Below are 56935 nucleotides of genomic sequence, written 5' to 3'. Positions count from 1 at the left end.
TGCTCAACTATTCTACAGCTGTCGTTTACTTAGTGCTGGTTACTCCTCAAGTTACTTAACCTGCGTTTTGGTTTTCAGGTCTGGGAAATGGGAATAATAATTGTACTACCACAATACGTTACTTTCATTGGACTGTTGTGAAGATTGTATGAGATAATACGTAAATATTTATTCAAAAATTGGAAATAAAGCCAAAAGGCGATTGTGTGTCTTTCTAACATTGATTTCTTTCTACAGGATTTTGTAATAAACTCACTTGATGTTCATCTGACACCCTCAGGAAAGGTAGCTTCATTTGGATAACGGTTTATGAGGACTCAAAGGTTTTATAACCCAGGAGAATCAGAGATTAACTGGTAAAAAAACTGATGAGGTGTAATGAGGAGAAGCAGGCGTCCACTGCAAAAAAAAAAAAAACCCAAAGCTTAAAATTGCATTGTCCTGGGAAACATGAGCCAGTTTTGTATCAATTTATTTTTCTTATCCTTTCCCCAATGATTTTATAAATCCCAATTTACCATATCCTTGTGGAATCAGTTCTACCAGTCTGTTAGCTTCCTTATTAATGAATGAGAGACTTTATATACAAATGGACAATGGCTAGACCATATATGATAATAAAACTCTGGCCCACTTAAAAAACCAAGCCACAGGGGCTTCCCTGGTGGCGCAGTGGTTGGGAGTCCACCTGCCGATGCAGGGGACATGGGTTCGTGCCCCGGTCCGGGAGGATCCCGCATGCCGCGGAGCGACTGGGCTCGTGAGCCAAGGCCACTGAGCCTGAGCATCCGGAGCCTGTGCTCCGCAGCGGGAGAGGCCACAGCAGTGAGAGGCCCGCGTACCGCAAAAAAAAAAAAAAAAAAAAAAACCAAGCCACAACCTTTGCAGCAATTAGCTCAGAATGGTCAGGATTTACTCAATGGCTGCCAACTTCCCTATTTCAGACACCCCTCCCCCAGCTTCCCCTTCCAACAAACTTTAATCAGAACATACCAGAAGCATCCCCCCACCTTTTTTTTGCACTATAACACTTCCCCTCTCTGTGATTGCCTTTGAGTCTCTGCCAAATGCAAGAGATGGTGGCTGAATCTCTTGCTACATAGCAAGGGATGCAGTCTCTGTTCTCATTTGAGTGGTCTTCATTTATTTCCACTGTGTTTAATAAAACTTCCACACATGCTCGTTACCTAGTCACTTGAGACTTAGGAGTTTAACAATTAGAGACTCATGCTTTTACAGAAGTAGATCCACCACACAGAGAGCACACAATGAACTGTTAAAAGATAAACTAAGGTACATTAAAATTTTGAAGTGTTTAAGCAAATAGCAATTCAAATCAGCCGCAAACAAACCAAAAATGGTTAGGAGCACTCCACTGACAGGAGCTAGGGGAAAGGTTTTTACAGAGAAGAGGAAAAAGCAAATCAAAGAAAGTATTGGTTGGCTACAGCTCTTAAGCGGCCTTAGTTGGAAATCCTGGTTGGCTGTTTGTGATTAGTTGTTCTTAAATTTCGTTTTCTCGGATTCCAGTGACTCCAACTTAGGTTGTGGTTTCACGTGTAGACTTACCAAGGCTTTGGAGCCACCTTAGTCTATGGCCTCCTTGTTTAATTACTTGGACAAAATGCTCACAAGTATTCCTTTATTTCAATGTCCTGTCTCATTTCAGCCAGTTGGAACAGCTATAGGACACAGTTAAGCCTTCTAATGCCAGTATTAGAATATGTTATTTATAATCCAAACCCTCAAATGTCAACTGCCCCTGACTTTACCCCAATATTAGCTATTATTATCATTGCCCAACTTGGCACCCTCTCCTACACACCCCGGAAAACCATTAAAATATATAAATGATCAATGTCATCAAGCAGTGGCATCACTCCTCTTTATACGTCCTGTTGCCTGTGACTAGGTCATTGCACTGAAAGCGACGACCGCGCTCATTCAAAACACTTTGGTGTGACTTCCTGCACTCTGAAGGTACTCCTCAAGTGAAGAGAAAAATGTGCTCCCTATATGGCCCGTAATTAGGCCATTTTTGTGTCAAATGTACTTACACATGGACACCACACTACACATGAACTAAAAAAGGGTTCTGTTTTGTCTGCTGGTAATGTTGACTACATGATGATTTGCATGATAACCACGTGGCCAAACATCAGCCCAAGTTAGCTAGATTTCACAGAATTCATGATTTGCAGTTAAACATATAGACTTTTATTCTGCCTTCTCATCCTTGTTACACAATATAGACACCATGTGAATTGCTTCTGAAGCAGCCTCTAGCCAGGGCTTAGGGAAGGCATATGAAAAACATTTCACTCTGAGGTGAGGGCCATGACTATTTATAAGGACATGGCTGTTTGTGTAATATACACAAAGACTCCACCACTGATGCTTAAATAAAATAAACCTTTATAATAATTAAAACCATCTACGTATTGGCAGCCTCGGTATTTCCAGATCAGAAGGGTGTGGTGAACGTCAAATTATATGAAGAAGGATCCAAGCTATTCATGCAATAACAATTTACGTCATCTCATGAATGCTTACAATACACTGCATACTCTTTGGTAGAAAGTGTGGTGACTTCTTCAGGGAAATATACTTTGCATATTTTAAAAAACATCCTTTCCTCCTGGCCTGTCCAAACCCCCCCATCCCCCAAAACAACTCAATATAACCACATGATTAATTCAACATGGTGCATAAATTTTTTTTACTATTTTATTTAATTGTGGTATACGTATATAATTTTGCCATTTCAACCATTTTAAAATGTACAATTTGGTGGCATTGATTAAATTCACAATACTGTGCAACTATCATCACTATTTCCAGACTTTTTCATCATCCCAGACAGAAACTCAGTACCCATTAAGGGATAACTCCCCATTTCCTCCTCTCCTCAGCACCTGGTAACTTCTAATCTACTTTCTATCTCTGTGAATTTACCCTAATTCTAGATATTTTATATAAGTGGAATAATACAGTATATGTCTTCTTGTGGCTGGCTTGTTTCACTTGATGTAATGGTGACAAGGTTCACTCATGTTGTGGCATGTATCAGAACTTCATTTTTTTAATGCAGTGGCTTAATTTTACATTTTAATTTTTCACATTAAACAGTTGCTTGGTAGAGGAAAACTGAGGTAAGGCAAATAAATTCACTTCATTATGCCATCAAATAACAACTGCTTTTCAACTCCCCTCACTAGTTAATCCATCTCAACTAATTAAACAGATAACTGCATTCTCAAAATAGCCGACAAAGCAAATTAGCCCACATCTACCCAGATCAAGAGCTATAGTCAATACTCTGCTCATCACCTGTCCTAGATTTCTCTAGCATTGACAGTCTCTGCTCCCTTGGAGCCTTTTGCCCGGCTTTCTGATGCAGCCTGCCCAATCCTGAAAATATCTTTCTAGGTCTCTGCTTCTGTCTCAAGCATTCATCCCCATAAGGGAAGAAAACAGTCTTTTTCCCCTCAATCCATCTTAAATTCTCAGGCTGGGGCCCTGTAATTAGACTAACAAAAGGCAGACTAACAAGAGAAAAGCAAACAGAAGTTTATAAGCATGTGCAACACACACACACACACACACACACACACACAGACATCACACACACGGGAGTACCAAGAGATGAGTAACGCAAAGGGGTGGTTAGAACTAGAGCTTACTCAGCATCTTTTTTTTTTTTTGGCCGCACTCCGCGGTTTGAGGGATTCTACGTCCCCGACCAGGGATTCAGGGATTGAACCCACACCCTCAGCAGTAAAAGCGCAAAGTCCTAACCACTGGACTGCTAAGGAATTCTCTTACTTAGCATCTTAACAAAAGAACAATAATTTTTTAGAGAAGTGGTGAGATTTTGAGCAAAAATGACATTGAGTTTCTAGGGTGGTACATTGTGTAAAGGTAAACATTTGGGGAAACTAATGGGAGATAAGGGCTAGTTAGTAAAGTTTGTTACATAGCTTCCTCTGGTGCCATCTCTGGGGCGAGAAGGGTCTAAAGTTGTCTCCAGTGATTAACTTTTGTCCTTCCTGGTAGAGAGAGGAGGGGGCACACCTTCACAAATTTATGTCCTACTTTTAGGCAAATAGGGGGAGGACAGAGAGCTTTTCTTATATCTGCTTCTCCTCAGTTGTCTTCAGCTCAAAACAATCCTTAAGCCCAGGTGGCATATTTTGCGCTGGCACATCCTGCGACCCTACGACCCTCTCTCTCACAAGCTTTCTCAAAAAAAAAATGGCTATTGCCTCTGCTTGATACATTTCAATCTGCAGGGATTAAAACACTGGCCTTGGAGCCAGAACTGGCCTGAATCTCTGCTCTACACTTACCAGTAGTCATATGACCTTAAACCAATATTTAATCTCTGTAAACCTGCATTTCTTCACCTGTAATGGAAAGGATTATCTCAGATTTGGCTGCTATAACAAATTACCATAGACTGGGTGGCTTAAACAACAAACATTTCTTTCTCACAGTTCTGGAGGCCGGAAAATCCAAGATCAAGGGATTCCCTGGTGGCGCAGTGGTTGAGAGTCCACCTGCCGATGCAGGAGATGCGGGTTTGTGCCCCGGTCCAGGAGGATCCCACATGCCGCAGAGCGGCTGGGCCCGTGAGCCATGGCCGCTGAGCCTGTGCCTCCGGAGCCTTTGCTCCGCAGCGGGAGGGGCCACAGCAGTGAGAGGCCCGCGTACCAGAAAAAAAAAAAAAAAATCCAAGATCAAGGTGCCAAAAGAACCAGTGTCTGGTGGGAAACAAGCTCTCTCCTGTCTCTTCTTTTTTTTTTTTTTTTTTTTCATTTTTTGGCCATGCCATGTGGCATGTGGGATCTTAGTTCCTTGACCAGGGATCGAACCCATGCCCCCTGCAGTGGAAGCACGGAGTCTTAACCACTGGACTGCCAGGGAAGTCCCTGTCCTGTCTCTTCTTATAAGCACTAACCCCACCATGAAGCTTCCACCCACCTAATTACCTCCCAAAGACCCTACCCCCGATACCATCCCACTGGGGGTTAGGTTTCAATGTATGAATTTGAGGGGGACACCAAGATGCAGCCCATAACAAGGATTAAATGACATAATAAATGTAAAGAGCTCACCACAGTATGTGGACTATAGCAAGTCATCACTAAAGTATAGTTATTCTTATTATTAGAACCCAAGTCTCCAGTTAAATTCTTTCCAAAGGTCACCGATGATTTCCCAATTGCCAAATCCAATGGCCTCTGTGGTAGGTTGTATAATTGTTCATAATTATTCACCTCTTCTTCCTGAAGGAAGATTATACTGTCCGCCCTGTTAAACATAGGAGTGGCATGTGACTTGCTTTGGCTAATGGACTGTGACATGTGTAACACCTAAGGAGAAGCTTTAATTTAAGAGCTAGCTTGTGATTCACTGTCTTGCTTTTCCCTTGCCATATTCCATATTGGGGCACTTTGTCAACCCAATCCTGGAGTGAAGATGACATGGAACAGAGCTATGGCCCATCCACAATAGACATGTAGCATGAATGAGAAATAAACTTTATGGCTGAAAGCCACTGAGTTCATCCCTAGCCTGATAGAGCGTGAATGCACTGAAACTGTTTAGCTCTTCCTCCCATAAAGCTAAGTACCAACCTATGTCCTACTGACTTCATCAAAACTCTTCCTAAGTAGTCATCTGATCTCCCCACACAACATCTATAGCTAGTCTCTCTCTACTTTAACACCATCCTTTTCTCAACTAGGGTCCCATGGTATGAAAGTGAGTTGTCCCAATAACCCCTTGCCTGGCAGCGCCTTCATTATAAGCCATCAAAAAAACTTTCACTTAAAGAATGAAGTCAAGGATGACTACAAATCTTTATTTTGAGTAACTGAGTGAGTGGTGATCCACGTACTGAGATGGGGAGCACCGGGAAAGAAGCAAGTTTGGAGGAGGAAGTGAGTTCATTTGACCACATTAAGTTGACAATGCCTATTAGATACCTAGATGGAGCTGTTGGGTAGGCAGTTGGCTATAGGAGTTACTCTAGAGACGGTACTTAAAGCCATGGAACTGGATCAGCTCATCTAGGGAGTGAATGAAGACAGAGAAGAAAAGAAGGCCAAGGATTGAGCGCTAGGACCCACGAAGGAAGACCACCAAGGATGATGAGAAGGGGGCAGTGAAGAGAAAGAGAACCAAGAAAGAGAGGGTGTCCCAGAAGACAAGTGAAGAAATATTTCAAGAAGGAAATGTTGACCAAATGTCAAATACTAGTGGGAGGTCGTGCTAGATGAAACTCGAGAATGAACCATTAGGTTTCGTATCACATAGTCATTGGTGACATTCACAAGGGCAGTTTCCATAATGTGGTGGGGATGAATGCCTGAGAACTGACAGAATGCCTAGACAACTCTTTTAAGGATTTTGCTAGAGATAGACGCAAAGTGATGAAGCAGTAGCGAGAGATACAAGGTCAAGGAAGGATTTGGATTCAGTGGTAGCTGATTACAAAACTGTGTATGTTGACGGTTCTGATCCAATAAGGAAAGAGAAATTCATAATGAAGAGAGAGAAGGGAGCAACGTCCTCAAATATTTCTATCTGGATGCCTCCTGGGACCTCTGGGTCTGGGTCATGCATGCCCTTGGTTTGCTCCACAGCTCCTGCTGTTTCCCTATCACAACTCTCACCATATGTGTTCCTTCACCAGCTTTCCCTCCTGATAATTAGCAATTTGGGGAATGGATAGGTCTATACTTAGGAAAAACCCAGGTCTGCCTGACAACAAAGAAGATGTACGCTTTTAAAACGACAATTGAGGGACTTTCCTGGTGGCTCAGTAGCTAAGAATCCTCCTGCCAATGCAGGGGACACGAGTTCGAGCCCTGGTCCAGGAAGACCCCACATGCCACGAAGCAACTAAGCCTGTGTACCACAACTACTGAAGCCCGTGTGCCTAGAGCCCGTGCTCCGCAACAAGAGAAGCCACCGCAATGAGAAGCCCGCACACCGCAACAAAGAGTAGCCCCCGCTCGCCGCAACTAGAGAAAGCCCGTGCACAGCAACGAAGACCCAACACAGCCAAAAATAAATAAATAAATTTATTAAACAAACTAAAAAGCAATTTAAAGATTGGGTCTATTTAAAGCTCATCCTCTTCCCTTTCCCTATCACAGTAGGGCTCTTGCCCCACCTCTGATGGGCGTCCTTGCCAGCAAGTGGCCTAAGACAGAGCCAGAGACCAAAGGCCAAGGGCACAGAGCACGTTGGCTTCAAAACACCTTTGTGCCTCCTCCCCTTTCCTCCCACCCTTCTACTCGAGCTTTTGGTTTGACTGCAAAATTCTCTGCTTCTTTCCTGACCCAAAGCTTCTGTCTTCTCTGGGGCCTGGCACACAGAAGAAGCACAGCAATATCTTTAAAATGTTGAATCTGTCCTATTGTTGCCTTAACTCAGACATCCCCTTTCCCTTGTCTCTATTATAACCCCACTCACCCTTGAAAGACATGTTCAAACGAGGCATTATGTATGAAGTTTTCAGTGGTCTGACACATAAAAAAGAACAGCCATGGGTAACTGAGTTTATGCACTAGTTATTCTACTAACTCCTTTCTGTTCATTAATTCATTTAATCCTCACAAGAACCCAGTGAAGTAAATACTTGAACTATCCCTATTTTATATATGAAGAAATGAAGGCAGCAAGAGATTAGCCCAAAGTCACCCAGCAAATAAACAGTATCATACAGGTTCAAACCCAGGCACCCAGGCTCCAGACCCTGTTAACGACCTACTATACAGCTTCAACCTCAGTCTTCTCCCTGTTCTCCAGTCAGTAATTAAGCCTCCAGTATATGCCAGAAAGTGCTCTAGGCACTTAGATTCCATTCTACTTCTCAGGCTGTGCAACTTTTACAACAACTGTTTGAATTAGAGGAGACTACTACCCTCCGTCTCCAGGCTGAGTACAATTTCTTGAAAGTTCCTTTGTCTAGCGTAGTACTGGCCTAGCAAATTTCATGTTTCTATATTCACCTTGTTCTTACTTTCCATTCTGATCCTGTCTGACATCTGAAGATCAGGAACCCATCACAACAAAGATATGAAAAGATATCCACTCTCACGAGGAGTCCTAGCAATGCAAAGCAAAATCATAATGAGATGCCATTTTCATTAGTCAAATTGGAAAAAAAAATCAGCAACATTTTATGCTGATGAGTTTGTATCTGAGTTTTCAAAGGAAAGGAAGAGATATTATTCAGAAAAAAATGTATATCAAGAAAGGAGATAAAGGGTGTCTTCAATTCCCCAAGGAGTTAAGCTTTTGAAAATCAAAGTTCTTTCTGCTCTCTGCCCTGACATATTCCTCCATGAAGACAATGAGTAAAGAGACAATTAAAACGAAGAGGGAAAGAGGGGGGAAATTTTAGAAGAGGGAAAACAAAAACAAAAAACCCCAGCTACTATTTAAAAAATATCTAGGCATAGCAATAAGCTTTAAAGCAGATTGAGCTTTCAAAATACTAATTATTACAAATTCTAAAACCAGATATTCCTGTTTTTCAAATTATTAATCCAAAACCCTGGGATATTGATATTGGGTTCATCTGAATAAATTCAAACAGAAAGTCTTTTTTTTTTTTTTTTTTGCGGTACGCAGGCCTCTCACTGTTGTGGCCTCTCCCGTTGCGGAGCACAGGCTCAGCAGCCATGGCTCACAGGCCCAGCTGCTCCGCAGCATGTGGGATCTTCCCAGACGGGGGCACGAACCTGTGTCCCCTGCATTGGCAGGCGGACTCTCAACCACTGCGCCACGAGGGAAGCCCCCCGTATCACTTTTAATGGATAAAGAAAACCTCTACCAGAGCTCTGATCCCCTACCTCGACACACAAACAGACTTCCTCCTGGGTAGCTCTTGGCCGGGATGAAGTTATTGATTCATGCCTTTGCCTAAACCAATCACTATTAAAGGGAAAGAAACCACTGACAACCTCAGGCAAACATGATTCATTTTTCTGTGGGTGGGAAGGGAGTAGCCTTTTTTGAGTGCATGAATAAGCAAAGTGAAATTTAGGACAAAATTGAGGTTTTGCCAACAGAAATGAGAAGAGGAGTAATTACTGAGCAGATAATCACCACAGTCTGTCCCCATGTATGTAGAAGAATATATCATCAGACATATATTTTCTAAAACTAATGGGCATCTCTTTATACCCATTTTTATTTGCCTGATTGCTAGTGAAGTTGAACATTTTCTCATATACCAGCCATTCAGTTTTCATTTATGTGAATGGTCTGATCATTTCTTTTGCCTACTTTAAATGAACAGCTTCTCATTAATTTATAGGATATATATACAGAAAGAGAGAGAGCTCTATATAGATACATCTCTATTTCTATGTATAGTATATACTATATACTGGATACCAATATACTGGAGAAATCTCTAGATAGCTAGATAGATAGACCTGTCAAAAAGTGTTAACTTTATCTACAGGGAGAAGTTTAATGTTTTGGGATAATTTGATTCACTTGTCCCCGGTGTACTTTGATTCCACAAATAAACGTTTATCATCTGTGATGTTTGAGTGTGAGGAGGAATAAACAAATACTAGAGTGAAAGAAAACATGCTTTCTGTCTTCGAAGAGTTTAACAAAGATCTTGAGTGCAAGTCAGGCTGTGAAAAGTCCTCTAGAAGGTATAATCAAAATGCTTTGTGGGGGCTTCCCTGGTGGCGCAGTGGTTGAGAGCCCGCCTACCGATGCAGGGGACACGGGTTCGTGCCCCAGTCCGGGAAGATCCCACATGCCGCGGAGCGGCTGGACCCGTGAGCCATGGCCGCTGAGCCTGCACGTCCGGAGCCTGTGCTCCGCAACGGGAGAGGCCGCAGCGGTGAGAGGCCCGCGTACCACAAAAAAAAAAAAAAAAAAAAAAGCTTTGTGGAATTCCCTGGTGGTCCAGTGGTTAGGACCAGCGCTTTCACTACTGGGGCCCGGGTTCAATTCCTGGTCGGGGAACTAAGATCCCACAAGCCGAGGCCAGGCCAAAAAAAAAAAAGTGCTTTGGCAAGAGGTCAGAGAATGTGCTTTGGCCGGGGGAGAGGAGTGAGCGCTACGGAAGGGAAGTGCAGGATAGCACAGGCAGAGACCCAGAAGAGGCCATGAGAGGAGATGGTGCTGGAAATGGCGAAGACACTATCTTTACCAGACAGAAGGTGTTGGCTAGGATGGAAGAGCTGTCCTGCCAGTCTGGCTGGAATGTGGAGTCTGAGATGGGGCATAAGGCTGGAAACGTAGATTGGGGCCAGTGTTCAAGTAACCCTCTACGTCACTGCTCACCACCACCAAGTAATAACCCACCTTGTTCAAAGATAGAGATTCCTGTGGTCCTTGGCTGAAGAACACTGACACTGCTGTGAACTTTCTTCTGCCTTTAGGCTCAGTGGCCTAAGACCCTTTTCTCTCTCTTCCTGGAGCTCCTTCCCCATGACCTTACTTCTATTCAGTCCCTTTCCTCCGAGGCCTTCGCCCTTTATCCATCCCTTAAATGTGGGCATTACTGATGCTCTGGCCTCTTCTCTCTCTTCACACTCCTTGTCTTAAGGGTCATGGACATACTCGTGGCTTTAACTATGACCTCCAGGCGTGTAATTCACAAATCTGTCTCCCTAGTCCTGACTTTTCTCCTAAATTCCAGCTTTTTTATTTCCAGATCCTTACTGAGACCACAAACTCAACACGTCTTAGCACTTGCTCCCTTTCAACCAGTTTCTGTCTGTCTTGGTATTTTATTAATGGTCTTTCTGTTAATGGTATCATCTTTCTCCCAGTTCTCATGCTGGAAAGGTCAGGGCTAGTTTTGACTCCTCCCTTTCCCTCAAGCCCCAAACAAATCAGTTCACAAATGCTGCAGATTCTTCTACTGCAAATTTTCTTGCTCGTGTTCCTTTCCATTCCCACTGCCGCCACCCTAGTCCAGGCCCTTTATGAACTCACACAAAGACAGTCTCAGCCTCACGGCTCATCCCCACCCACATCTCTACTTTTTTGCTATTTCCGCCTTCATCTTCCAATCCCACTTTGATGGCATTTCCTTCTTTCACAGTCTTCAATGATTCCTTATTGCTAATCTTTTCATCCATTTATCAAGGTCCTCTCCAAACACCACAACCTAATTTTCTAGTGTCATCTTCCACTACTCCCAGTCATTCAACTCAACCGTACTGGGCACTGCAGTGAACAGGAGGAACACACAGTGCAAAGGTGTGTAGGGCGTGCTCCCTGGCTTTGAAAGGAGCAAAGGACAGGTACGTGGACAAATACTTAAGGGCAATACACAAGTGCTGTGATAGATGGATAAGCTTTCTTGTAATTTAAGAAAATAAAACTGTATCAGTCACAGTTCTTAGAGAACCACTGGAAATTGACATGGGCTAATTTAAGTCGAAGGAATGGTATACTATGTACAGTACCTCACAGAATTTTGGGAGGGCTGGTGACCCTGGTTCAGACGTTAGGCAGCCAGAGCCACAGTGGCCAAAACCATGACTCTGAAATGGGCCAGTGAGGTCAGCATTGCTGTCATGGTGTTCTAATCACTGTAGCTAGAAACCAACATGGCAGGCACTGGGACTGCTGCCAGGCTGCCCCTCGATATTACTGCCACAACTGCCATCACTTGCCACTAGAATGGATTCTCCTATACCTGTTTCTTTGCATCACTGGTTTCTGAATAGTCAGGAGTGGGTGCATCTGATTGGCCAAGCCTATGTCATATGCCACCTCCCTAGCTGCAAGGGAGCCTGAGAAGTCACGCACCTAGCATTTTTGGGTTCTATGTGGGGAGTTGGGCTTTGTCTCCAAGGCTCACAAGGTTGGCATTCCCCAAACTTATGGAGTCTTGAGGTTGAACAGGCAAAAAGGACAAATGTCCACTTACACAACTTACGGAGAAAGAACTTTGAAGGGGAATTGTTTGCATAAAAATTTTATGTAAAATCTGGATTTAACCCCAGCTCTACCATCCACCACTTTTTATTTTTTGAAACCGCTCCTAACACATTAAATAGCACTTAAAATATACTATATAAAACCTAGAAATGACTGTATACAATTATTCTTACCTTTAAATTGTTGGCTGTGGTCTTTATTGATGAATCAACATGCTAAATTATTATATCAATGGTAATGGCAATAAAAGAGCATTTCTTAGAGTAGGGCACAATGGAAATCTTCTATATCCACCTCTTACAGCTCTTCGTTTATATCCAGGAGGTCAGATTCACGGAAAGATTCATGCAAAGTTTGTTGAAGACCTGAAAATCCTGCCTACCCATTTTTCAAAAAGGTTAAGGATTAAAATGTTGGCTCTTTATTTTTTACTATAGATCCTAGTGTCAAAAATCACACAATAACACACCTTTGTCCTCTTGCAGCCAAAGTTACTGTATGGTATACCAGGAATATTATGAAACTGAAGTAGAGAATATAGAAATGATTGACACTAAGTAGAAAGTGACATACATAAGGTGAACACAGAGTATAGACCTCCTATGTGACAAGGCGTTATGGGAACACATAATACATGCATAAGACCACAAAAGAAAAGTCTTCACAAAGGTGGTTTTAGTCAAACCCTGTAAATTGAGTAGATTGCTGTTGGTGTGTGTGATTAAAGATGACCACAAATTGACCACTCTTCCCACAGAGAGCTGAAGTCTGATTCACTCCCTCTTAAATCCTTTGTGACTTGCTTAATTGATAACACTTAGCATTAGTGACATTCTAGAACTTCCAAGGTTAGGTCATAAAGCTTGCAGTGGCTGCCTAGGAAGCATGGAACAATCTCTGGGAGCCCTGACTTCCATGTAAGTCCATTAACTCGGAGACGACCATGCTGGAGAGGCCACACGTGGGCAACTCTGGTTGACAGTGCCAGCTGAGGCCAGCCTTCCAGTCAGTCATCCTTGCCCAAGTGCCTGACACGTGGGTGACTGTTTTAGACTCTCTAGACCAGCCCATCTTCCAGGTGGCTACCACCAAGTGATTTTTATCAACATCAACAGAAGAGTCATCCTTGCAAGCTCAATCCTGCTCTAATTCCTGATCCACAAAACCATGAGATATGATGATTGCTATTTTAAGCCACTAAGTTTCCAGGTAGTTTGTTATGTGGCAATATATAACCAGACCATGAGGTTCACAAGTGGGGAAGAACATTCCATTCAAGGCTATCACATACTCTTGTGCTCCAACCAAGTTGAGCTCTATCATTCCCCACAGATACATGGCCCATGTCTGCCCCACTGTGCCTCCCCACGCTCTGACCTCCTGCACAACCCCCACATTCCAGATCCTACCTGACCTCTTTCCTTCTCATAGCCTTCTTCAGTTCTTCCAGCAAAATGGTACTTTCTGCCTTCTCTGAACTTGTATACTTCCAGCTCTTCAACACCTCCCTAGGGTGGCACTGTCCCATTTTCCTGCAACAGTACAAATCTGTGTCTACTGTCCCAATTAATTAACGGTGCCCCCCTCAGTCCCCAAAGTGTCCCATCCTAGTCAATAAATCATACGGTCACCCTGTGCTTAACGCACTGCTTTGAACAGCAGTTAGTTGTGTAGAATTTTTTCTCCCATTCTAGATTATATGGTTATTCAAAGAAAGTACCACGCCTTTCCTTCGATAAACATCTACTGAGCACCTACAATGTGCTGCCTTGTGTACCTGTACCTTCCCCAGTGCCTTGTGGAATGGAGGCGGCAAAGGGTCAGATCAGCTCGCAGGCTGGACTGAGCCGAAAACTGATGAGAACGAAGACCAACCCTTGGAAAAGGTTACTTCCAGGTTGGTTTACTCCAGAACCAGAAAAAAAGCAGTGCAGAGGGTTCCTGAGATAAAAAACACATGGTGTGGACTTCCCTGGTGGCGTAGTGGTTAAGAGTCTGCCTGCTAATGCAGGGGACACAGGTTCGGGCCCTGGTCCGGGCAGATCCCACATGCCACGGAGCAACTAAGCTCATGCACCACAACTACTGAGCCTGCACTCTAGAGCCCGCGAGCCACAACTACTGAAGCCCACGTGCCTGGAGTCCGTGCTCCACAACAAGAGAAGTCACCGCAGTGAGAAGCCCGTGCACTGCAATGAAGAGCAGCCCCCGCTCACCGCAACTAGAGACAGCCCGTGCGCTGCAACGAAGACCCAATGCACCCAAAAATAAGTAAATAAATAAAATAAAATAAAATAACTTAAAAAAAAAAAAACCACATGGTGTGAGGGTACACGTGACCGCTGGGGCCTCTCCTTTTTCCTTCTGGAATCACACCCAAAGCTTGGGCCCTATGCAGAGTAAGAAACCCACCAGGTCAGCGGAGCTCAGGACCATGGTCCACTACCTTTTAGGCTGGTGGAGGAGAGGGGGCAGTGTCATGTCAGTCTACGTCCAGGTTTTTAGACCCTGTTTGCTTGCTGCAACATTTACATTAGCTGGTTACCAGTGGTATTTTTCTTTGAGAGTGGACTTACTTAATTTGTCAGTGCAGCAGCCTAGCCATGGCTAACCAGAAAGACATTCAGTAAAAGCTTAATGACAGAGGTCAGTAGCATTGTCACTACTGAAAGCCATGGAAAAATTTAACCAGCTTACGTAGCTGGTAAAGGCTAATGGAAATAAAATGCTAAAAACTTGGGCTTCCCTGGTGGCACAGTGGTTGAGAGTCCGCCTGCCGATGCAGGGGACACGGGATCGTGCCCCAGTCCAGGAGGATCCCACATGCCGCGGAGCGGCTGGGCCCGTGAGCCATGGCCGCTGAGCCTGTGCGTCCAGAGCCTGTGCTCTGCAATGGGAGAGGCCACAACAGTGAGAGGCCCGCGTACCACAGTAAATAAATAAATAAATAAATAAAAATAAAAATAAAAACCTATATGATTTCTAGACTGTGCTTCCAACTCAACCATTAAATTTGCTGAATGTTTCTTTTATACCTCTGGTCTTTATTTATCAAAGCGAAATCTCTTTTCTCCCACTTAAGGTCTTAAGCCGACTTAGGGTAGCTCACTATTGGCATCTGACCCTTCAATGTGAAATATTCTTAGAAAATGAACTGTTACCCATAAACTCATAACAAATTTTATAAGAAGACTGTGATTTTATTTTCAGATTTTTGGAAATAGTTTTCAAAAAATAAAATGACAAGAATACATACAAAAACTGAAATCATTCACCGAACTATGAACTCTTAGCAGAGGAAAGGACTTTTGAAGTACATCTGAAAACACGGATCACTTCTAAAATGTCCCTCTCACTTGTGCAACCAGCCTCCTCAAATCTTTCCCAAATTTGATGAACTTCATCTCATAAAAGTAACACAAACCATTTTTAATCATTTAGAACAAAAGAAAGAATAAAATACAGGAGGCAGGCCTCTCAAGTTACATGCTTTTAGAGAAAACTCACATCCTTGAAGCAGCTTTGTAATATGCAGAGCGCAGTACTGGCTTCAAAAAAAAAAAAAAAAAAAGACTCTGTACTTGCATTATTTAAATGTGAAGAGCAGCTGTCCTCTTCCTCTATAAAAATTAGCAAGTGATATTCATTCAAGTACATTAATTTCACCTTACTTCATATGGTTTTATACTTAGGATGAAGCTAAAACAAAAACAAAACAAAAAACAGCTAGCACAGAGCTATTAATAAAACAAATAGTAATTATTGAGAGATGTAATCAAATGAAAATCAATCCTGGATAACAAAACAGATTTCTAATTACATAAATAAGTTTACTGAAAATTCCCACTACTGGAAGATCCTGATTACAATAAAGAAATACATACAATGGGAATGGTAAATAAACGTGATGATTTGATTCCTTTCTGAAGGTCTACTGGTCCAGCTGCCAGCCACACGAGTCTCTGGGTTCTCAGCGAAGTGTGACCAGTTCTTCTGAAGAGGTAGGATGAATGGCAACAGTGTTATCAAAGTCAGATTTTGTTGCTCCCATTTTGACTGCGACCGCAAAACCCTGCAGCATTTCATCACATCCAATTCCCTGCATGTGGATCCCAACCACCTGCGACAGAAAAGACAAAAATCCTTCAAGTAAAAATTTTTATTTCTGTAAATGTATGAGCCAGTTCCTTGTAATAAATCTCCTTCTAGGTACGCACACACACACACACACACTCACACAAATTTTTTTATCAGGTACACTAATAAATTTTTTATTAGTCATGAGAGATACCTGATATTTAAAAACCTCTAAAAAACTTAACATCTCTAATCCCAATAGAGCATAACACAGCCTACATGGCCCACGCAGCCCTGACGTCCCTCCCCTGCCTACCTCCCTCAGCACTCCCCACTCTGGCCTCACCAGCTTTCCTCCTGTCCTGAGTATTCGCCATGCTCTCCCCTTGGCACAGGCTGTTCCCTCTGTCTGGACACTCTTTCCTCCCCTCTTTTAAGGGTTAAAGCCCATTCATTCTTCAGAGAGCTACACCTGCCTTCCTGACCAAGTTAACTTGTCTATCATGTGAGCTCTCAGTCCCAATATTTCTCCATCATGGTTCTATCATAACTGCAAAGTTGTATTCATCTGGGGACTGGACAATTACAATCCATCTCTCCCAGGAGATGTTAATCTCTAGATGGAGGGGACCCTGCCCGCTTCTGCTCCTCACCCTACCCGTCTGGCCGAGCACAAAGACAGCCCTTAGAGGCACTCAGCCCATACGTGCTGGCTGCCTGGACAAATGACCAACAAGAGGCATTTGTTTCAAATCACATTTTTCAGTCAGGTTTCTAAATATATTTTAAAATGACTAGTTAATATTCACCTCCAGCAAATACTTTTAGGGTCAGTAGACTATTGAAAAGCAAAGTTAGAGAATATAAAACTTAGCCACAAAAATACGTTGCTTAAAAACAAATCAAGGATATACTTAATATTAATGAACAGTACACGTAAAAAATGACTGATGCAGGGGCTTCCCTGGTGGCGCAGTGGTTGAGAATCTGCCTGCCAATGCAGAGGACACGGGTTCGAGCCCTGGTCTGGGAAGAGCCCACATGCCGCGGAGCAATTAGCCCCGTGAGCCACAATTACTGAGCCTGCGCGTCTGGAGCCTGTGCTCCGCAACAAGAGAGGCCACGATAGTGAAAGGCCTGCGCACCGCGATGAAGAGTGGCCCCCACTTGCCACAACTAGAGAAAGCCCTCGCACAGAAACGAAGACCCAACACAGCCATAAATAAATAAATAAATAATTTAAAAAAAAAAAAATGACTGATGCAAACTTAATGTTATACGTTTCTTTACAATTAAAAAAAAGTATATCTCAAAATAAGACAAAGAAATCCCAAATCATGTACTGTATATACATTCAGCCAAATTTTTAGATACTGTGATGTAAATTGAATTTACAAAGAGCTTCTGGTGATAGCAGGAGCCTTATGTTATTTCTCTCCATACAGTATCCCAGTTCTTACCCTTTAGTTGACTGTCAGGTAATGTTTACCAAATGAATGAATCATAAATGGCATAAAGAAATAACTGATATGAAGAGATAAGTAAGGACCTTGCTGATTCAATAACTGGAAATCTCAGGCTACTGGGGAACATTCAGGGCAAGAAACAGCAACCTTTATCTTCCTGCCAAATCACTTACTTTCTTCTCTTTGCACTGATTCTCTGCTTCTGTCAACTGTCAGTGATGTTGATTTTTATAAGCCGGAAGCCAGGAACCATCTTGTGGCTTTTGGTGTAAGGGCCACTGATTCAGAAACAGACTATGTTCTTTTTAATAAGAAAAGTTGGAAACCATACCTGAATCTTTAGTTAAATTACTGTTCCTCACAAAGCCATGTTCCCAAGGCATATTGCTAAGTTCCACTTTAATATTTAATTCAATTTATAGAAAAGCCCAATAGGCTGACCTAGTATCAAAACAACACCTATTTCAAAAATTATTTAAAAAAAAAAACAAAAAAAAAACCTGTTCAAATTCAAACTCAAATCACAATGAGATACCACTTCACATCCGGTAGGATGGCTACAATAAAAAAAGACAGTAACAAGTGTTGACGAAGGTGAGGAAGAACTGGAACCCTAGCACGTTGCTGAAGGGAACATAAAATGACACAGCCACTTTGGAAAACAGTTTGGCAGTTCCTCAAAAAGTTAAACCAAAAATAGATAACTGATTATCTCAGAACATTTTACTAAATAAACTTCTTCCTCACTGATTGGTTATGTTAACTCTAAATTTTTTACATTAAATTCTTACACTTACCAATATTTCTGAGTTGCCTATCTATTCTGGCCTACTGGTCAATGACAACCTCAACCTCTCCCCTTTATATCTTACGTGCTTTTTTTGGCCGCACCGTGTGGCTTGCAGTATCTTAGTTCCTTGATCAGGGATTGAACCTGGGCCACAGCAGTGAAAGTGCCAAGTCCTAACCATTGAACTGTCAGGGAATTCCCCCCACCAACTTATGTTTTTAAAGTAGTGGAACCTTCTTTCTACGTGAAATATTATGAAGAACCGCAATACAGAGAGAGACAGATAAAAGGTGGGACTGTGCCAGATGAATCAGAGAAAGCTTTACCTGGTCTTCCCTTCCCACCTCACCAAAATACCCCATCCCTGCCAACCTTGAAGACAGTCTTGAGCTTACTGGATTTTTCCCATACCTTTTCCTCTTTGTTGGCACAAACCATTTTCATCACACATTTTGTTTTCCTTTTGGTAACTGCATGATACATTGGGGTAAAGGTGGTGGAATAAATCTTCACGTTTTCTTTTCCATATTTATAAATGGCCTCATCTATAATGCACAGGGGGGGAAAAGAAAAGCATCTATCAGAAACTTAAACAATTCCACTGAGCTATCAGAGAGATGGCCGGAAATACATAACCTGAATCAAATTACAAGGAAATATTAAACAAAAACACAATGAGCTGGGGCTTCCCTGGTGGCACAGTGGTTAAGAATCTGCCTGCCAATGCAGGGGACACGGGTCCGAGCCCTGGTCCAGGAAGATCCCACATGCCGCAGAGCAACAAAGCCCGTGCACCACAACTACTGAGCCTGCGCTCTAGAGCCCACAAGCCACAACTACTGAGCCTGTGCACTTAGAGACCGTGCTCTGTAATGAGAAGCCTGTGCACCGCAACGAAGAGCAGCCCCTGCTCGCCGCAACTAGAGAAAGCCTGTGCGCAGCAACAAAGACCCAGCGCAGCCAAAAATGAATTAATAAAATAAATATATTAAAAAAAAAAACACAATGAGGGACAATCTACAACATAAATGTCAATGTCATGAAAGACAAAGGCAGGCTGAGGAATTCTTTCTCTTCACTAAAGGAGACCAAAGAGGTATCAAAACTAAATATACTACATTATCCTGGAATGAACCCTGGACTTGAAGGGAAAAATGTTAAAAATGAAATTATTTGAGATAACAGGCAAACTTTGAATAAGGTCTAAAGTTTAGATAATATTGTATCCACTTAAATATTCTCATTTGAAGCTATGATTCTGTACGGGAACGGCCTTGTTCTTAGGAAACAAATACTGAAGTGTGTGTGCACGTGTATAGAGAGAAAATGATACAGCAAAAGTGTTACCAGTAGACAGGAGTCTTCTGTAGTATTTTTGCAACTCTTCTTTAAATTTGAAATTAGTTCAAGTAAAAAAGCTTATAAAATCAAACAGATAGGGCGGAGTGGGGAAAGAAATTATATTCTCAAAGTACTAGTAGCTGGGGAGGAAACTGGACCTGTGATGAGAAGTTAGTAGCTAAAAAGAAATATAACTCGGGGGCTAAGATAGATTTAGTCAGCTGACAGACACCTAGTTTAACATTAGCAGAGGAGGGGAAGAAACCATAAATGACCTTTATTTTTATTTTTTATTTTTTATTTTATTTTTTATTTTTTGCGGTACACTGGCCTCTCACTATTGTGGCCTCTCCCGTTGCGAGCACAGGCTCCGGACGCGCAGGCTCAGCGGCCGTGGCTCACGGGTCCAGCCGCTCCGCGGCATGTGGGATCTTCCTGGACCGGGGCACGAATCCGTGTCCCCCGCATCGACAGGCGGACTCTCAACCACTGCGCCACCAGGGAAGCCCGACCTTTATTTTTAAACACCTACCTTCTGTGAGTCCCACTGTCCCAATAGGGGGGTGGCTGAAGACCACCGTAGGGATGTTGTCATAGTCTAACTTGGAATCTTCTTTGCGTTCAAAAAGTCTATGGGCAAGTTTTCGGCCAGCAGCAATCGCAACTACAAAGATATTTTTAAATCAGTGTTTAGCTTATTGTTCATTTTAACATAGCAGGATTATTCTACTAACGGTTTATCCATCTGGCTTAACATACAAGTTCTGACAAAGTCTTCTGTCAATGCTCATTACAATATCTAGTTCAATATAATAAAAGACCTATCAATACCTTAGTTAACAATTCAAAATATTGGCTTATGTGAATTCTGTACATTCTATTATGACAAAAAAAAAAAAAAAGACACATTTACAAGTTCCCAATCATCTGGCAAGTTACCTCTTAATGCAGATATTAGCTTTTTGATATATTTATGGAGCAAACTACATTAGTTTCAAGCATCTTCAGTTCTACTTTATAACCATAGTCATTTCACAGGAATATTTTGTTTCTTTTTAAAATTATTTTTATTTCTTATTGATTTTTTTTAAAGTTTATCCTCCTTAGCCTGTTTTTATTCCTAATGGTCAAAAAAAAAAAAAAAAAAAGCCTGAGTTCAGTAAAAGCATCAGTTATTAATTTTATTGACTTCAAATTGATAATTTTTTTTCCAAAATAAGGTATTAGTAGGATACATAAGAAATTTTTTTCACCTCGACAAAATTTTTAGCTGTTAGATTACATTATGAAGGTTTTGAAACTTTGCTTGTTAGTTTGCTTTTGTGTAGAGAGCTTCCTAAAAGAGCTAAAAGGCTTTGGGTGTGTGTTTCCACTCTGAGTAAGACCCGGGCCATTTTGGAAAGGATGGTGAGGCCCCGGAGGGGTACAGGTGAAAGCAGATGGATGGATACCACCAGCAGAAGCAGGACAAAGAGCTTGAAATGACGCCAGTTAACTCATGAAGTAGGCTGAAGTATGGGATTCTGAGGATGGGGATCAACCTTGGTTGTATCAAGACTAAACAGTCATATAAGAATACCACTTCCGGGGCCTCCCTGGTGGCGCAGTGGTTGAGAGTCCGCGCGCCAATGCAGGGGACACGGGTTCGTGCCCCGGTCTGGGAAGATCCCACATGCCGCAGAGCGGCTGGGCCCGTGAGCCATGGCCGCTGAGCCTGAGCGTCCGGAGCCTGTGCTCCGCAACGGGAGAGGCCACAACAGTGAGAGGCCCGCGTACCGCAAAAAGAAAAAAAAAAAAAAAAAAAAAAGAATACCACTTCCTTCCACTGTCACCAACACAACTCAGATTCTAATTTACAGCATTCTTCAGAGGATGACTGTATCATCTGTATAAAAATTTCAGTCTTCACCAAGCATTTAAAAAATCTTTTAAAGAAGGGGGCTTCCCTGGTGGCGCGGTGGTTGAGAATTCGCCTGCCAATGCAGGGGACACAGGTTCGAGCCCTGGTCTGGGAAGATCCCACATGGCGCGGAGCAACTAGCCCCGTGAGCCACAATTACTGAGCCTGCACGTCTGGAGCCTGTGCTCTGCAACAAGAAAGGCCGCGATAGTCAGAGGCCTGCACACCGCGATGAGGAGTGGACCCCACTTGCCGCAACTAGAGAAAGCCCTCGCACAGAAACGAAGAGTCAATACAGCCATAAATAAAATAAATAAATAAATAAATCATTAATTAATTAAAAAAAACTCTTTTAAAGAAGGGGGCTTCCCTGGTGGCGCAGTGGTTGAGAGTCCGCCTGCCGATGCAGTGGACACGGGTTCGTGCCCCGGTCCAGGATGATCCCACATGCCGTGGAGCAGCTGGTCCCGTGAGTTATGGCTGCTGAGCCTGCACGTCCGGAGGCTGTGCTCCGCAACGGCAGAGGCCACAACAGTGAGAGGCCCGCGTACCGCAAAAAAAAAAAAAAAAAAAAAAAAAATTCTTTTAAAGAAAAATAAATACTACTCAAAGCATTTTTAAAGGAAAAAATGAATATTACTCATAACGTGTCAGGTTCCCAACCAACATCTATCTCAACACATTTTATCATTTTGATGACATAAAGACACTCAGCCTTTTTTTTTGTGTGGTACGCGGGCCTCTCACTGTTGTGGCCTCTCCCGTTGCGGAACACAGGCTCCGGATGCGCAGGCTCAGTGGCCATGGCTCACGGGCCCAGCCGCTCCGCGGCATGTGGGATCCTCCTAGACCGGGGCACAAACCCGTGTCCCCTGCATCGGCAGGCGGACTCTCAACCACTGCGCCACCAGGGAAGCCCTGAACAGTTTTATATAACACACAGAGCCTCCCTTAGCCCCCAAAAGAAGAAACATTACCTGGAGTAAGAAGAGCTTTTCCACACACATCCCCAACTGCGTAGACACCTTTCACATTCGTATTCTGGAATTCATCTACTAGGATATGACCTTTGTCATCAGTTTGAATCCCCTAAAATTATAAAGGGACATCATGTAAGTATTTGGCCCATCCACAAAAAAATAGCAGCTCACATCTCTGGATCCGCCTCACTTCAGGCACCTCTTCAGCCTGAATCTCCAAGAAACCACAAGACTCAACAACAAGATGAAAAACATCTTAGCAAGCTGGCAGGTTTCATATCTTTTGCTTAATTTAAAAGGTAAATATTTAACTCAGTTTTGAGGAGTTTTAACAGGATTTGACTTTGCATTGTACAATTCAGCTGGCCAGGCAAGCCTGAAAAGGAATCACTCAACTATCAGACATGGTACTTGGCATCCCCGTGGAGTCCACCTAAGACAGTGATTTTCAATTCCTTGGAAGCACTCCTCCTGAAGCATGCTAACTCATACTTTAGACAGGCACAGCCTGAAGCAGTCATCAAAAGTAGACTTCTTTGAAGTTTACAGTTTTATCTTTAAAAATCCAAGCAAAATTTGTATTCTACTCTAAAAAGATATCAATGTTTCCTTTAACCAAAATTTCTCCCTATACACTGAGTCGAATTTTTGCTCCAAGAATACGTGTCATGCTTATCTTGTGGCTTTGCAGATCCCTGGTGTATATACTCCCATGTGAGAAGTAGAAGACCAGCAGGCATAGGGAGTAGGTAGTGTAGTGGTTAAGAGTACAACCTTTGGAGCTGGGAGATCTGGGTTCAAGTCCCAGCTCTGCCACTTACTAGTCATGAGACCACCCATTTATCAACAAATACTTGAACTTCTAAATGAGGCATTAACCGAGTCACTGTAAATACAGTGGTAAATAATACAGACATCTCCACTCCTTGTGGAGTTTATAAGCCTGGTGGACAATTTCTTATCTCTGTGCTCCTGGGTTCCTCATCCTTACCCCTCAAACAGTTGTTGGCAAGATTAAAGTAGGCTAGTATAGCACAGGGAACTCTTCTCAGTACTCTGTAATGACCTATAAGGGAAAAGAATCTAAAAAACAGTGGATGTATGTATATGTATAACTCATTCACTTTGCTGTATAGCAGACACTAATACAACATTGTAAATCAACTATACTCCAATAAAAATTTTTTAAAAAAGATTAAAGTAGGCCAGGAACATGTTGCCAAGACTTACAATAGTAATCATTCAATTTGCAGTATAAATATATATCTTAACACTGAATGAGATGGGAAACTTTTGCCTCATTTAAAAAAAATTCAGCAAATATAGTTCAAAACTGGACCTACCCTTGCCTATATCTGCATAAAGGCACAATATCTCTTGAAAGGTGAAAAGCTGGATGAATAGTTTTGTTAATATAAAAACAGATAACTAATTTTACTAAATTCTACTGAATAGTAAGATTAAAATCAAGTAAAACATGTCCCTGGATACTTTTTTTTAATTATGAAAAATACCTTTTATTGAAATGAAAAAGGGATGCAACTTAAAACAGACACTAATATCAGAACATAAATCAAACTGTGAGACACTACTCAAGAGGCTCCATCAAATATATAAACCTCAAACATCTAAAATATTCTATTATTAGTAGTAGAGTAGTATAGCATGTCAGAAAAATCATCACCCTCACCATCAACAGCAGCTGGTTAATATTTATTGAGTTCATGCTATAAGCCAGCATCTAAGCAAGTTACTTTGTATGCACTCTCATTTACTCTTCTCTATAACCCAATGCAACAAGCACTATTTTTATTCCCATATTTATATGACGCAGTTGAAACTTAAGAGTAACTAAGCTACTTGCCTAAGGCCATGAAACTGGTAAGTAACAGAACTAAGGTTGAAAACTGGGTCAAACACTGGCACCCACACCCCAGGCTACTATACTAGACTGTCCTTCAAACTTTACAAGAACAAATAAGAATGCTAACTATAGCACTGGTAGATGAGCTTCACATCTGTACCCAGCCCCGAATGCCACGATGTCCATGACGAGTCACACACCCATCCATTAGGATTAGAGCTGCAGACAATAAGAGATAATTATAGGGCTTTAAAGAGACAGCTATCGGGGCTTCCCTGGTGGCGCAGTGGTTGAGAGTCCGCCTGCCGATGCAGGGGACACGGGTTCGTGCCCCGGTCTGGGAGGATCCCACATGCCGCGGAGCGGCTGGACCCGTGAGTCATGGCCGCTGAGCCTGCGCGTCCGGAGCCTGTGCTCCGCAACGGGAGTGGCCACAACAGTGAGAGGCCCGTGTAACGCAAAAAATAAATAAATAAATAAATAAATAAAATAAAGAGACAGCTATCATAGTAAAAAAGAAATCTGTAGGGAGAAGGCTACTCAGGAAATGGCGAGACGATGACCTGATCTAGGGTGATGACACTAGAAAGGGGAAAAAAACCTTTATTTCCATTCCAAAGGCAGAAGCAATGGGATTTAATGACAAACTAGACACATGGAATAAACAGAAAAGAATCCAACAGAACCCACTCAAGTTTTGGGGGGTCTGGGGTTGGATCAGGGGAAATCACAGGACTACTGACCGATTCCAGAAGGTTTCAGGCAAGGAAAGTGGTCAAAAGGTACAAACTTCCAGTTACAATATAAATAAGTACAATACCAGGGATATAACGTCCAACATGGTGACTACAGATAACACTGCTGTTAAGAGAGTAAACCCTAAGAGTTTTCAACACACAGAGAAAATCTTTTCCTTTTTTCTTTTCTACTTTTATTGTATCTACATGAGAAGACGGATGTTAGCTGACCCTCTTGTGATCATTTCACAATGTATGTAAATCAAACCATGGTGCTGTATGCCCTAAACTTATGCAGTGATGTATGTCAATTATTTCTCAATAAAACTGGGGGGAAAAAAATAGAACATCGTAGGCAGACTAGGTCAGCTTACCAGTTTGTTTAAATTCAGGCCCCTGGAGTTTGGGTCCCGTCCAATGGCCCAGAGTAGACAGTCAACATCTGGAATGGTGGTCAAGGTGGGTTTCCTACCAGGAACTGAAGTAACCATGCAGAGTTCCAGGCCTGAAGAAGTTTTTTTAACTTCCTTGACCTATTGGGAAATACAGTTTGTGAACTGGGGGTGTGGGGATAAGAAGGAAAGCAAATAAAGAGGAAACTAGAATTCTTAACATTTAAAAACTCTCCACTGAATCCTACATATGAGTCTTACATGCTGACACATTTAGTTTTGCCCAAAGGCCACCAACACTGGAACTCTCTGGAACCAAGATGATATCCTAGGTGGCCCCAAATCAGCCAGCAGCCAGAAATGTCAACTCACATCAAGACCCTAATGCTTCAGCCTAAAAACAAAGTATTTGGGCTTCCCTGGTGGCGCAGTGGTTGAGAGTCTGCCTGCCGATGCAGGGGACGCGGGTTCGTGCCCCGGTCTGGGAGGATCCCACATGCCGCTGAGTGGCTGGGCCCATGAGCCATGGCCGCTGAGCCTGCGCATCCGGAGCCTGTGCTCCGCAACGGGAGAGGCCACAACAGTGAGAGGCCCGCGTACCGCAAAACAAAAAAACAAAAAAACCTGAAGTATTTTAAAGCGTACTTCTTCAAAACTGTAATACAAATTTAAACCACAAATCTAAACACAGTGATTTGCAGCTGGAATCGGGGGAGGAAATGGCTGTAGCAGCATCATTAAGAGATTGCACCATCCTTGGGCTTCCCTGGTGGCGCAGTGGTTGGGAGTCCGCCTGCCGATGCAGGGGACACGGGTTCGTGCCCCGGTCTGGGAAGATCCCACATGCCGCGGAGCGGCTGGGCCCGTGAGCCATGCCCGCTGGCCCCGCGCGTCTGGAGCCTGTGCTCCGCAGTGGGAGGGGCCGCAGCAGTGAGAGGCCCCCGTACCGTTAAAAAAAAAAAATTGCACCATCCTTGCTACTCCCTGGACATTCTTAATCAGGACTCAGGGGAGGAGGGTAAGAGGTTAGGAGAGTGAAGGGCACATAGTTTAGTGAAAGTCCCAAGGGGATTCTAGTACTTAACCACCAGGCCAGTACATCAGCATTTACAAAGCAACTTCACATTTATTGTTTTACTTATGAGATGGCCTATGCTGAAAGGGCAAAGCTTTGGGGGAAAAAGTCATTTTTACAAGGATAATGCTCCAGGAAAAATCTGACATGTAGGAGATTCCCTGAGAATAAAAAAATACAAAGTAACTTCGTCATTGTTTCCATCTACAAAACCCAAAGGTTTCAAAAATAGATTCCATGGGACTTCCCTGGCAGTCCAGTGGTTAAGACTTCACCTTCCAGTGCAGGGAATGTGGGTTTGATCCCTGGTCGGGAAAGGAAGATCCCACATACCTCACAGCCAAAAAGCCAAAACATAAAACAGAAGCGATATTGTAACAAATTCAATAAAGACTTTAAAAAAAAGATTCCATAATAATATTTCCTGAAATAAATAAACAAACAAAAATAAATATAAACCTGAAAAATAAGGATGTTCAATGAGGTCTCTGAGCACAAAAACTGTAGTTTTAGTTCTAACTAAACTGAATTCAACTTCCAGGTTTCTAATCTTTTATACCTTGGATTTCATTAAAACATTCATGTGAAATGCAGCTTCTGAGGATAAAGAAAAGACTTGGTAGTACTCTAGAAAAGAAGAAACTGACTGGGGTAGAGGTAGTTTGTGTTTATAAAGCTAGTGGGGTTCACAACAGATAGACGACCAAGGGCCGTAAGCTCGCCCTGGGCTCGGTCATACCTGCGAGTACTTCAGCACCTCTATGCCAGCGTTCTCCAGCTCCTCAGTGCAGTTGGAACTGATTATTGAATCAAAACTTCTGAGCACCTGTATACATAGGCAGCAGAGGGATGGGTGGTGGGAAAGAATAAAACTTCATTAAAGATATGCTACAAACCTGGGAGGGAAATTGCAGTATCAACCCCCCTCTTATGTCCTTCTTCATTCATGGCTGCGCTATGAGTGGAGTTTGGTTTTTTTTTTAATCATCTTTAAAAAATTATGGTTCTGAAGAACCTAGGGGCAGGACAGCAATAAAGACGCAGACGTAGAGAATGGACTTGAGGACACGGGGAGGGGGAAGGGGAAGCTGGGATGAAGTGAGAGACTGGCATGGACATGTATACACTACCAAATGTAAAATAGATAGCTAGTGGGAAGCAGCTGCATAGCACAGGAAGATCAGCTTGGTGCTTTGTGACCACGTAGAGGGGTGGGATAGGGAGGGTGGGAGGGAGACGCAAGAGGGAGGAGATATGGGGATATATGTATACATATAGCTGATTCACTTTGTTATAAAGCAGAAACTAACACACCATTGTAAAGCAATTATACTCCAATAGAGATGTTAAAAAAAAAAGGATTTAACCAGAATAAATAAATAAATAAATAAAATCAGCTGCTATAAAAAAAATTAAAGTATAGTTAATTTACAATGTTGTGTTACTTTCCGGTATACAGCAAAGTGATTCAGTTATACACACACACACACACACACACACACACACACACACTCTGTGTCAGATTTTTTTCCATTATAGATTATTATAAGATTATGAATATAGTTCCCTGTGCTATACAGTAGGTTCTTCTTATTTATGTATTTTTTATATAGTAGTGTGTATACGTTAATCCCAAACTCCTCATTTATACCCCCCGACCCTGCTATCCCCTTTGGTAACCAAAAGTTTGTTTTCTGTGTCTGTGGGTCTATTTCTGATTTGTAACTAAGTTCATTTGTATCATTTTTTTAGATTCCACATATAAGTTATATCATATATTTGTCTTTCTCTGGTGAGTGGAGTTTTAATAAGTCTGTTTTCCGACATCACCACCAACATCTGCATTACACCTGACTTCACCCACTCCTGTTCTAGAGTTAAATCCATAGGCAACCTTCCCGCCTCTACTGTCTTTGCCATGTTCCTCTCCTCCCAAGCTCCTTCTCTTTTCCATAAGAATAGGGACCAGAAATTCTCTTTCCCCTTTCAGTATTCCAGGGCCAGTTTTCCTGCTGATATAATTTAAGGGAAGATTCTTGAACAAAATCTCCTATTCTAGGCAGAAAAGTCAACTACATGGTCTTAGAGATTTTTTTTAATACTAGTCTTAGTATTTGTTTAAGGTTTCAAACTACATATTTTAGGGTTCTAAATTTGGTTCTAAACCATTCAAATTAAGGTTCCCAACAAAGTTGAAAACACTGTGGGTTTTCTTCTGGAATGCTAGATGTTGTTCTATATTTTTTGGCCATGCCGCAGCGGCATCTTATTCCCTCAACCAGGGATTGAACCCGTGCCCCCTGCAGTGGTAGCTCATAGTGCTAACCACTGGACTGGGAGGCAAGTCCCTGGACGTTGTTCTAGAGAATGTCTGTCTGTCCATCTACCTATCTATGTTCAAATCCTTCCAATGACCTTATGGGTTAGAAGGTGTTATCCCTATTTTTTTTTTTCAGATAAGGAAGCTGAGACTCCTAAGAAGTGGAGTGACTTTTAGAAAGTTCTAGAGCCAGGATTCAAATTGAGCTTGGTCTGAGTCTTCCGATCAGTTTCTCTCCACGACATTATGCACTTCTTCCCACCCCATAATCGTGGACACCATTGAAAGGCACCACTGGGACCATTAAGAACTGACCACTGACAGCCTACCAGGGCAGACAACTACAGACCCTGGGAAGGACCAGAGAACAAGGTGTAGAAAGCCATTCTCTTCCCACATCTCTCAGATCAGTTTACACTTGTCACTAAACGGGGACTAAAGAGATATGACTTCTTCCTACTCTCAGAACCGAGGCTCATTAGTCTCCCCTCCATTCGTATGGGGACACTTTATTTTTTCTTCATTGCGTTCAGGATGCCGAGTTGAGGTGGGAAGTTCAGGGAAATTGATCAGTTAAGGTTAAAAGCCATTTACATGTTTAACATGCCTGCTATAGCAATATTCTCATACTTCACCATTTTCACAGCAATCGTCCACTTAGTCTCCAGCTCTATTTTAAATTAGTAGATGTGCAGTGAGTGTCTATTTTGTGACATTTACTCTAAAAAGTTCTAGGAGAATATAAACATGCATACTGATACCTCTGTTCCCTTCCCAGTGGAGGAGAAAGACAAGTAACTCTTGTAAGCTAAACTGAGATCAACACTATAAATTCACTTATTCATCCATTCCATCAACAAACATTTATTAAGCTCTACTATGTGCAAGATGCAAAATATTATCCTAAAAGGCAGACTGATAATTAACTTGAAGAATGTGCAGATAAGGAGGTTTAGAAGAGATAGAAAATTACAGTCAAAGAGAACAGGGAAGATTTCAAGGAAAATGTAGCATTCTGCACTGGATCTTGATGACTCGTGAAGGGAAAGCACCTTAAGTAGAGGAATCTGCACAAATATACAGAGATGGGACCAGGTCACGGAAGAGGAACAGCAAGTAGGCCAGTTCCTACTGAACGGAAGGAATTTGAAGAAAAGAAGTGGGGCGTAAGGCTAGAGAGGGTTAAACTCCTTCTGGAAGACAGAAACCATGTCTGATGAGGTCGCTTTAGGAGGGCTCAGTATATACTTGGAGTGATACTCAAACCTTACCAATCACAAGAGTAGAACAACATGCCATAAAATGTATTTGTGGAGGACCTGGTAGTGGTAATGACAAAGGGGTGGATGATTGTGATGAGGTGGTGATAGGGGTGATGGAAGAGGAAAAGGATACTTGGTAAAAAAGGCAGATTGTTAGAAAAGGAGTGAAAACCCCACATTTTTCCTATACCACATTATTATTTTTTTTTAATTTATTTATTTATTTATCCATTTTTGCTGTGTTGGGTCTTCGTTTCTGTGTGAGGGCTTTCCCCAGTTGCGGCGAGTGGGGGCCACTCCTCATCGCGGTGCGCGGGCCTCTCACTATCGTGGCCTCTCTTGCTGCGGAGCACAAGCTCCAGACACACAGGCTCAGTAGTTGTGGCTGACGGGCCTAGTTGCTCCGCGGCATGTGGGATCTTCCCAGACCAGGGCTCGAACCCGTGTCCCCTGCATTGGCAGGCAGACCCCCAACCACTGCGCCACCAGGGAAGCCCCTTATACGACATTACTGATGAAAGTTTATCCTAATTCTACTTAAGGAACATAGGATCAAAGATGGTATTAGGCACAGGGGAGATCACGGAATTGACAGTGCAGTGGATTTAATAGTCAGCTAAACTAACTAAAGAAGGCAGTGAATCTAGGCCTCTTTCAAACAGAAGACCCAATCAAAGACAAGTAAAACTGGTAACAAGGAAATAACCTAAGATATCTAATGAACCTGTAAAACTTAGCATCACAGACTTAAAAAGCATTTGGCACTTACATGAATAAGCAATGTTATTAGTATTTAATATCCCTAGAGATGTGTCATTATTTGTTAATTTCACTTAAGATGATGAAATCGCTATTCTAATGCTTGCCCTTATGAAGTTCAATGAATATGAGAATCAGATAGACTTGAGTTAATTAGTAGCCACACGAATTCTATAGTATAACATCACTGAAATAAGAAATAGAATCGGCATAACAACGTTTTTGCTGGGCTTCCCTAGTGGCGCAGTGGTTAAGACTCCGCCTGCCAATGCAGGAGACACAGGTTCGAGTCCTGGTCTGAGAAGATGCCACATGCCGTGGAGCAACTAAGCCCGTGCGCCACAACTACTGAGCCTGTGCTCTAGAGCCTGCAAGCCACAACTACTGAGCCCGCGTGCCACAACTACTGAAGCCAGTGCTCCTAGAGCCCATGCTCCACAACAAGAGAAGCCACCGCAATGAGAAGCCCACTCACCGCAACAAAGAGTAGTCCCTGCTCACCACAACTAGATAAAAGCCTGCGCACAGCAACAAAGACCCAATGCAGCCAAAAATAAACAAATAAATTTTAAAAATTGGTTTTGCTGCCAGGTTTGGTTCTTTTTCAAAATTCCCATTCATATTATTTTCAGTTGTATTTCAATGTTCCTATGATAGCTGCCATTACTGCCCTCGGGAGACTAGTCTTTAAAATGATAGTTGTTGGGCTTCCCTGGTGGCGCAGTGGTTGAGAGTCCGCCTGCCAATACAGGGGACACGGGTTCGTGCCCCGGTCTGGGAAGATCCCACATGCCGTGGAGCGGCTGGGCCCGTGAGCCATGGCCGCTGAGCCTGCGCGTCCGGAGCCTGTGCTCTGCAACGGGAGAGGCCACAACAGTGAGAGGCCCGCGTACCGCAAGAAAAAAAAAAAGTTGTTACTGTCTAGCAACTTTTTTCTTTTTTTAAAAATAAATTTATTTATTTATTTTTGGCTGCGTTGGGTCTTCGTTGCTGTGCACGGGCTTTCTCTTGTTGCAGCGAGTGGGGTCTACTCTTCGTTGCGGTGCACGGGCTTCTCATTGCGGTGGCTTCTCTTTGTTGCAGAGCACGGGCTCCAGGCGCACGGGCTTCAGTAGTTGTGGCACGCAGGCTCAGTAGTTGTGGCACGCAGGCTCAGTAGTTGTGGTTTGCGGGCTCTAGAGCGCAGGCTCAGTAGTTGCGGCACACGGGCTTAGTTGCTCCGCGGCATGTAGGATCTTCCCGGACCAGGGCTCAAACCTCTGTCCCCTGCATTGGCAGGCGGATTCTTAACCACTGTGCCACCAGGGAAGTCCCTAGCAACTTTTCTTTACTTAGACTTCCTCCTTCTTTCTCTAGAGATTTCTTCGGGATAACACACAGGTGGGGTAAAGGTGGGAAGTTGTGATTTATTCATAGAGTAGCTCTAGAACGAAGTTATACCAGGAAGGGCAGAAGATGGAGAATGCACTGGGGGTGGGGGAGGGCAGGAAGCCCAGATACATGTGGCTCTCTGCCACAAGCCAATTTTCCAAATGCAGGAATTATCCACTCTACTGATAAACTGATGTGATTTTTTTACTTATTTATATATTAGATTCAGGCTACCTATACCTCTGCCTTTCTCCTGCCATCTAATTTGCTGGACATATTCCAGCAATGCAAAATAATACTGACCTATGAAAAACATTCTTCAGGACAAAAATCTCCTGGGGGTTAATTTTAGGACAAGTCTAAAATCCAAAGAGAAAGTCCTCTGGAGTCCACACTGACCAGGATTATCGGTTTCCCTCATCTGCCCTTCCATTTGCTCAAATACTCAGGAATTTGAGTCACTGCATTTGAGTTGTAAGGGATCTGATAAATGTTCCAAAGGCATTAAATGACTTGCCCAAGTCACACACTTGTTGGGGAAGGCCAGATTCTTAGGGACCAGATTCTTAGGGACCAGATTCTTAGGCCAACACTCCTGTTATTGCCCCACACGGTGTCTCTGAGAGCTCCAATACTGTGCCACGACCTAGTGATGCTCAGTCACGATTAATCAACAAAACACATAAAGCAACACTTAATCAAGTACTGAGAAACATGGAGGCTGCATTTTAGCAGAAAGAATATTGGCCTGGGCTTTCTCAGAATTTCGTTGACTCTCAGTTTTGATATTAATTAGCAGTCATGAAACCTCACTTGGCCTTAATTTCTTCATCTACAAAATGAGGTTCCAGTAGATGAGATGATCTATAAGCTTCTTTTATTATTATTTTTTATTGTGGTGAAAAACATGTACCATTAAATTTACCAACTTAGGGCTTCCTTGGTGGCGCAGTGGTTAAGAATCCGCCTGCCAGTACAGGGGACAGGGGTTCGAGCCCTGGTCCGGGAAGATCCCACATGCCACGGAGCAACTGAGCCCGTGCGCCACAGCTACTGAAGCCCACGCACCTAGAGCCTGTGCTCTGCAACAAGAGAAGCCACCATAATGAGAAGCCCACGTACCACGACGAAGAGTAGCCCCTGCTCGCTGCAACTAGAGAAAGCCCGCACGTAGCAATGAAGACCCAACGCAGCCAAAAATAAAATTAATTAATTAAAAAAAAAATTTACCAACTTAACCATTTCTAAGTACGAAGTTCCATGGTGTTAAGTGTATTTACATTGTTGTGCAACCAAAACTTTTCCCTCTTGCAAAACTGAGACTCTGGGGGTGGTGGGGAGGGATAAATTAGGAGTTTGGGATTAACAGATACATACCACTATATACAAAACAGATAACCAACAAGGACCTACTGTACAGCACAGGGAACTACACTCAATATTTTGTGATAACCTAAAAGGGAAAAGAATCGGAAGAATAATATATACATATATAACTGAATAGGTATGCTGTCCACCTGAAACTAACACAGTATTGCAAATCAACTATACTTCAACAAAAAAACCTGAGACTCTGTATCCATTAAACGATAACTCCCCATTCCCTTTCCCCCCCCATCCCTGGCAACCCCATTTCTACTTTTTGTTTCTGAGTGTGACTACTCTAGGTACCTCATATATGTGGAATCATATAGTTTTTGTCTTTTTGTAATTAGCTTATTTCATTTAGCATAATATCCCCAAGGATCATCCATGTTGCAGCATGTGTCAGAATGTCCCTCCTTTTTATTTATTTATTTATTTATTTTGCGGTACGCGGGCCTCTCACCACTGCGGCCTCTCCCGTTGCAGAGCACAGGCTCCGGATGCGCAGGCTCAGCGGCCATGGCTCACGGGCCCAGCTGCTCCACGGCATGTGGGATCTTCCCAGACCAGGGCACGAACCCATGTCCCCTGCATCGGCAGGCGGACTCTCAACCACTGCACCACCAGGGAAGCCCTGTCCCTCCTTTTTAGAGCTGAATAACATTCCATGGTATGGATATCCCTCATTCTGTTTATCCATTCATCAGTGGACACAGGTTGCTTCTGCCTCCTGGCTATTGTGAATAATGTTGCAATGAACATAGATGTGCAAATATCTTTGATACGTTTCCTTTTAATGCAAAGAATTGAGTAAATTTTTTGACTAAGTGTTAATAATCTAACACTATCTGACCATATGAAATTAATTTTCAGAATAAGAAATGAACCTGACAGTTTGTTCAATTTAACAAATATTTATACTTAAGGATGTATGTTTTATTAAGGCATGCTATCTACCACTTCATGATGGAAACACCAGCCAGTCTGATCAAATCTAAATCAGTATCATCAACTAGCAGTTGGTGGCTGGGAAGGATGCAAGCCCTTATTCAGATGCCTTCAAAGCAGCTCCATGTGCAACAGACCAACCAGCTCCACATGCTTTGCACCCTAGTATTTAATGACAACATAAGAGAAAATTCTCCCTGTAGATTTTTTAAAAGATTAGCATCAAGGAAAAGGATAGAATTTACCTTATCATGCCGTATCACTAGTGATGTCTTAGAACCCAGGGCGGAAAGGATCCCAGCTAGTTCCACAGCAATGTAACCGGCACCAACGATGACACTGTGGCTACCATGAGAGTAGAGGGTTCAGATGGTTAAATAAACGTAGTTTAGAATAACTGTAGATGTACAGAGAAGCTTAAAAGATAGTACAGATTCTTAACCACTGCGCCCCCAGGGAAGCCCCTGGAGTCTTGATTTAAAACACCAGTCTTCAGTATATGAAAAACTCAGTAAGTTAGGTAAAAACTGTGAACCAAGCACAATCTCCACATTCTCCTTCTTACCCTCAACGCCTGTTGGTCTTGGAGAGTCTCCAGGAGAGGACGGGGGAGGCTGTGGCTCATCCTGAGGACATAGACACTTTGGCAGCCACACCTGGGAGCCCTCCACCACCTAGAAACAATCTTATATTCTGCTGAGGCCCCAGAGCACTTTTCTTTCCCTCATTACGGCCGTCAGAACCTCTTGTCCCACAATGTTCCACAGACTCCATGCTCCAGCCTCCCCTCAACCATAAGCCCAATGAGGGTAAAAGCTGGATCATACAGCCCAGAGCACATGTTACCTCGCCTATAAATTTGTTCCTTCTTTGATTATTTACTTACTTACCAACATAACAATGATAAAGGAGTCTTAAAAAAAGAAGACAAAAATCATATACCAATTGTTAACTCATTTTCCTATGTTCCCAGAATCTTGTTGATAACACGCATACATTCATTTCTTCAACTTGTAGCTCTACCAGCAAAAGTTCAATAAATGGTTTAAAAATAGATAATGGACAGATATCTAGAATGAAGCTTCTGTGAGTCCAGATTGAATTGTATCATTTAAACACGATGAGTCACGACCACATTTCTGCATATATTCTCACATGTCTCATATCCTTCACACCTAAAACCAAACAGATCATGAGGAAAGAAAGGCTGCTCCCTAACACGCTGCCCTGCCCCACAGACAGCAAATCTAAAACGCCTGTTTGCTTTTCTCAGACTCAGAAGATGACCTGGTCTGAATGTCGTAACAGGACATTTTCACAGCAGCTATGGAACTGCCAAGACGCCCTCTTGTCCCTGATGAACCACCTGTGGTTCCAGGTGAATTAAGGTAAAGGAACAAGCAGGGATTATTAGTCACCCTCCAGAAAGGCCTTCATGGAAAAGCGCGGGATTAAGACCTCCCACTGTACTGGCAGCGCCCGCTGAGAAAGCAGCAGAGTTGAGCAATAATGACTCCAGGGTGAGTGCTACTCAGAAGGAAATAAAGGCCAAACTCTGGGCTAACAGGGTCCCTCCTCCAGTTCCCAGGTGCCCTATCACACATCATGAGTGAAGGGAGGACCCCTCTAATCAAGGAAGCCTGCAATTGGCAGCTTCTTCAAATTAGAGAAACAATCCTCCTCATTATGTTTTTTCTCTCTGTATTATCTAAATCCATGACAGAAGTCTACTAAGGTTATTAGGACAAACATGTATAAAGGCCAATTTCAGAAAACCTATTTGTGTGAGACTGGCAGAGCCTTCATTTATCCAGATGCCTCTGTACTAGCTGCTTTGAAGACCAGAATCACTTTAGACACATTATCAACTGAGGCTCTATCAAGTTGAAGAAAGAAAACCGTTTTAGGACTTCAGTGTTTATTCTCAAAACCACCCTGCATTTGATTCTGGTCCTAAAAAGTTTACAATGGCCTCTGACCAAAAGCATGAAAGATTTGAGTCATTTACTGCGGGCTACTCATGGATGAGATACCCAAGGTCATAAAAAGAGAAGCGGTAGAACAGAATTCTGGAAATTCCTACATTTAATAGTTGGGAAGAGGAGGTGGAAGTGTTGGGAGAAACTGAGGGAGAATGAACATGGGGGTCAGGAAGAAAAGCAGCTTACCTAGGCAACTCTTCCAGCTGAAAAAAACCATCACTGGTTATTCCTAGGCTGGCACCTATGCAGGAAAATGCAATATAGGTCACACAGATGGAGTTTTCTCTTGTAAAATAATCACAACATTTTATGTACGAACCAAACACTTTCTCAGCCATCACACTCTCTGTTTTGACAAGTTCTGTTAAGTCTCCACTTGGGAAGCTGCCCATCAAATCTTCCCTGAGTCAACATTTTTATTTCCTCTGTAGAAATAAGAGTACTGATGACTAAGTGACTATTAAATTTCTTTGAGGAATTAAGATCTCCTCAGCTTGGGACTTCCCTGGTGGTCCAGTGGTTAATAATCCACCTTCCAATGCATGGGACTCGGGTTCGATCCCTGGTCGGGGAACTAAGATCCCACATGCCTCAACTAAGACCCAATGGCAGACTAATTAATTAATTAATTAATTAATTAAAAAAAAAAGATCTCCTCAGCTCTCATGAATAGACTCCTTGCTGGCTCGGCTTCATTCTCCCGCCCCCACATGGGCTCAGCCTTGGTTCTCTTCTCTCTGCTTTTTTCCTTCAAAGGTTTTAACCAACTCTCCCTTCATTGTGGGAGACTTCCAAATGTGTAGTTCCAGTTTTGACCTTCTCCCCAGGTTCTAGTTCCATATTTCTAACTGTCTTTCTATACCATTTAACTTTGTTTCAAAGTCAGTATTTTCAAAATAGAATCTTTTTTTTTTTTTTTTTTGCGGTAGGCAGGCCTCTCACTGTTGTGGCCTCTCCCGATGTGGAGCACGGGCTCTGGACACACAGGCTCAGCGGCCATGGCTCACAGGCCCAGCCGCTCCGCAGCATGTGGGATCTTCCCGGACCGGGGCATGAACCCGCGTACCCTGCATCGGCAGGTGGACTCCCAACCACTGCACCACCAGGGAAGCCCTCAAAATAGAATCTTAACTTTATTTCCCAAACCATATCCCTCTCTTGTTTACCACTTCAGATGAAAAGACTACCTTCCATCAATAATCCAAAGTCTTGAGTTATCAATCTGTAATTCCTTCTCTCAACAACGGCCATCTCATCAGTTATTTAAAATACTGCATTTAGCCAAATTCAATGCACAATGATTAAGGACCCATCCTGATTTCAGAGGTGTTGAGTATTTTTTTTTTAATGTGTCTTGGAGTCAATGAAATACACTAGTCGATTCATCCTTCTGTGTCTCTTATGTCTGTCTCCTCCTCCTAGAGCCTGGCACATAGCAGCGGCTTAGTAACTGTCTGCAGAGCTGAACTGAGTATTTCCACCACATTTCAGACGCTAACACTGTAGCTCAGAACCTATTACCACCTCCTGTACATTCTATTGCAACAACTTGCTAACTGGCCTTCTTCCTCTGTAAATCGCTGTCAGATTAGTTTTCTAAAATTATCACTTAGGTCTTGTCACTACCCCATTTATAAGCTACTAATAACTGGTTTTTGTGAATGACAGAGATTCCTTAATTTGACTTCATAAATGTCCACAACTTGGCCCTAACCTTCTTCCAGTTTCAGTTCAATGTATTTGCTTCCAGATTTCACTGCTAGAAAAACTGGTTTAATTGACTGAATGTCTTTTAAAGACCTATTTATTACCCACTGGTTCTTCTGGTCTTTCTCTTCTTCGGCACATAGTGCTCAATGTGTAAGCCCTTTTCCCAGGAAGTCTTTTTGGTCCATGACAACTCATGGTAATCCGTCCCACCTCTGAGGACCCCGACCCTCACTGTCTGGCAATCACCTTGGAACACTTACCTTTTATTTCTTTGCATTTGTTTTTATTACATGTTTTCAATGAATAAATGTGTATCTTAAAAAATTCAAAAAGCACCACAGAGCATCTAGTGAAAAGCAGGTCTCTTTCCCAACCCAGAGCTCTGGTCCTCTCCTTGGAGGCAGTTGGCACTGCAGGGTTTTGAGTGTCCTTCCAGATATCCTAGTGCATTTGTACAGTCTCCCTGTCTTTTTAAAAAGACATAAACTGTAGCATATTATACACATTGTTCCACACCTTGCTTTCTTTCACTAAACAATCAGTCTTGGAGGTTGTTCCCTATCAAGATATGTATATCTAGGGCTTCCCTGGTGGCGCAGTGGTTGAGAGTCCGCCTGCCGATGCAGGGGACACGGGTTCGTGCCCCGGTCCGGGAATATCCCACGTGCCGCGGAGCGGCTGGGCCCATGAGCCATGGCCGCGGAGCCTGCACGTCTGGAACCTGTGCTCCACAACGGGAGAGGCCACAACAGTGAGAGGCCTGCATACCACAAAAAAAAAAAGATGTGTATATCCAATCTTACCAACTAAATTTTAAGTTACTTGACAAAAGTATCTTCATATTTTTTACAGTAGTTGTTCTTTAGCTTTTGGGGAGTCATGAACCCTTTTAAAAGCTGGTGAAATTTTATCGATCCTCTCTCCAGAGAGAAAAAAATACATAAATGCATAAACACTCAAAATTTTCCATATAAATTCAGGTTGGTTATGGGTCGTAAGAAGGCAATCCATGGTCATGGATCTTAAGAAGAAGTTGTATAAACTATGATCACCATCCACAAAGACCTTATAATCTAGTTGGGGGAAAAGGTATGGACAATGTTTCCTATGAGAGAAAAAGGCAGTATGTTATGACTCATCCCTGTGTATACAAAGGTAGACAAGACTGTCTCAGAGATTCCTTACTGCTTTACTTTTCTAATTCTTTATATGAGAGAAAAATATGCATATAAGAAGGCTTCATTAGCTGATGAAGTTACATCTCTACAAGATTTCTCTCTCTTAAACAAAACAGTAAATATCTCATGACAAACTGAGGCTGGAAACAATCTCTACTGTGCCGAGAAGGGAAGGATGGGGCTTTTGCTGATTCTTCCCCCTGTGTTACTGTAGTATGTCTGAGCCTGGAGCTGGATGAAATATCTTCCTTTGCCCTGTCACTAGGTACCACTTAGGCCAATTACATTTAGGTTCTGCAGAGACCTTCCCTCACGTGTCCAAGACAAAGAACTGGTACAGGGCAGATCCCCTGGCATGGCTTGTAAGGTGGAAAACAACGGTAAATTCTTTCTGACTATTGTTAACAAGCATATGCCTTTGGAAGACTCACCAGGGATCTGGCTCTCTGGAGGAAGCGAGGGCACGCCACCTGTGGCAATCAGGATGTGAGGGGCAGTGTACTTTTCCCCGTTGACCTCCACTGTAGGCTGGGCATCAGACGTGAATACTGCACGGCCGCGGATGATTTCTATGTGGGACTGGAGAAGGAAGCATGGTAACATTAGCTTAAAAAACAAAGGGGTGGGGAAAGGAAGTACTGGGAGTTTGGGATTAGCAGATGCAAACTATTATATACAGGATGGATAAACAACAAGGTCCTACTGTAGAGCACAGGGAACTATATTCAATATCCTATGATAAACACAATGGAAAAGAACATGAAAAAAATATATACGTATAACTGAGTCACTTTGCTGAACAGCAGAAACTAACACAACATTGTAATTCAATTATACTTTGATAAAATAAAAATAAAAATAAAAAGAAGAAAAAGATTAAAAAATAAAACAAGGGAATTCCCTGTCCAGTAGTTAGGACTGGTCGGGGAACTAAGATCCTGCAAACCGTGTGGTACGGTCAAAAAATACCCAAAAACCAAAAAACAACCAACAAAACCAAAAAACAAAACGAAACTTGCTGCATCTTCTTACATCCTTCCATTCTCTACTGAGGATTCTGATTTATGGTTTGCTGATGCTAAGACAACTCTCCAGTGTTCGAGTTTCTGCAGAACTTCTGACTGTTAATTGATACTTAGGTTGGGGGTTGCCATTTGATGCTACAAGTATGCAGTAGGAAAAAATAAAGGGACTATCTTGGGCCAAAACCCAGACACTAAAAAAAATATATGCAAGTCATTCCCACAAGGAAGGAGATTACATCTTTGTCCCCAAGAGTTGAAGGAGAAAGCCTTCCTCACTTAGAATGAAAACACACTGAAGAATGAATGACATGTCTGGAGGAAAGAAAGAAGAAGGCTGAGAAAAACAAAAGGATTAAGGTGCAGAGAGCTGAGGCCAAAGGGAAATACTTTAGACAAGGGAGGGAAAAGCAATGTTTCTGTTTCTCAAACGAAGTGGGGGAAGAAAACCACAAAATTACATGACCATGAAGCTCTACACTAGAGGTGCTGAGAATTCAGACTTGATTTGCTCTTCCTGGCAGCCTCTGTGGCCAGGCCTGAGTTTGGACTGCCAGCAAGCTTCTGCTTGCCAGGATACACATACTGGCAAGAAATGTGCGCAACTCACAAGGATAATGGAATCCTGTAAGCGCGATCACAGAATGGGGCGTTTCAACGTTTTGCAACACACCTGGTTCTGAATTGAGCTATTTCCTCCTTTCGAATCAGCCCTCCAGGCCTGTTCTGCAGGTGCCCTGCTTAAGCCAGGTGAATCAAGATTGATGCCAAAAGCCACGAGGCTCCTGAAAAACTTTCCTTCAGGAGGTAATGATTTCCTACCGGGTGCTAGACAAAAAGGAGACTGAGTCGAGTGGCAATAATATGGGTAATCGCTTGGGGAAGAAACTGATGAAATTTTTATTTTCATTTCCTAGGATATTTCACAGAAAGTTTCCTATTCTGAATTTCTGGATCGCCTGTGATTCCTTTCCCATAAGGTCATGGTAAATTCTGCTACACACCAAGATTTTTGAGTATTAAAAAATGCTATTTCCTGAGTAATTTTCCTATCTCTTTTGCAAAAGTACTTTAAGCTAGCTCCATTAAAAAAAATTTTTTTTACTTGGGTGTTGTAGTATAGCAAATGGCATCTCATATTCATGTCTAGCCACCTTAAAATCTCTTGAACTCAGTGCACAGGGGTCTGAAGACCAAACACTTTCCCCTTGAACTTGGGGGTTAAGGTCAGAAAATATCACCCTCCAAGAAAATAAACCCAATGAATGATAAGAATTAATATAAAAATTATGAGGTTAGCCATCTGTACAAGTAACTCACCCTAAAAAGTGGTTTATAAACATGTGCTAATGAGATTACAGTGGCCCAAATACCATCCCAAATATACTAATCTAGTATAACCTAAGCTATGTTGATGTCTCAGAAATTGCAGAGTGAGACTACAAAGACCAATTAAGGGTGCTGGGAGTCACACTGTCAAGAAAAGGGAGAGTTGGGACTTCCCTGGCGGTCCAGTGGTTAGGACTCCGCCCTTTCACTGCCGAGGGTGTGGGTTCAATCCCTGGCTGGGGAACTAAGATCCCACAAGCCGCATGGCGAAGCCAAGAATAAATAAATTAATTAAAAATAAATAAATAAAAAAGAAAAAGGAGAGTTGGATGGTGCTTCAGTACAGTCCAGTGGAAGAGGAATGACATCAAAGCATGAGGGTGGGAAAAGCCTCAGCACAGCAAAGGACAACATACATTTGCTGAAGGCAAACACACCTTTGCCCAATTTTCCTGAAAACGTCCTTCTGAACCACAACATGGTGTCCTGAGTAGATTTAGCCACCAAGGACGAGGGTGTTCTGAGCAGACGAACTATGGCAGGTTTCCAGCCAGATAATGGTCCTGATTTTAATCCATCAACTGGCACATTGTTACATAACCAGGCTCTTATGTGCTTGGTTTCTGGAACTAAGTGGAGGGTCAGACAGGTGCAGGCAGGCATCAGGTGAGACCTGATTCGCCGACTTAGGCACATACGTCCCACTTTCTGTAGAAATAGAAATGAGACTGGCCTACCGAGTCCGACTTACATTCTTACAGGTCAATATCAAAACCATTAATCACAAAAGAAAAGAAAAGAAACAAGAGATAAATGTAAAGGCTATGTCTGGCCAGATTTGGTTCTTCAGCAGAGAACAGCTTCTTCTCAAAGTTCAAAACCTGGCGTGCTCACCTTGATTAGATTATTCTGATAGATGGTGTTTAGGCGGCTCACGTAGGCATCCCGCTTTTCCTTTATGACCCTGCAATGAAACCGGAGTCAGTACTGAGGATCTGGAGTCTCCTTTCAGTCGTAACTAGGGCCTCTGACCCTGAACACCCCAGAGCAGGGAATCAGACTGTCCATAAGAGCCCTGGGATTGAGTGTCTCTAAAGACAGGCACACCTTCCCCTGTGTCCGTCTGCGTTCCGTATGTGCACAACCCTCATTCTACTCTATGGAGAATGTTCACTTGGCACGCAAGGTTGGTAAATTTATTTCTGCAAAGAAGGCAAGGAGAGAGCTGCTTTGGCACAGTTCCTAGTATATGGTGGCCACTCATTATTTGCTCAATAAATGAATGAATATGCTAAAATTAAAAAAAAATGTATGGCTAGAAAAGTTTATGGCAGGGAATCCCCTGGTGGTCCAGTGGTTAGGACTCCATGCTTCCACTGCAGGGGGCTCAGGTTCGATCCCTGGCTGGGAACTAAGATCCTGCATGCCACAAGGCGTGGCCAAAAAAAAAAAACGTTTATGGCAGTTCCTTTAAAAGTTAAACACGGGGGATTAAGAGGTACAAACTATTACATATAAAATAAAGAAGCTACAAAAATATATTGGACAGCACAGGAAATATAGCCAATGTTTTATAATAACTCTAAATGAAGTAAAACCTTTAAAAGGTGTGAATCACTATGTTGTACATCTGAAACTTACATAATATTGTATATCAACTATACCTCAATAAAAAAATAAATAAAAGGTATAAAACTTCAAAAAAAAAAGTTAAATATAAATTGCCGGGCTTCCCTGGTGGCGCAATGGTTGAGAATCTGCCTGCTAATGCGGGGGACACGGGTTTGAGCCCTGGTCTGGGAGGATCCCATATGCCGCGGAGCAACTGGGCCCATGAGCCACAACTACTGAGCCTGCGCGTCTGAAGCCTGTGCTCCGCAACAAGAGAGGCAGCGATAGTCAGAGGCCCACACACCGCAATGAAGAATGGCCCCCACTTGCCATGACTAGAGAAAGCCCTCACACAGAAACGAAGACCCAACACAGCAAAAATAAATAAATAAATTAATAAACTCCTACCCCAACATCTTCTTTTAAATTAATTAATTAATTAATTAAAATAATAAATTGCCATATGACCCAGCAATTCCACTTCTAGGTATAGTCCCAAAACAACTGAAAACAGGGACTTGTAGACCAATATTCATAGCATCATTATTCCCAATAGACAAGAGATGGAAAAAACCTAGGAGTCCACTGAAGGATGAATAAAGAAACAAAGTGTGGTATATAAATATTAGGGAACAGCATTCAGCCTTAAAAAGGACTGAAATTCTGACACATACCACAGCATGCACGAATTCTAAAAGTGCTATGCTAAGTGAAATATGCCAGGCATAAAAGGACAGATGTTGTATAAGGTACCTAGAATAGTCACATTCATAGAGACAGAAAACAGAATAGAGATACCAGGGGTTTGGAGCAAGGGAAGATTGTTTAACAGGTACACTGTTTCTGTTTGGGATGGTGGAAATCTGGAAATGGATGTTGGTGATGGTTGCACAACACTATGAATATACCTAATGCCACTGAATCGACAACTTTAAAAGGGCTAAAATGAACCTTTCATGTTGTGTTGTGTATTTTAAAACCACTTTATTGATGTATGACTGGCATACAAAAAGCTATACATATTTAATGTATCAACTTGATGAGTTTAGATAGAGATAAGTATATGCACAAGTAAGTCATCACTGCAATCAATGCCAAAAACATATCCATCACCTCCAAAAGTTTATGTTATATACATTTTGGCACAATAATACACCCTCAAAAAATTTATGGCTTACTTCACTATGAAAGAAAAAATGTACGTTTATAAACAGAGCCCTCTCAGCGTTTACACTTACCGCCAGCTGAATTTACCCTCACAGCTTTGAAAGCCATAATCAACGTGGTCATGCATGAATTCAGAGTGGACAGCTGTGTTCCACATTACCTATAGAAAAAAGTACCCAAGACAGTAGTGCATGAGTCCAGAGAAAAAAGAGAAATTTTTTTCTACAGAAAGGTAACTATATAATAGTAGATAAAGATACTGACCTTTAAATTACAAACAAAACTAAACATTTTAAAAGAAAAACTTCAGAAATATGACCAGATGGATTTCATAGTGAGACTTCTGAAATGTTGGGGGAAATTACTTCTACTGTTGAATTCCATAGTTTATATACTCTGTAAAAGCAGAATATTATATGTCTCACAGTTCTTCCATTCAAATTTACTACTGCTTACGTTCATTTTAAGTTTTAAATTTCTTTAAGCCTTGCCTTCTGTGCTCAACTTAAGAAATGGAATTGCATCTGTAACTTTAAGATTTAGAAGGAAACTATTAGATAAAATTGAGCACTGGAAACTTTAAGAAAATGGATTCCTATTAACTACAAACATGTCCCTGTAAGGATATATGTAATCAGACATCTGGAACTCAAAGGTTAGATGCGTCTCCTATGGGATGTAGCCTATAATCTGTAAACCAACTGATCATCATGAGAACTGAATTGAAATTGCCATCCAGAACTCTAGATGACAAACTACCATCTTCTTTGTTAGACATGCCAGAGACATGACTTTTATTTATTTATTTATTTATTTATTTATTTATTTTTGGCTGTCTTGGGTCTTCGTTGCTGTGCGCAGGTTTCTCATTGCGGTGGCTTCTCTTGTTGCGGAGCACAGGTTCTAGGCGTGCGGGCTTCAGTAGTCGTGGCACACGGGCTTAGTTGCTCTGTGGCATGTGGGATCTTCCTGGACGGGGGCTCGAACCTGTGTTCCCTGCATTGGCAGGCAGATTCTTAACCACTGTGCCACCAGGGAAGCCCCACGACTTTTGACAAGCCTTTGATTCCTTCTTTGTACCTTCCTCCCTTTATGCCTAAAGAAGAATAAATTGATGACTGTGCTGGATTCTTTTAACTGAGGTGCAATTCTATCAACTGCTTACCACAATGGTATCCAAATACTGTCCTCAGAAACATCATTCAAGCAACTTGAGAAATTCAATTTTAGAGTGGCCAGGAGATACCCAACGCCACATGATATATGATTTTAACTTGAATAATTTATAGGGAAATAGATTTCTGTTTAAAAACAAAAACTACTAACATCAAAATAAAACAAAAAAAAACATGATAATCTTGACACGTCTTTCCAGGAGAAAAACTGTTCTTGTCTTCCTGGGAAAAATTGATTCAGAGATGCCCTGGAGCAGGTGAAAGACCAGATGGCTTGAGGCAAACACCTCACTCCGTGCAAAGTCACCCAGTTAACCACAGCCACATGTAGGAGGGACATCCATCCATCTGCCACCATCATCTACTTGGTCTTGGTCATATCAGCACTTGGGCTTACAGTGGGGTATAAACTTTTTTATTTCCTGGCTGGATCTCCCTATTGAGAAAAAGTTATCCCCTGCAGATGGATAGTGCTTTTCTTTTACATCATGACTATGAACATTTTGTTGGTCTTTGCTCCTTCCAGACCATCAGAAGTTGGAGACCAGATACTGTGTTCCATTCCTGGTTATCTCCCCTCTGTGTTCCCACAGGAACTTTGTCACTATGGGAACTTAGCCACAAGGTTCATGGCCAGGATGAATTTCCTTTGTATATATGATGCAATTTGTATCCAGGAGCCAGTATTTCTGTGGTTATCTCTCCAGCAGCCCCTCCCTCCTTTCTTCCTGGCTGAAAATGCCACTCACTTGCCCATTCTCCCCTGCAGGGGTAGCTCATCCTGGCCAGGAGAATCTAAAGCAATCTGCAGGGGCAGTGCTGGGTGAGGACATCCTGCCTGGAGCTCCACGAGCTATCCTGTGGCCATGAGGGGGCAGGGGTTACCATTGATCATATACCTAGGATACCAGAGCGGAAAGATGGAGAGAAGCCAGGATTCTTTCAGATATCCTTAAGTGCTAAGCCAATCTCAGAAGCTGCCTATCTCCAGGCATCTTTATTTTTTCCTCCAGCCTTCTTAATAAATGATATTTAAGAACACAAATAAAAACTATCCTATTGGGCTTCTCTGGTGGCGCAGTGGTTGAGAATCTGCCTGCCAATGCCGGGGACACGGGTTCGAGCCCTGGTCTGGGAAGATCCCACATGCCACGGAGCAACTGGGCCCATGAGCCACAACTACTGAGCCTGCGCATGTGGAGCCTGTGCTCCGCAACAAGAGAGGCTGCGACAGTGAGAGGCCCGCGCACCGCGATGAAGCGTGGCCACCGCTCGCCACAACTAGAGAAAGCCCTCACACAGAAACGAAGACCCAACGCAGCCAAATAAATTTTTAAAAAAAGCAAAACTATCCTATTGTTTAAGCTCTTTTAGTAGCTTTCTCAGTTATTTTTTGCAGCAAGAATTTTAACTGGCACATTTGAAAACATCCTTACTCTGATCATGATTTACCAAATATGTCAAACGAGTGTGGAAGGAAGGAGAAGTAAAAGTTCTACCTTCTTGGGTACACATCCAACATTCACCTAGAGAAAAAATAAAAAGGACATATTTTAAGATTATTAAACTCAAACCATCAAACAAACATGCAAGAGACGAATCCCAAGCATCAACCCAGGAGACTTCCTTGAGTTCTAAGTCACACTCTACAGCTACTTCCCTTTTTCTATTAGAGTTGGGAAACATAGGAACATTACTTTCCTTGTATGAGGAGGCAGAGAAGTTTACTTATGAGCATTTTCTCAAGAAAAGCAGTTGAGAGAGGAGGGGGGGGAGGGGAGAGGAGGGAAAGGGAAGAAGGGAGGGAGGGAGGACAATTCCATTTCGGGGGGAGGGGGGATGCCCTGCGGGGATGGTAATAGGTCAGGAGGTGGCCAAAGCCTGAGCTTGCACAGGTCCAAAGGAACAAAGCAGAGAGAAACAGCAGCACGGAGGTGAGAGGACCCACCAGCTGAATAAAGGCAACTGAACCATTTGAGCAACTGTCCTAGAGGATTTCTGGGAAACTTACCATGGCCTATGCTGGGTAAAACACCCAGAATGTCCCCTTTGAGAAAATCTCTAGAGGAAAACTACATTATTTTTCAAGATCAAAGGACAACTGATGAATCAAGCAGTAAAGTTCATCCATGCTATTATCTAGCTAGCTAGCTATTTACCTATCTCCATGCTTATATACTTGTTAGAGATAGACACAAACTTGACTCTTAGCCTTCTGGCAGCCTATACACAAAGAAAAATACAAATAGTTGTCAGATTTCACGTAAAAACTAGACAGTTGTTTAAGAAAATAACTATTCAAACCCCTTAGACTAGAAAAAAATTCCTTGCAACAGTCCTTGTAAACTGTGATGTATATGTTTATACACACATTTTTGTTTACATCTGTTTTTTCCTTTTGATCACATCCTAAAATAACTTGGAAAAAAACTGCGGTTAAGAGTTAGACTAATTAGAATTTAGACAATGACATTGTACTATAATTATGTAATATGATAAATATCGCTACATGGGCAATCATATTACAACCTATAAATGAATGAGAGTAACACACTGTACGCCTTAAACTTACACAATGTTACACGTCAAACTTATACAATTAAAAAATATTTTTTAAAGAGTAACACTGATTAAAACTGCACATACCATTTGGCACATACCATTAGAACTTAGCAATTCTAAATTTAGGAATTTATTACACAGAAAGGGTCACATGTTATGTTCAAGCATCCAAAGATACATGTATAAGGATGTTCCCTGCAGTGCTGTCACAGTGAACAACTGGACACAAGTTAACTACCCTTCAGTACGGAAGCATTATTATAGGGAAATTATTGTACACTGAGCCTATGGAATACTCTGCAGCCGTTTAAAAGGACACAGTAGATTTCTATTTACCGTTACGGAAGGGGTTCTTAGGATGTTAGGTGACAAAAAGAAAGCTGCAGAACAATTTGTTCTGCATGTTCCAATCTGCATTATATATATTTGCAAATGTACACATACCTTTAAACAGTTTGAGCAAATATTCCATGTTCTTAACAGTAGTCATCTCTGGGGAGGGAGAAAACTTTCATATTTCACTCTAAATACTTTTTATAATGTCATTCATTACTGTATAATTCATTTAGACCAAGAAATAAACCAAAATGATTTTATCCGGGTAGTGGAATTTAGATGGGTGATTCTTTGATTTCTCTTGCCTGTTTTCAATATTTTTTATAATACAATTATTTTTCTTTTATATGGAAACAAATGCCTTCTAGACATAACTTATGTCAGGTGCCTGTAAGCTCTGCGGATCATGACCATAAGGAAAGAGGCAGGCTCTTTTGGTGTCCAAAGAACACAGGTCTGGTGCCAAGTGTATGACTAACGTTAGTTTATTTTTTAGAAGTTTCTGAACTTTTTAACTCGTGACCATTCATTCATTCAGAAGTACTGATGAAGTGCTCACTCACTGCTGCCAGGCATTATGCAACACAGAGCACCCAGTGGATATGGTCCCTGCTCTCATGGAGCCCACGGTCCTGACCTGGGAGAGGTGCTCAGCCTATCCAAGATGCTGGCTCATGAGGCAACCGCAGAATCAGCCACATTCCCTAAAATTGCCAGTCTTCGGCCAGAAATCAGAGGAAGAAGGTGGTAGAAAATTGTGAGCTTCGGGGGCTGGAGAATCTGTATTCCAGCACAGGCTATGGCTGAATGGAAGCCCTTGACCTTGAAGTACTCCTCCTATTTTGGCAGCTCCTAGTGATAAGCCTCCAGGGTTTCCAACGGTTTCAGAAACCTCGAACACTTCAGCGCAACACAACTGATTATCAGATGCCTCTTTGACTTGGAAGGGAAGAAAAGAACAATTCGTTACCTACAAAGCTGGGGAAGCTGGGGTGGAGAGCTCTGTGCAGTCCTGTTCAAGCCTCCTTCTCGCTTTCCAGCTGAGGTTGCATTAGGTTGTCAGAAAGAGAGCACGGGTGTAGAGTCAGACAGACAGGAGTTTGAATCCTCCACTTCCTGGAAGGGGGTGGGTAGCTTTCTAAACCCCTCTGGGCTCAGTTTCCCATTCCATAGAATAGGAATGATAATATTTACATTCCAGAGATTTTGAGAAGATCAGAGATAATGTACGTAAAGCACCTCTTTTCTAATTCATGATAGGTGTGATGATGCCACTGACCCCTCTGAATTATTTCTGCAGTCCGCCAGCTCCCCATGTGTACAAAAGCCATATGGCAAACAGAGGAGATACATTCCCCGGTGGCCGGCTCCCTTTCAGAAACAGATCAACAGATGGCAAAGAAAGCTTGCCTTCCAGAATGGGGCACTAGGGTCCCGGGCTGTCAGGGCTCTGACCTCCCAGGAGTGCACACGGCTAAGACGTGCAGCATACCACGCTTTCCACCTGGCAAATCCCCCTGCAGAGCCCGCATTCTCTAGGTGGGCACTCACTGACAATAAGCCATGGGAACAGAGACACCCAGTGCCAGAGAGATTCCTGCAGCTCTGCCCGCCTCTGCAAACTGATGGTCCGTCTCTGAGAACTTCCTCTTCCAATCTAGTGCCCAGAATCCTTCCGTTCCGTCGGCCTGCCAGCACTGGCTCACAGTGAGGACAGGGGCCTCTCCAAACAGGGACAGAACATGTGAGGAGTCTGATGACACCTGTGGCAAAATTCAGAGGCTCTCCACTTCCCTAGGGCTGGCCCTCTTACCTCCAATTCTGCCCAGATAAGTAAAAACCGCACACTGCCCATGTCACTGGTTAATTTACAACCTCACCTGTCAAGAATGTCACCTGTGCTTAAGTAATAGGAAGCTTCCTTCCTCTGGTTTCCCCCTTTCTGTTCCCCATCACAGAGTTGCCTAATGGTTCCTATCTAGTTCAGGACTGATAAGAGGAAGGAGCACTTAGAAAATGACCAGGCAGGGCTTCCCTGGTGGCGCAGTGGTTGAGAGTCCGCCTACTGATGCAGGGGGACACGGGTTCGTGCCCCGGTCCGGGAGGATCCCACATGCCACGGAGCGGCTGGGCCCGTGAGCCATGGCCGCTGGGCCTGCGCGTCTAGAGCCTGTGCTCCGCAACAAGAGGCCGCAATAGTGAGAGGCCTGCGCACCGCGATGAAGAGTGGCCCCCGCTTGCCGCAACTGGAGAAAGCCCTCGCACAGAAACGAAGACCCAACACAGCCAAAAATTAATTAATTAATTAATAAAAAAGTTTGAAATATTGCAAGAATTACAAAAATGTGACAAAGAGACATGAATGAGCAAATACTGTTGGAAAAATGGTGCCAACAGATGTGCTCACCGCAGGGTTGCCGCAAACCTGAAGATTGTAAAAAAAAAAAAAAAAAAAAAAAACAAAAACAGAATCTTCAAAGTGCTATGGGTTATGCCTATATTTATGTTTTTGGAGACTCCCAAAAACTGAACTTGAAAATTAACTCATGTATTTTTCTGCTCTCAGAAATTACTTAATCGCATCAGGCAATAAAAGATTATTTTTAATTGAATCCTAGAAAAACAGATGATTTTTTTCAGTTTCCCTTTTTTTAATGCCTAACCTAATACTATTATAATTTTTTGCCTGATCCAGAAAAATAAAGAGTAATTTAAGAGTGGAATCTGGGCCTTCCCTGGTGGCACAGTGGTTACGAATCTGCCTGCCAAGGCAGGGGACACGGGTTCGAGCCCTGGTCCGGGAAGATCCCACATGCCGTGGAGCAACTAAGCCCGTGTGCCACAACTACTGAGCCTGCGCTCTAGGGCCCACGAGCCACAACTACTGAGCCCACGTGCCACAACTACTGAAGCCCGTGCGCCTAGAGCCCGTGCTCCACAATAAGAGAAGCCACTGCAATGAGAAGCCTGCGCACCGCAACAAAGAGTAGCCCCCGCTCACCACAACTAGAGAAAGCCCACGTGCAGCAACGAAGACCCAACACAGCCAAAAATTAAAAAAAAAAAAAAAAAAGAGTGGAATCATGTTGGGGACTTCCCTGGCAGTCCAGTGGTTAAGACTCCGTGCTTCCACTGCATGGAGCACAGTTTGATCCCTGTCGGGGAACTAAGATCCCACATGCTGCACGCGGTGTGGCCAAAAAAAAAAAAAAGAGTGGAATGTTATTAGAGCTACACCTGCCTCTTGACCTAGTTTACCCATCAGGAGTTTAGTAGCAGTACTGGCTCTCACTGCTTATTTCACTCTGAACTTGAGGGGATCAGAATATGCCACCCCAAAACATGCTCTTTTGACATAAAAATTATTTTGAGGTGAAGACAATTAAGAAACAGCAGACACAGGAGGAACTCTGCTTTCCCCCTTTCTACCTAAAAGCAAAGCTTAAATTTCCCTTTATGAAGGTGTTTCCCACCCTTATCCTGTACCAGCAGCAGAAAAACCCTTATCACTGGAGATGGAAAGGTAGCAGTGAGATGAATCTGCACAAAAAAACCTTATTAAAGTAACCCTTATCTTCCATTAGTTTCCCCCCATATATTTACCTTCCCACAATTTACTGCCTCTAGAAACCCAAACCCCCTTTCCTTTGTCTAGTCACTTTTCCACAATTTGTCCCCCTTTGTTAAGTTGGCATTAAGCTCCCAGGCCTAAGAGTTCCTTTTTTCCCCACTTTTCTGTGACACTCATGTGTGCATATGAAATAAACCTTTTCTCCCATAATCTGTCCATTTTCTGTTTAATTTGCAGGCCCCAGCTACTGAACATAAATGGGAAGAGAGAAAGTTTTTCCTTCCCTACCACAATACAGAGCAAAGTCATTTCATATCTGAGTTTCTTAACAGTTTAAAGTGATAAACTCCATCAAAGAAAAGTGAACACTCAGGTACACCAACACAGGTCACTCATCTTGAAAATACCCGTTTGCTCGGAAGGGTCCTACTCCACTGTATCACAGAAGAGAAAATAAAAAAAGCATCCAGGAAAAGGAAAACTGAGGAGGAGTCAGGAGATCAAGGCAAACAGTCACACCATACAGACACCCATGGAAGGCTCTTACTCCAGAAGCATGAAATTATGAAATCAGGAAATGAATGACTCTAGGACCAAACTCATTACCATCTGATCCCCACAACTGTGCAGGGTTCTCCAGATTCATTCTAATGCTTCCATAGGGTTAAAGTCTTTGCACAGTTCCTGCTCCCCATGAAACCCCCAGTGCTGAGTTGGGCTCAGGTACACCAGAATCAGAATGGGGCTCTTTAAAAATACACCTGCTGGGGCTTCACTCCAGACCTACTAGATCAGGAGTTCTGAAGTGGAGACCCACCTAGTAGCTAAGTGCTTTTAAAGTAAATAATGACTGTTTCCTAAGAGGCAGAAGTAGGAAGGTTCCTCCCCTGTAGCTGAGACGAATGCTTAAAAATGTTCATCAAATTATAAATTACTCCACACAATTACACAGAAGCCATGGTTTGGCTGCTAATTAGCATAGCTAATAACCTATGCTAATTCCATAGGTTATTCTACACTTGGATTGTTTTCAACCACATTTTAATTGACATTGAATTTGCTCTTTGGTAAAAATGAGGGTCCTGGGCTGGAACAATGCTTCTAAATTCCTATAAGGATTTGTGTAAGTCGGATCCTTAATGAAATGAAAGCAATGGGGCCCATGCTCCGTTTTTATAAAGCTAAAAGTATTCAATTTAAAGGACAGTCGGGACTTCCCTGGCAGTCCAGTGGTTAGGACTCTCTGCTTCCACTGCAGGGGACACGGGTTTGATCCTGGTGGAGGAACTAAGATCCTGCAAGCCGCATGGCAGCACCCGCCCCCCCCCCACCGGCAAAAAAAGAGTTAAATAAATAAAGGGCTGTCCCTTACTTGAAATTATAAGCTTCCTACTTTTAATCAAAAAATCGTTCTTGATAAAAATGATAGTGATAGAAGAATTTTTTTAATGGTCATTACTCTAAAAAAAATTAAGTCAGCAAGCTTATGTAAGTGCTTCCTATCAAAAACACAAACAAACGAAAAACAACTATAGTCAGACTGGCTTAGTAGATCTCCAAAATCACTTCCAACTCCATCAGTCCATGAGTCTAAGTTTTCATGGAGGAAGGCTAAAAACAAAAACTTGTATCCACAGCAACTTAAAAATTTTACCAAGCTTTAGAATTAACATACATTAATTGACATTTAGGAAAAAAAAAAAAAACCTGGTTGGAGAGTCAACAGTAAAGAAACTTCTATCTGACTTTCCCAAGGGACATTTCTCAATAGTATCTCGAGTACAAAGCCACTTTTATCGTGTCACTCTCCTGCTCAGAACCCTTCCACAGTTCACTGTGCTTCCAGAAACTCTACCTTTTTACTACCATCTGACCATCAGCTTTATAGGAGACTCCCTCTGCTCCAGTCAAATTTGATTACACAACATACCTTGCTTCTGTGCCTCCGCCCCGACCTACCCTGTCAAAAAATGATATTCATCCAGTTCAAGTTCACAAAGATACTATCTCCATCCCAAAACTATCCAATGTGCCCAAGCAGAAGTGATAATTACACTCCTCTCAACTACCATAACAGACCCCCTCACTCTGGGGTTGACTGTCTACATTTTGCTTCCCCCCACCTTATCGCAAATTCCTTGAGGGAAGGGACCTTTGTCTTACAAATGTTGGTATCTACCCTTTTATCTCAACCAGTCCCAATCCAAATACTTAGCACTTAGGAGAAGTGAAGACAGGAACAAATGAAATGTGCTTCAGAATGCCTCAATTTTCCCTAACACCTGTCTGGAAATCACTGCACTAAGAAGTTTATTAATGCACCTGTGGATAACCCAGACAACTAGAATCCTGAGACAAATCTAAACAGGTCTTATCAGTTGGTTTTATCTTCTGTGATATTCTAAGGCATACTATATCCTTCCTTGAATTTCAAAACCAAAAGGCAGTTTGAGAAGAGCCCAAATGGAATGAAGTAAAAATATTAAAGAGGGGATTTAGCCCAAGAGATCAATGCTTACAAAAAAATAAAAGTTGCTGCAGCATAATGAGATAAGCAAGGCCAGGCACTCTATAAGGAAGCAGTAAATGGTTGACTCCTAAGCTGTCCTTTACTTGTTCTGGGAAGTAGTTGACCTCTTAAAGCATTCACGTTTCTAACAGGAACCTAAAAATGGGGTCAGCCCCTTCTTGATTAATGCCAGTGGAAGCAGGCAGCGATGAAGGATGCCACAAGCTGATTATGACACACATGGCGAAGGAGGGAAACAGAAAAGTAGAGAGGGACAAAGATGAGCAGTTATCAAGTGATGTCACCAGTTGTCCGGGGGGCCTCTTAGTGACACCCCTCCATCTGCTTTCTGCAGAGCCAGACTTCTCCTAAGAGTCTGTCTAGACTAAGGTGTCAAGGTGCAAGTTGATAATTAACAGGGATTTTTCCTTTCTTTGTTCCCACTTCCGTTTTGAACTTAAAAAGTGAGCACGGGACACTGGAGACAGCCCTTTCACAGCTGTTAATTTTGAGTTTCATTCACATACGGTCATTGAGCAAGCCCTTTGTTAAGGTGATAAGAGCTTGCAAACATATGAACCCATTTCTGCCCTTAAGGAGTTCCCAGTGTAGTGTAATTTAAGCATCCCTCTCCAAAGGAACTTCGAGAACTCCATGCCCAAGCCCAGGTTACACTCGGATACAACATTTTAATACTAACAGCAAGTACCTCGCCCAAGTCTTGTGACAGAAGAGCCCACACCAATAACTTGGGAACTAAACTTATTTTTTAAAGTAATAGTTTCTCAATCGCAGGATTTACAACCCTCTTTTGGGGGGAGGTAGTTTTAAAATCCCTCCAAAACAAAACAAAAGGTCTGTAAAGTCATTTAACAATAAATCCTACATCAATGTCAACTGTAGTTGGTGATTCTCAACCTTGGCTGCAATTAAGAATCATCCAAAGCCGAGGCTGCACCCAGGCAGCAGAATTTTTTCAACTCCTCAGGTGATTCAAATGTGCAGCCAAAAGTGAGAACCGCTGCTGTAAATTCTGCCCTTGAAACTGAAGGGAGAGGACCGGGATCCTCATTCAGAGACACGGGCTCCATCCTCCCTTCCCCTCTCCCCACAGAGACTCAGACCAGCTGCAACTATTCTAGATGCAGTTTTATGTTTCATGGATCTGGTGATGAGATCGAGCATGGACTACGATACCCTTCCACCTCGAGGAGTGAGGATGCAGGAAAGTTATGTTAGATTTCACGATCTCCGGCCAGCGTTATTATGATACCTGCGCTGGAACAGACGCAGGCTCAGCCTCGGGGTCCGCGGAAAAGCCCCTTTACACTTGTCTCATCAAACCCCGCTGGGATCCTGACTCCGACCCGCGTGGGAAAGCGGACAGTACAGAGCTGGGGGCCCATCCTCGGGGAGTCGGGGGAGGTCGCACTAGGCAAGAGCACAGGCTGTTCCTGCAGAGAGAGGCTGAGACAAAGCGGGGCGGCGGGACGCGGCGCTGCAGGAACCCAGGCATGAAGAGAAGCGCCGGGAGCGAGCGGGTACTCACGCAAGTGCCGCCCAGCTTGTAGCTCTCCACCACGGCGGCCCGGGCGCCCAGCTCGGCCGCCCGGCGCGCGCTGGCCAACCCGCCCGAGCCGCCCCCGATCACCAGGTAGTCGTAGCAGGCCGCGACGCCGGCGGCGGGCGGCGGGCACGAAGACTGCGGCTCCTGCCTAAACGCCATGGCGCGGGAGAGGACGCAGGCAGCCCGGGCCCAAGGTGGCGCGTAGCCGGGGAAGGTGCGCGCCGCCTGCCGCCAGCCGAGCCCCTCGCTCGCACTCAGTGTCCGGGCCGGCAGGGCCATGCACGCGGAAGTGCGGCCCGTGGGCGGGCTCGGGGAAGGAGGGGGGCGCGCGGGGCCGGCGCAGCCTCACGGTGACTAAGCACTCAGCCGGCGCGCGGCGGCGTGCGGGGCGGGCTGGCGATGGGGCTCCCCGGCTCGGCCGGACCGGGGCAGGGGGAGTCGCCCCACTCCGTCCCGCTGTGCGCGAGCCAGCCCGCCCTGCTCCAAGGGAGGGTCTCTTTTCTAGGAACTCTCCGCTTCAGTCTTCACCCCAGCACCTGGGTCCCCGCGCCCGAGTGGCATCAGCCGAATGTAGGTTTCTGAAGGCTGATGGGGCGAGGAAGGATGAACGCCCTCTTTTGTTCCCCCAG

General features: G+C 43.1%; 1 protein-coding gene across 1 annotated transcript; it reads right to left on the bottom strand.

The window, feature by feature from the left end:
* Positions 1-15114: 15114 nt before the first annotated feature.
* Positions 15115-56611, bottom strand: GSR (glutathione-disulfide reductase). The gene is made up of 13 exons (XM_082608838.1): positions 56289-56611; positions 47261-47287; positions 44658-44746; positions 42703-42772; positions 39889-40036; positions 36756-36810; positions 34833-34932; positions 27302-27388; positions 25470-25628; positions 22492-22603; positions 20147-20278; positions 18685-18818; positions 15115-16060 (listed from the first exon to the last, which is right to left on the bottom strand). The coding sequence occupies exons 1-13, from the start codon at positions 56583-56585 to the stop codon at positions 15911-15913; spliced, it is 1560 nt and encodes a 519-aa protein (XP_082464964.1). The 5' UTR covers positions 56586-56611; the 3' UTR covers positions 15115-15910.
* Between the last annotated feature and the right edge of the window lie 324 nt (positions 56612-56935).

The sequence above is a fragment of the Mesoplodon mirus genome, assembly GCF_964341445.2.
Source record: "Mesoplodon mirus genome assembly, chromosome: 20".
NCBI classification, from domain to species: Eukaryota; Metazoa; Chordata; class Mammalia; order Artiodactyla; family Ziphiidae; genus Mesoplodon; species Mesoplodon mirus.
The sequence above is the reverse complement of the archived record's forward strand: the minus strand, read 5'-3'. Positions and strand labels throughout refer to the sequence as shown.

Coding starts and splice junctions, on each gene's coding strand:
- GSR (XM_082608838.1), bottom strand. CDS start 56,585: ATGGCCCTGCCGGCCCGGACACTGAGTGCGAGCGAGGGGCTCGGCTGG. Junction 36,811..39,888: donor TCCAGAGAGCCAGATCCCTG/GTGAGTCTTCCA, acceptor TTTCCTGCATAG/GTGCCAGCCTAGGAATAACC. Junction 34,933..36,755: donor CAGCTGGAAGAGTTGCCTAG/GTAAGCTGCTTT, acceptor CTCTCATGGTAG/CCACAGTGTCATCGTTGGTG.